Raw genomic sequence first — 72,089 nt, forward strand, 5'->3', positions numbered from 1 at the left:
TTTAGCGCTTCTATGGTTCAAGTCGTACCTCTCAGATAGGTCATTTCGGGTATCCTGGAGAGGTGACGTCTCCGAACCCCAACGTCTTGATACCGGGGTCCCTCAAGGCTCTGTGCTTGGACCGCTGCTCTTTTCGATATACATGACATCCCTGGGCTCTGTCATTTGGAAACATGGCTTTTCCTACCACTGCTATGCAGACGACACTCAACTCCACTTGTCGTTCCACCCTGATGATCCTACGGTCTACGGTTCTCAGGAACTGTCCCACAACTGTGGAATGATCTGCCGGTCGTGACACGATCAGCTGACACTGTAGCTGTCTTTAAGACTCTGCTAAAAACCCATCTCTTCCACCATTACCTAACTTCCTAATTACAGATTTACTATCTTTCTTTAGTTACCCTTCTCTTTATCTCTTTCTCTATTTACCTTCCTCTTTATAAAAAAAAAAAATTCCTAACATACCCTTGGCTATGTATATTGTGTTGCACCTGATGAGACTATTTCCAGTGCACTTATGTATTGCTGTTCTTATGTTGCCATAATTGCTTCTATTGTTTACCTCACTTGTAAGTCGCTTTGGACAAAAGCATCTGCTAAATGACTAAATGTAAATGTAAATGTAAAACCATTTTTGCTTGGGCTTAGGCCGGTGAGATTTCAGATTTGATTAAGGAGGTTATTTAATATACAGGTTTCTCCATGTTTTTGTCTATATTTAAGCCATGGTCGCTTGGAGCTGGGGTTAGAATTGGGATTTGGATTAGGATGACATTTTTATATAACAATAAGTTGTTCTTACCCTAAACCCAAGCGAAAATGGTTTAAAAAAAATTGAGAAACCAATAAATAAAACGAAAAAAAAGATGTGCCATTTAAGTCAATGGGAAGGACTGGCGTATCATATGGATGTCAAATTGGAATTTGATGTATGTATTGCCCGATTTTCACACTTTGTGCTATTTAGCAGTTATCTGTTCTGATTCATATGCAGCAAATGCAGCACTTTCAAGCCTTGTAAGTGGACTAAAATCAGATGTTGACATATAAGCGGCTCTTAGTTAAAAGAGGTCATTTGTAATAAATGGCAATAAGCATGGCCCTGCTTAAAGAACTAGTGGACACCATCACAGAAATTCTATTGGTTTTATTGGGAATTTTATTGGTTCTAATGGAATGTGGCCCAAAACACACTACAGTGTAGTGGTTTAATGGTAAAAGCTAATGGTTCCTAATGGTATTTTAATGGAAACCATTAGAATTTTCTGTAATGGTTGTAGGGGGAATATTGATAGCAAGAGCAGACATCTTAATAGCATTTATCTACTTGTTGGAAATGGAAGAAGTGCATTTAAGAACAGAAAAAAAAGATATTATCATTTCACGTCTTCGAATCCGACATTCTGGACAAAATAATTTAAAATAAGAAAGCATGCAACTGGTAAATGCAGACATTGTAATCAAACAGAGACAATAGAGCATATTTTATGTCAACACAGTATGAACATTAAAAAAATATCACTTATTCAGAAATGGAAAAAATGGGCTTAAACACTTTTTGGAATGTAATTTAGAGCAACAGAAGAAGTATAGAGCCATTATAAAAGCTCTACACTCCAGTACAGCAGGAGGCGGTAGTGCACCATAAGTTGGTTTACCAACCGCCATAAAACTCCAGAAGAAGAAGATTCGAATCAAAAGATTCGTAAAGATTTGAAGCCTCGCGAATCAGTGTTTAAAACGGTCATCACTAGAGCCTGATGTCTTCACGTGTAAATGCCTCTGTGTGCACTATAATAATTAATTCGATTATTTTATTGGTTTGTCAACAGAAGACAGGATTTCTTAATACGCTAACCGTTAGCAGTGAGATGAAGTTGAAAATCTGACCCGGACTCACTGTTGTTTCTGGAGCAGGGATCCATTGTCCGGACAGCGTCATAAACATCTCCTGACTCATACAGTTGTGTACTTTGAGGTAATGTCCAGCACGTGTAATACCAATATTATTAAATGCTTTTACCCATTTATTATGAATCAGTTTACTGATCGAGGACTCAAAACAGAAGATGTGCGCTATTCAGACAACTTTAAAATTACCTGAGGACTGCATCTGTATTTATCACTTATTATTTTAGTTCTTATATACCTTTATATTTAGTAACGTTAGGGGAAAGCGGTGTACAAACTAAGGCTTTTTGACTTTATTTTTTACACAATGTCCCTGTCCTGGAAACTGCCCCTTAAAGTTTGTTTACGGGATCTACCGTTATCGTACACCGGCACTGACAGGAGTGCAAACATTACCTCAGTTGGGATTAATTTTGAACAGAGTTTTAACCCAGTGTGACAACTAACCCCGCTGTGTAAAATGTTTTAAATCCCAGCTATCAGTTATTAAGTTTCAAAATGAGGTTTTGCATTAATACAAATCATAATTTTGTTTAAAACATCAAGATTTTATACCCTTAGGTGAGATAATAAAAAGGAGTGTCTGAAAATTACCCCCCCCCCATACACTATCACTCTCCTTGAAATAAAGAAATCCTCCATATCATTAAGGGGGTTGATTGATTCCCCTCCATTTTCCAGGCCTTGACCTCCACAGAAGCCATACTTGCATTTGACCCCAAGGACTACATTAAGTCAAGTAAGTTTTGATGATAAACTTGGATAAATATATATGATCTATGGTATTATAGTTTAACTAGCAAATACCAAAATGTGTTTATACAGTAGCTAGCTAGCCAGTAAATCAGATATCTAAATGTAAGCGAGCACTATTATAATAATAATGTTTATTATGCGTTTGTGTTTCTTAATGAAAGAATCTGTCTGTAGGAGCCATGTTAAGTGTATGTCATGTGACCGTGGGCGAATAAAGGCGTCATTAATTATGTAGGGTTAAAATACCTGTGTGTATCTTTGGGAACATTGGGGTGAGCACATATTTTTTGGTTGACTGTATAATCGTATATTCATTCAGACTCAGTATTGTTGACTTCTCTTTTATTCTCTACTATATTGAAACAATCTCCAAATGGATTGAGAATAAACGGCAAACTGTAAGGATGATTGGCGTGTCACAATTTTAATGCTTCCCACTCAGCTCCTTGGGTGTTTAAAACGGGTTATTGTGCCACTACAGAATCAATTAAAGTTCGACTTACAATTAAAGGCCATGTTCTTTCTGATCCCATTTTAAACCCTAGTTAGTGTGTAATGTTGCTATATTAGCATAAATAATACCTGTAAAATGATAAAGCTCAAATTTCACTGCCAGGCGATATTTCCGACCCATATTGCAAATCTATTTGAAATTCTATAAGATTTTTGTCAGTAATTTAAATATATTTTCTCTATTGTTTTCTCTGGCCGTATCATTTCATTCAGGCTGAGCACACTTTGTGCCGCCAGTGCAGACGTGTTTCACATGGAGCTATAATTCAGGTAGAAGTATTAGGTGAGGTTTAGGTCATGTTTTCACTCATCTGTATTTTTGTCTGTTGCTTTTGAAGATTAAAACTGAGCAACAGAGAGCTTAAAAGTGAGAGGGAGATAGACAGTGGTGCTCTCTATTTATCCCACAGCATCTACAGATCAAATAAAATAAATAAATTAATGTGGGTGGGTCCTGATTTATTTTCAATGCAGGAAAACACTGCTGCAATAATCAGATGATGTCTGAATCATTTCACTTTGACATGTGTAACTAAGTTTTATTCAAAATGTTGATCGCTCAATTTAAGTAAAATAAAACTGCATGGAAACGTTTATTCAAATTATAAAAAAAAAAAGGAAAATCGCCCAGGTCTACACCAAACATAGATTCAGATTATGTAATTAATGCTTGAGAAAACATTCTGAAGTGAAACATTAAAAAGTCTGAAACAGATGGTGAATGTTTTACTGACATTAAATGTTTTAATGTCTCTTTTTTCATTTCTAGTTTACACCCATAGAGTGAAAGTGATTGAGATCTTCAGTGAAGCTCCTCCTACAACAATCCACCAATAAATGCTGGAGTCAAACACACAGAGAAATCACTCCATGTTTGACAACTGAAATCTTCATGACATAATGTTGATGCTGGTGAAAGAGGAGCTTGAGAAGATGACAGATCCACAACCATGCAGAATAAAGGATGAAGATACTGAGGAACAAATAGGTTGGTGTCTATCTTTCAATCTTTATTATTGATGGTTGAGGAATAATCATAAAAACATGGAGAAACATGAGTGGAAATAAACTAAAATCCATGAGATGTTAACTTTCTGCATCTATAATAGATTCAGTAGAATTAGATTGAAACATCAGGTAAAGAGTTTTATCCAAAGAAACCTTCAGTGGATTGAATCTCTGGGAATTGATCCATGTGAAGGATTACACATTTATAAAATGTAATATCTAGGTTCCATTGTAATGGTTTATAAACTGAAAAAGTGATATACATTGGCCCTTATTTATCATTCTTGCGTAGAAACGGGCGTATATGTTGGCGTACGATTATGCTTACACTCCTCTCACCGCCTGATTTATGAAGCTGTGCGTACCTCTGAAATTCAGGTGTACGCAATATCTGCCCTTCATAAATGCGGCGGCTGAAAACGATCGTCATTAGAATAACAAGCCCATATAAATTCAAGTCTCCACCTCCCCCACGCCCTCATTTTACGACATTGACACATGGAAGACGGCAAAGACGAGAAACCAGGGAAGTGGAAAGAAACAAAATTGTTTTATTTGGGAGTTTAAAGAGCGGGATTAAAAACACATTAATAATTGCATGACATTTTGTAATATTTGTATTATTATTTTTATTATTAATGACGCTTAATTGATATTTAGAAGAATAATTATTTATTATTATTATTATTTACTGTTGCCTACATCTAAATTATATGTCTGCTTAATGGTTCGGTTAAGTTTTTTTTAAATAATATTTTAAAATGATGTAGTAACTTCTGTAGTGTGTTTTTCTGTATTTACATTGTTTGTTAGCTAAGATCCAGTTTGATACGGAACTCCGGATATAATTCAAATTAACAATTTGTTTCCACGACATCCACATGTTTTACTAGACTAATTCATAATTTGAAGTAATAATAATTGTAATGGTAATGAAGAAATATTATAATAATTAATTCCAAGGAACAAACTGTTGAATATTGGGAACGAATTTTATATTTATGGCCATACTTTAAACTAAATAAGAAAAAGAAGTGTTCATAATGTAGCATAAAAGATAATTCGTGGCCATGATTTTGTCCGCATATCATCATGATCGGATTTATGGCTCCATTCAACACAAGCATTTTACTTTACCTATTCATGTGTAGCTATTTATTTATCATCGAATAGTATGTAACTAGCTTACCTTTTGATGCATTATTACCATGTTTTCGTAGCACATCCTTGTGCTTTCTTTCAATGTGCAGCTTCAGATTCCAGGATGAATATTTGCTTACTTTTACAGTCTCTCCGCACTTCTTTTCAATGTTTTCTTCCTGTCCAATCTTAACTTTGATTTTTACTTTACATTTATGTAGAAGGCTTGAATTCCATAACTTATTGCTAGACGTTTTTACAGATTCTCGAACTAGCAAATTATTAAAGGGCGTTCTGGGTTCAACGAGCGGTACTGAGCGAGCGGAATTTTTAGAGAGGCGCTTTGATGGAATATTACCGCACCGCTCAAGGCTCCGCTCCGATCCGCTCACATGCTTTGCCCTGAAACGTCAGGTAAAGCGCCCATGCTCTCAACTGAAGGAATACATATGCCTACAAATCAAATGCTTCGGTAAAGTCTCACAAATTAAACATTGAAGTACATGTTGCATAAAAATAAACACTGAAGTTTATAATTACTATGTTTTTGTTTTTTTACAGTGGGTCATAATATATCATATATTTTCATTTGTCAGTGCGTTTTGTGGTGTTAGGAATTGTTTGCGCATTTCTGCACTAACTCAGAATGTGCGTACACCACCTCCTGAGCTGGCGTAGGATTTGAGCGTGCCGTACGCCAACGTCCATATTGATAAATCTCAAAGTCACCGTGGTTTTGGGTGTACGCCAGGTGTACGCTGGAAATTTGGTGTACGTACTTTTGATAAATGAGGGCCATTGTGTTTTACATCTTGAGGTAAAGATTATGACATTCAACAATCAAGTCGTGCAGCCCAGGTGGCTAAGACATTAACATTTTGTCTTTATGCTCTTTATGACGATTGGGAAGAGTGCCAAGTTAAAGGTGATTGCTAAGTTCAAGGCACAACTGTGCATTTAAAGGTATGGGCGATACAGTTAGGATGATTGGATTAGCACCTATGCATTTGAATGAGACTGTTATGCTAATGAGATCAGGGCTGAAGCAATTCCAGTAACAAAGGTGAGTGCTTTGTATTCCATTTAGAGGACTGCCCCCTAAAATGTGCAATGTAGGGCTACTGTAAAGGTCTTGACACACCGGGACGTTTTTCGTGCGCGTTTATCGTCGGCGTTTAACGTGACGTTTTTTTGCTTTCACACCCAGACGATTTTTACTTGCCCTGAGCCGAGTGAGGTGCAAATTCACCCCTGGACGTTAGATGGCGCTTAATACAAAACAGATTTATGCCGGTACACAAGGGGGCGCAGCGAAACTTTATGCTTCTGTTCTGACACTCACTTGTCACACAGAAGAAGAAAGCCACACGCTAGTCAATAACAAGTCATATGCTTGCTTTTAACAAAACGTGGATATTACTATAGCAGCTCGATTTCTAACAGCATCAACTATACAAAGACTACTTCAACTCACCATCAGGACTCACCATCAGCTACTTGACAGTATGATCATGTGAAACATGATCTTCTCAGATAAAAGCAAACTGTGCATTCGTGTTATAGTCATTATAATTGCCATTTTGAAAACGGTGTGTTTATAATATATATATTCTTTGTACAAACAATATGTCCGTGAACTTAAATACATTTGTTAAATCAAATCTATTTGATCAAATAATTCGATTCTATTATCAGCACTCTCCACATAAAATTAACTATTTTGATAGAACACGTTATATCAAAATTAAAGCTCTTTCACAAAATATAAGGTAATGGGTGATCCGATGTGTGTATTTTTAACTAATCTTTTACAAGCACTTTCTCTTGTTAACAATTTTCTCACATTTCCTCCCAAATGTATTGTATTTTGTGATTTGGCTAAAGAAGTAGGTATGTAGTTATTACAATAAGAGGTCAACAATACTGATGTACAAATATATGCATAGTGTCAAAATGGCACGTTATTTACAATTCGTTTTTTAATCAAACATTTATTTTTGTGAATGAACTGCAGTTTGCAATAACAATCAGAGACATGACAGTAAAATCAAATAAAACAGGAGTCAGAAATGTTGGTCCAGAAAAGCCACAATGACTTTAGTGCAACTGAACGGTAGTGCAAATCAACATTTAGAAATTAGACATTTTCAAATGAATTTCTTAAATGTATAATCACTTAAAATACACAAGTAAAATGGTATATAATAAACATTAATTTGTGTGAACAAGAACTGGCAGAGCTGTAGAGCAAAAAAGTCACAATGATAGAAGTCTAAGTGAACTGTAGTGCAAATAAACATATGTATGAAATGTACATGTTCAACTGTATTTCTTGAATGTATAAACATAAAAAAACTAAATAAAATGGTATATAATAAACATCTATAGGTGTGACCAAAAACTGGCAGAGCGCTCCTTCTGTGCTCCTCTTTCTTCTGTGCACTGCTTTAAATTTTTTCCCTTTAGCATCTTTTAATAAGAGGTACTTCTCCAGAGGTTTGTCTCGGACTGTTTTCTTTTGTTTAGATTGGACCTTGTCACGGCTGGTGCTGGATGATCCTGAATACGTGCTTGCTGGGGCCTCCTCACTTTTGCTCACATCATTTTTAGCAGAAATATTGCTGTGAACACTGTAAAGATAAATGTAGTTTTCATCAGAATCAATCTTTCACACTGAGGGCCATGCCACGATATCCATGAGGTCAATATTTGATTACAAATGTAATTTAGATTCATGGTATTTCATCTGACTAAACAAACTAGGTTACCTATACACAGAACACAAATTAACCTCCTAAAACCCGACCTTTGGTTTGGCTTGCATTTTAGATTTCTTCCAGTTATTTTGGGGTTAGGAAGAAGCAATGAATATAATAACCAAATATTTTTCTTTGAACATGAAGCAGTGTAATTGTCCACGTTTGTGTACAACAGGTTCCAGTTACACACAAAGTATTATGGTGCAAACAACAAAACGTGATATCACACGGTGTACAGAGAACATGCATGGTATGAAGTTAATCACTGTTCAATGTCAGTGCATTACTTATCGTAATGTAATGCACCAATATTCATTTTTATTACTTGCACAGTTATAATGTAAATTTGCACATCCGTTCAATACACTACTGGACTGTCTATTTCATACTCCCTGTTCATTTGCACTGCTGGACTACTTGAATTGCATCGTTTGCACCCCTGTACTATGTATTGAATATTAGAATAACTATTCACTGCACAATAACTTATGCCATTGCACTCTTAACCGACTAGTTACAATCCAAATTCATTCATGCACTACCTAAATATTAATTTCACTCCTGTTCTGTATAGTTTAATTTATTATGTACATATCCATTTGTAAATTTCTGTATATTATGTTCATAGTACCACCCACAGTAAATTGTTCCATCGTATTACATAATCCTGCACCTATGCAAATACTGATATCCTGCACTTTTTATACTGCTTTTGCACTTCTGGTTAGACCTAACGTTAAACTGCATTTTGTTGCCTTGTACTTGTGTAATGACAATAAAGTTGAATCTAATCTAATCATATAGCCCACACAGCTATGTATTGTTATGTTCTTATATATATATCACGTTACCTTCGAAATTCAGTCGATGTTGTGAGGAACTCCGACACCTTCATAAACCTCCACAGCCTCAATGCTTCCTTGTGTGTTTGTTCCACGTGCTCCGCAAGACCATTTTGTGCTTGAGCGCCACCAAGTCGTGTTTTACTGGAACTTCAGCAGAGCCAGGCACGTGAACAAAAGCGCCAATCTCATTGGTCGGCCAACTTTTAACGCGCCGCGTCAAACCAAAAAAACGTGTCCCACGCGTTTTTCTGAAAATGACGCATTTGCGCCTCGCGCTTTTCGCGTGGGTGTGCGCACTCACATTGGCGCTCGTTCTTGAGTCACGAGACGTTAAACGTCGACGATAAACGCGCACGAAAAACGTCCCGGTGTGTAAAGACCTTAAGCCAGACTTGGTTACTGCAGCGCTCCGAGCTCTGTGCTCTGATTTGAAGATCGCTTTCTGCAATAAAGACTACTGCTCGAGGAAATCCAAGTCTTCTGAGGGCTATTTCATAAAACTCGATTACAAATCTGGCTTATTGCTGGCGGATTTAGTTTCATGAAACAAACTTGAACTAGTTCAACCCTGGTTACTATGGAAACTTATGCTTGGAAACTAGCATGGTCCGGGGCAGGTTAACTGTCAGGCTAAGCCTCACTTGTTGCTTAACTAGACTTTCACTAGAATATGCCATCAAAATTTTTTTGAGTAATAGTGACTGGTCAAGAATATGTGTAATATATATCATTTTACACAATCATTACTGTAAATTCAGAAATGCAGACGCTGTCCACCCACCATGCTCTCAGTGACCCCATGCAGAAGTAAAGCTGTGCTACTGATAGATGTCAGTGGTCTCCTCACTGCCAGTCAACATCTTTGGCAGCTAACATCATGAGATTAGACATGATTATCCTTAAATTCTTAAATCAACACTTCTTATGAACAATATATTCGTTTTGTTTTCGCCTGTTACTTTTTTGTCCACTCAAGTTGTTGCTTTTGAAAATTACCCCCAAATAGAAAATGTTTAAATTTAAGTTACATTTACATAGACATGAGCATTGGTGGGGATTGAACCCGGATCGCTGAATGCGCTATTAAAAGCACTGACCACTAGGCTATCATTTCTAACGCTTCTTCAGGCTTCTTCAGGCTTTTGTGTGATCGTTTTAAAAATATGACAATAGATTTAATTTAGTTGGTGCATGAAAGTATTTGATCTATAAGGACTTTCCAGCTATTTTATGGGGTTGTTTATTGCAGCAGTATTATAATTTTCAGTAAGTAGTAAATTCTTCATATATTTTTATCACAAATTATCGCTTTATATTATGACCACATTTTTCATATGGTCATAATATATTCAACCATATATTACATTGAATGTCCTTTCTCAGTTACATGACCGGTCTATTTATTGAATTTAACCTCTGTAGTACCACTTGCAATGATTTCTATATTAAAATTTCTACTGACTGAAAAGAATGGGGTTGTGCTTAATAGTTTAGCGGTCTGTATGAATGGAATTGTTATAAATAAAAATGTTAATTGCTTAAAAGAATGAAACAAATGAGTTAATTTTAAGTATAATTTTCTTTTGTACATTGAGGATTGTTCTTTATTAAAGAAATGTTTTTTGTACTCGATTAATCAATGGAAAATCTGTAGAATACTTGATTACTAAAATAATCGATAGCTGCAGCCCTACTATGCACCACCTTCCAGCCCACGATGAAATCATTATGTAAAATTTGCAACATTAATATTTTCTTAATATTTGTTTTAGTAATGTGGCTAAAGCCCCCAAAAATGGCCTAACCCATGGTGATTAACACTGTAAATGTTTGTCATATTTTATCTAATATTGCAAAATTATTCACAGATAATGCTATTTTTACTAAAATATTGAGGTGCATAAGCTCAGATTTATTAGGCCTATTAGGGTTGTGCCGATGGACGATATTATCATGTGGAGAGACACCATCGTGATGCCATGCCCCCACCCCACTCCGCTGCGAGTTGACATACCCTGAAGGGGATCGCACACCCGCTGCGCCGTTTTAAAAAAATCAAACACATTGTTTTCTATGGGTATATGCACACCGGCGCCGCCAGGTGGCGCCTTTCCGCGCTGCCCAGCTGTGACTCAGGAAGTTTCTCAAATCCCTGTCGCGCCACTCACACAGTTTAACATTAAATAACATCATATTTGTCCCAAATCGTTAACGATTAACATTGGCTGCTAACGTATATTTTGCATTTTGAAGTAGATGCTATCTGACGAAGCTCGAGCTATTTAATGTGCACTTCCGGTTTACAATACCTCCGAGTTGTCCTAGACGCTGAGCTGCGCGGCAGGTGTGCGAGAATTTTCGGGTATTTGTTGTATCACCTCCCACCTCTATAATGGCAATATAGCTGCACAGGAACAATCCTTCCTAAAATGCATCTTTTGCAGCGATTTTTGTGTGAGCATATCAGTGAACACCCCTGACCACTCGGTGAGTTTCACGTCTTTGTAAACAAAAGTTTAATGTATTTTAGAAAGGATTGTTCCAGTGCACCTATAGAGCCATTATAGAGGTGGGAGGTGATACAAGAAATACCCGAAAATTCTCGGCCCAGCATCATATGTCCAAATTTTAGTCAAAACCGTTCTATTTCATCATAAACAATCTGAAAACGGGGCTTTAAGTGTAAAATACCGAACTTGTCCTTTAAGTGTAAGTAATCAAGTAAAATAAAGAATAATAATTATATAATAAGGAAAAATTTAGATACCCCAGCCTAACGATATCATTGTCCATCGCGATGGTTTAACGTAACCATCGTCAACTGCCAATTTAGGGGACATCGCCCAACCCTAAGGCCTATGATTAATTACTTCAAAAAAGAATAGCAAAACCAGTCCTAACTGAAAGAAAACAAGTTGACAAAAAGATTGAATCCAATGTTTGGTGATATTGGAAACACCAGAAGTGTTATAGGGTTTTAAACAAAGCACAAGAGTTAAACTACAAGAGCAGAAATTGACAATAGAAATGACATAATGTACTTCACATTAAAATAACATGAATCTCAAATGTGTTTTGTCAAAATTAGTTTATCAGTTTAAACTTTTTACTGTCTTCATTTTAGATATGATGGAAGTGAAAGAGGAGAATCAAGCTGAAGTGGATGAAAAACATCAGATTGTAAAAATAAACCATAATGTTTCACCGAAAGAAACTCTGAAGACAGAAGACATAAAGTGTGAAAATAGTTTCAGTGAAGATGAACGCCCTGCAGATCACAAGAGGATTCACACCGGAGAGAAACCTTTCACATGTCAACAGTGTGGAAAGAGTTTCAGAACAAAAGTTAACCTTAAAGAACACATGAGGATTCACACGGGAGATAAACCACACGCATGCCATGAGTGTGGAAAGAGTTTTACAACTGCAAGGTACCTTAAGAAACACATGAGGACTCACGCTGGAGAGAAACCTTACACTTGTCATCAATGTGGAAAGAGTTTCTCTGTTAAATGTAACCTTAAGATACACACAAGAATTCACACGGGAGATAAACCACACGCATGCCATGAGTGTGGAAAGAGTTTTACAACTGCAAGTAACCTTAAGAAACACAAGAGGACTCACACTGGAGAGAAACCTTACACTTGTCAACAATGTGGAAAGAGTTTTAGAAGAAAAGATAACCTTAACATACATGTGAGGGTTCACACCGGAGAGAAACCTTACACATGTCAACAGTGTCAAAAGAGTTTCGGAACAAAACCTAACCTTAATGCACACATGAGGATTCACACCAGAAAGAAACCACATGTGTGCCATCACTGTGGAAAGAGTTTTCTAACTGCATGTGAACTTAAGAAACACATAAGAATTCACACTGGAGAGAAACCTTACACTTGTCATCAATGTGGAAAGAGTTTCTCTGTTGAAAGTAACCTTAAGATGCACACACGAATTCACACTGGAGAGAAACCACATCTGTGCCATCAGTGTGAAAAGAGTTTTATAACTGCAGCTGAACTTAAGAAACACATGAGGTGTCACACCGGAGAGAAACCTTACACTTGTCAGCAGTGTGGAAAGAGTTTCTCTGTTGAAAGTAACCTTAAGATTCATTCAAGAACTCACACCGGAGAGAGACCTTACACATGCCATGAGTGTGAAAAGAGTTTCAAAACAAAATCTAACTTTAACACACACATGAGAATCCACACTCGATAGAAACCATTCATGTGTCAACAGTGTGGATATTCAATTCAATTTTATGTATATAGCGCTTTTCACAATTGTTAATTGTTTCAAAGCAGCTTTACATGAGTAGATGTAGGGGAAAACACAGAAAATCAATAGATAATATAAGAAGCAGAATACAGCGGCTAAGGATAAACCGTACAAGCGAGCGTAGTAATAATGTAACGTATATAGTAAAGTGCTAAGTTCAGCCAAAGTTGGCTGAATCTTCCGCGGATTAAAAAACCCCTAGGGGCATCACGTTGAAGGACAGCCAGTAGATCAGTGGTGTGATGACCTTCACAGCATCAGGAACTGGGTCTGTTTGTCTCAGTGTCCTCGGGGTCGAGGACGAGACAGGGAGAGAAAACGGAACTCTATTGGCGTAGGGGCCGTTCGCATGTAATGCAAGTGTAACACAGTGATGTGGTTTAAAATCCACTCTGTTCCAGACAGGCTACCTATTGCGGCAATAGTATATTACCCATATGAGGTATGTGAGTGCTTTGTTCTAGACAAACTAAGTAGTGCGAGATAAGTACATTTACTGGACATTTTATGTGAATGCTTTGTTAAAGAAGAATGTCTTAAGTTTAGCTTTAAATTGATCAACTGTGTCTGATATTCTAACATTATTTGGTAAATCATTCCAGAGCTTAGGGGCTAAGTAGGAAAAGGATCTACCACTTTTAGACACTTTTGATATTCTAGGGATAATTAAGTAACCAGAATTTTGTGATCGCAGTTTACGTGGTGGATTGTATTCTGATAGTAATTCTTTAATATACAAGGGTGCTACGCCATTTAAGGCTTTGTAGGTGATTAGCAGTGTTGGGAACGTTACTTTAAAAAAGTAATTAATTATAGTTACTAATTGCTTTTCACAAATAGGAACTGAGTTAGTAACTGCGTTACATTATTATAAAAGTAATTAATTACCAGGAAAAGTAATTACTTCGTTACTTAAAAATGTTAACTTGAATTAAATAACTTGAATGCCCCTTACAAAATTAAATATGTTAAATGACTAAAATGGATACTAAAGAGAAATCACTAATTTTGTGGCAGCATGTGACGATGTGAGGTGCTTTATTAGATCAGAATTAATTGCCACAGAGGTGGGGAGACTTTTTCTTCATGGGCATAATTTACACATTACACAAACATTCATGCCTTTCACCTCAACAATGGAAAAGTAGTGCTTTATACTTTGTGTTTGCGACTGCTACATTTGAGCTTGTTGTACTTGCCATCGCCCTGTCGAGAAGAGAAAACGATGCGTATTTTCATGTCAGTCTACAAAAGTCTCCAACCACGCCAGAAAAGATAGCTAGATTTGTCCTATGAAGTCGCTAAAGTGATAGAGAGTTGCTAAATCTAGCGACAAAGTGACCAAGTTGCTCAGACTTTTTTACACTGCTCGCTCGGAGCCTCGGACTGTGCGAGTGTGTGGTCTGTTTGTGAACCTCGCCTCTGGTTGCTAATGATGGAAATTAAGCCAATCATCATCAGCTATGTGGTTCTCCAACCCCCGCATAGCAATGAAAACTTATGTTTCCTGATAATGTCTCCTAGAGGTAACATATATAACGAGAATAGGATAGGGCCTAATCCTGATCCCTGTGGTACACCGTATTTAACGGGGGAGTGATATGACTCTTCGATCTAAACCAGGCTAAAGCCTGACCTCTGATGCCAACATAGTTTTCTAGTCTTTTGAGTAAGATTGTGTGATCTATTGTGTCAAAGGCTGCACTAAGGTCTAGTAATATAAGGATTGAGATTTCACCACGATCGGATGTTAAAAGAAGGTCATTTGTAACTCTAAGCAGTGCTGTCTCTGTGCTATGGTGGGGCCTGAATCCTGATTGGAACTTTTTATATGTATTATTATTCGCTATGAATGTGCGTAGCTGGCTTGCCACTACTTTCTAAAATTTTAGAAAAAGAAAAGGTAGATTTGAGATTGGTCTAAAGTTATTAAGATCTCCCTGGTCAAGGTTTGGTTTTTTAATAAGCGGTCTAATAAAAGCTGCTGGAACGTATCCTAATTCTAGAGATGAGTTAAAGATATTTAGAACTGTGTCTGACACTACATGAAATACCTGGCGAGAGTGATGCTGAGAGACAACATTTAGAAATTTAGAAATCATTTAGAAATCAGCTGAAATCAGCTGATATGGCAACAGCTAGACAGCTAGAAATCAGGTCTTATTAATAAAACTGTCTGGAGGATCCTTACTAAAAGTCTACATGCGTTCAAAGCCCAAAATGTCTGGACTTGTGTTCTTGTGGACTTCATCAGTCCGGACCCAAGTACTGCTCCAATTCCAAGTTCGCATGAAGCCAAGTTCAAAAAACATCCCAGGATGTGTTCTTGATCAGCTCATTTTATCGAGGATGCATCAGGAGGTGACTTGTGTGGACTTGTATCAGCCAAGTTTTCCAGAACTTAAAATTTGTGGTCAGTTAGTAAAGATATTAAAATTTCCTCTGACAATTTTGGATATTTGAGTTCAAGTTGATCAGTGGGCGGTCAGTGCCGTGTATGTAGCAAAACCCCAGCCAGACAATGGTGAAGCGTACTGCTGTTTCAAAAAGCCTTTATTTTGTGTTCAGCCGTTAGCCTTTTCTTTAAAAACACAAATCTGCCTTTCTTATGTAACACCTTTTCTTCATGAAACACCGTAAGAGCTACAGGGCAGATAAATAACATAAAATCAGCTCTTACGAACATAAACATTAGCCGAAGGCCAACACTAATAAACATATTACAAAAAGATATAAATTACATCCGTCAGTATTAACAATGTTAAAAACTTACGTTAACAAACTTTGCATGACACGAGTGATGATAACACATGTAAACACTTCTTCACAGTTAAATAGATTAACACACGTATTAATATATATAAACATTAAACAATCAAACACAGTACCTTGTTCCCGTTCCAGCTAGGTGCTTAAATTATCCATTCATGTATTTAAGAACCTTTAAGAGCGATCTTTACGATTTCAGAGCATTTTCAAACAATTCAATTTTATTTATATAGCGCTTTTCACAATTTGGTAATTGTATCAAAGCAGCTTTACATAATAGATGTAGTGAAAAGCACAGAAAATCGACAGATAGCATAACATAATACACAATAGCACAAGCAGCTAAATTTGCTGCGGTTATAAATCAACATTATAAGCAAACGTATTACTAATGTAACGTATAGAAGTTAAGCCCAAAAAGGCTGCCTCCCCGGGTTGAAAAACCCCCTAGGAGAAAAAAACCCCGGAATTTTAGCCGGGGAAGTAAAAAAAAGTCCTAGGAGGAAAAAACCCTTGGGAGATATAAACTCAGCAAAAAAAGAAACGCCCCCTGACTTTCAACTGTTTTTACTTTCAGTTAACTTAATGTGTATAAATATTTGTATGAATACTAAAAGAGTCAACACCATAAGACATAAACTAAAAATGTTTCACAGACATGTGACTAACAGAAATTGAATAATGTGTCCCTGAATGAAGGGAGGCTCAAAATCAAAAGTACCAGTCAGTATCTGGTGTGGCTTGAAGTACTGCAGTGCATCTCCTCCTTATGGACTGGACCAGATTTGTCAGTTCCTGCTGTGAGATGTTCCCCCACCCTTCCACCAAGACCCTTGCAAGTTCCTGGACATTTCTGGGGAAAATGGCCCTAGCCCTCACCCTGTGATCCAACAGGTCCCAGACCTGCTCAATGGGACTGAGATCCGGGCTCTTCGCTGGCCATGGCAGAACACAAACATTGCTGTCATGCACAGAACGAGCAGTATGGCTGGTGGCATTGTCCTGCTGGAGGATCATTTCCGGATGAGCATGCATAAAGGGTACCACATGAGGGAGAGGATATCTTCCTGTACCGCAAAGCATTGAAATTGCCTGCAATGACAACAAGCTCAGTCCAATGGTGAAGTGATATACCGCCTCGGACCTTGACGGACCCCCCACCTCCAAATCGATCCCGCTCCAGGGTACAGGCCTCGGTGTAACGCTTATTCCTTTGACCATAAACACAAATCCATCCATCATCCCTGGTGAGACAAAACCGTGACTAATCAGTGAAGAGCACTTTTTGCCACTCCTGTCTGGTCCAGCGAAGGTGGGTTTGTGCCCATAGGCGGCGTTGTTGCTGGTGATGTCTGGTAAGGATCTGCCTTACAACAGGCAAGCCCTCAGTCCAGCCTCTCTCAGCCTATTGCTGACAGTCTGAGCACTGATGGAGGGATTGTGTGTTCCTGGTGTGACTCGGACAATTGTTGGGCCATCCTGTACCTGTCACGCAGGTGTGATATTCGGATGTACCAATCCTGTGCAGGTGTTGTTACACGTGGTCTTCCACTGCGAGGATGATCAGCTATCCTTCCTGTCTCCTTGTAGCGCTGGCATCTCACAGTGTGGACATGGCATTTTATTGCCTTAGCCACATCAGCAGTATCATGCCTCCCTCCAGCATGCCTAATGCACGTTCACGCAGATGAGCAGGGACCCTGGGCATCTTTCTTTGGTTGTTTTTCACAGTTGGTAGACAAGTCTCTTTAGTGTCCTGCGTTTTTTAGAACTGTGACCTTAAATGCCTACTCTCTATAAGCTGTTAAGGTCTTAACGACCATTCCACAAGTGCATGTTAATTAAATGATTATGGTTAATTGCACATGCATGGAAAACAATGTTTTAACCTTTTACAATGAAGATCTGTAAAGTTATTTGGATTTTTACAACATTATCGTTGAAATACATAGTCCTGAAAAAGGGACGTTTCTTTTTTTGCTGAGTTTATATATATATATATATATATATATATATATATATATATATAGGGGTGGTACGGTTCACAAAACCCTCGGTTCGGTTCGTATCACGGTTCTATGGTCAAGGTTCACGGTTCAGTACGGTTCTTGTTGTTATTTTTTCTTTAAATTTTTAACACTCCAGAAATGTATTATCTTATTAATGTATTAATTATCCATAATTTAGGATACAGTATTAAAAAAAAAGTTATATCATGTAATCATGCACAAACTGAATTTGACTTTAAGCACATTATTGGGACCATCTCTGAGGAAAGCCAGATGAGATTTTGATAGAGCAAGAGGGAAGACATTGATGATTTCAACATGCTTTTCATTTATTTGGCAAAAGAGAATGTGTATTGCCATCTACATAAACTTTATGTGCATTTTTAGCACACAAAGATAACTTGCATTTATTAAAATGCCAACTTCAGTGTAGCTCTTAGGTTTATCACTGAGAGGCTGCTTTAATACTGCAGAGAGTATATGTGGACGAGAGAGAAACATAACCTTTACACCTGTAATATTTAAATCTCTTTAAGTCTCTTTTATCCACTTTTGACCACTTCTGTCCTGATTACTTTGAGGGGAAATTTCTGAAATAAGATCGCGCAACTTTCACACGCTAGCAAAATGAAACAATGCGGAAATCAGCCGCTTTAATTGTATCAATGAAAGGCTAAAAATAGCGCTGAATACGAAAAGACGTAAAACTTTCAGTACCTCAGATTAGATAAATGGTCGGAGAGAAGGCGATCTCCTGTGGCTGTTCGAGCATATTCAACCCATAGACTGCAGTTCAATCTATTGTTTTATTTCCGCTGTCATCATAAGTAACATGAAATAAAAATATGTTTCCACACACCAAACTTATACGACACTGGCGCATCCTCCAACTGCGGCAGACTTCCTTTTCTCTCCCACTTGCCATTTCTACACGTAACATAACCTGCAGTACTTATACTCGAAACCAGTCACCTCTTCTTTCGCGCGAAAGGGAAACACGGTATCTGAGGTCACATACAGGGCATGAGACTACATTGCGCATGCCATGAACCGTTGAACCGTGCGGCACACACGCGCTCCGAACCGAGACAAGCGAACCGAACGGTTCGGATTTTTTTCATGGACCGTGCCACCCCTAATATATATACACATTGAAACGGAAGGAGATTACAAACAGCATGCGCTCTTTCCTTTTCCGTGTGTGCGTCTCACTAATTAGTCCCACCTTTCTAGGTGCGAAATTAACGTTCCACAAGGGGGCGGGATTAAAGCACTCTTTACATTAACAAAGGAGACTAAATAAAATGGAGCTTAGAAAAATTACCTTATTTTCTCTTTCTTAAGAGTTAGTTACAGTGTACACCGCCGAGGCCAGATTCATCTCTGAAAGTCCTTCTGAAATGTGCCGCTGTCTCAGTGCAGCTGCTCTTCCCTTCAGTGTCTGATGGTCAAACATGAAATATTCTCTTTGGATATATCTAACTGGCATTTTTTTGTCTCTTTATTATTCATATGAAGTCTGTTATTTGTTATTATCGTTTTAACTGATGTTAAAGTTAAGTTTCATAACTTAAATCACACATATTTTCTATAGAATCTTAACACTGAATCACTGCCTTTGTACTTAAACTAGATTTTTTACTTGTGTTTACTTCATGTTGTACAACATTTTTTTACTTTTATAATAAACGTGTGTGGTCTGGTTGCGGTGAGATTTTGGCATTTTCTTGTGGTCTTGTGTATTGCGGCAAGTAGTATGCCATACAGAACCGTTTGCCACTGAACCTGCATTAACGACGACAGTGGGGCTTCTGGCCTTAGTCAAACAGTTTGGCGTGTATATGGTCAGGTTGTGGTGAGATTGTGGCATTAGAGATTGGGGTTAGGTCATGTCAAGGGTTTATGCACCGAGTTACGAGAAAGGAGCAACTTCAGGAGATGTAAGGGCTGAGGAGTAGTGTGGCAGAGGGTGCTATCACTCAATTGACCATCCCACAGAGTCTCATGAGTGCCTCAGGTATGCATTAAGGGATATGAACATCAAGTCCTATACAACAGATCTATGACCAGCACCTGTATATACAGATGGTTCTAAAGATTATGCATCTACCGGAAATGTTTCTGCAGTGAATATCCCTACATTTCAATGCAATATCAGCAAAAGAATAACTGAAAATGCTACACAGTCTTATGTAGATGCGTATAAATAGCACGAAGTGTGAAAATTGTACAATACATACATAAGAAGGTTATTTAATATACAGGTTTCTCCATGTTTTTGTCTATATTTAAAGGAACAGTATGTAAGAAATGTATATCGATTAATCATAAAATGGCCCTGGTATGTCACTAGACATTAAGAAAACATTTTCATTTCAAATATTTAAATCACTGACAAAAGTAGTCTGGCCAGGATATTGTCATTTAAAAAGTGGAGTTGCAGCCCTCAACTGATGTTTATGTTGTCATTTTATGTATTGGCCACCAGTTGTGTGATTGCAGTACCAGTTTTAGCCACAAGTTTTGTGATTGCAATACCAGTTTTGGCCACAATCCTACATACTGTTCCTTTTTCGCCGACTGAGAATCCAAAAACGGTTACTGAGTTTTTTTAAATCAGCGCATGCGTAAGAACAGCCTCCCTCCTTCACAGCTCATTTCTAGGGAACGCCTTCCAAAACTCATGCACGAATATTTGAACAGGAGTGTTTGTTTACCACCGGCATATGCTGTGTCACGTCAGTGGATTCATTATGTAAAATGATATGATAATAAACGCATAAGACGTTAAAACGTTAGATCAGTCGACGCTACTCCCATTTCATCTAGCATGTAGCTGACTGGTCACTGCCTTACAACTACAGTACAAGAACAACGTCAATATACTTGAATAACAGTACAACAATAATTATTCCCCAAAGAAAGAATAATCACGGTTACCTGTCGGGAAGAATTTTGCGAACTGCGCGTCAGTCTTGACACCTCTCTGTTCTTTCATTGCTCTCCAGCGTTGAAATGTTTCTCCAATAACGACTCTGTTTACATTACGTTCTTCTGACAATTTTCTCCTATTCCCAGTGGCTTAAAAAGTCTTTCTTTTGCGTCCTCCTTCGAGTTTCTTCTCTACCGTGGTGCAAATTTGAGGAGGAAAGCAGGATCGACAATGAAAACAAAACGAAACTTAAGACGGACTTTCATCCGCTATGCGCATGCGTCGCCTGTGTTTAGTCACTGGAGCGTGCACGTCTCTCACAAGGATCGTAATGGCAGTGATTGACAAGCCAGAGGGCCATTTGCTTATGCGATGACCGCATGAGCAATTGGCTGATGTTTTTAAGGCCCTATCTTGTGCACAGATGAGGTATATTTATATTATTACTTTCAGTGAAGCTAATAAATAGTCTTTTATCATTTAGCAAAGACAGTTTCAAGTAATATTGCAAAAATGTATAAAACAAACATCCTCTTTTGCACCTTTAAGCCATGGTCGCTTCAAGCTGGGGTTAGAATTGGGATTTGGATTAGGATGTCATTTTTATATAACAATAAGTTGTTCTAACCCTTAACCCAAGCAAAAATGGTTTAAAAAATAGATAAAATAGAGAAACCAATACATAAAACGACAAAAAAAGATGCTCCATTTAAGTCAATGGGAAGGACTGGCGTATCATATGCATGCCAAATTGGAATTTGATATGTATTGCTCGATTTTCACACTTTGTGCTATTTATACGCAAAAGGTTAGCAGTTCTGATTCATATGCAGCAAATGCAGCACTTCAAGCCTTGTAAGTGGACTAAAATCAGATGTTGACATATAAGTGGCTCTTAGTTTAAAGAGGTCATTTGTAATAAATGGCAAGAAGCATGGCCCTGCTTAAAAAACTAATAGACACCATCACAGAAATTCTATTGGTTTTATTGAGAATTTTATTGGTTCTAATGGAATATGGCCCAAAACACACTACAGTGTAGTGGTTTTAATGGTAAAAGCTAATGGTTCCTGTAATGCCTTACCACTAAAGTCATAGGCAAATCGTGTCCGGGGAGTGAGCAATTAATTGACTCGTGTCAATAAAGGCAAAGGTTCTTGATATGCTGATGTTGCGTGTGTTTTATTGGAACAAGCATTTCATACAGTCACCGTATTTCCATTGTTCATTCATCCACAGTTTATAGTCCACACCAATCCTGGACATAATATACATGAGTAGCTAAACAAAATCCACAACGGTGAAAGTATATGCTCACACAATAAATCTCACATATCTGTGGTAAAGATCAAGTCCTGTTTCACAGTGCTGTTTCACGGTCAAAAAACTGTGAAATTCTCCGTACACACAAACACCTGTCCCTCTATCCCAGGTGCACTCATTTATTGATTAAAAGAGATTGCCCCCTACTGGTTCAACATGGAATTTATATTAGGCTCCTACAGTTCCTATTGGTATTTTAATGGAAAACATTAGAATTTTCTGTAATGGTTTTAGGGGGAATATTGATAGCAAGAGCAGACATCTTAATAGCATTTATCTACTTGTTGGAAATGGAAGAAGTGCATTTAAGAACAGAAAAGAAGATATTATAATTTCACGTCTTCGAATCAGACATTCTGGACTAAATAATTCCCTTTTAAAATAGGAAAGCATGCAACTGGTAAATGCAGACATTGTAATCAAACAGAGACAATAGAGCATGAAAAATATATATCACTTATTCAGGAAATGGGAAAAAAATGGGCTTAAAAACTTTTTGGAATGTAATTTAGAGCAACAGAAGAAGTATAGACCTTTTGCGTGTTTGCAAACAGAGATGACGTTTTTTGTGGGCGGAGCCCAACTGGTGGCAGAACGTGAATGCTTCTCAATAGAGGTGTGAAGTGTTTTAGCATTAAACTGTGATTTATATGGATCCGGTGTTCTGTAGAAGTCTGTTTCCCCTATATTTCTCTTAAGTATAATGTTTCTTATAACGTTTTCACCAAGTTACGTTTATTTTTTAAATAAATTAAAAGTTTAAATGGCTTGGCTACTAATTGTGTGCATGTATGTAATGTATATGTATTGTTCTTTATTGGTTAATAAATTATTTTTACCGTATGAATCGCTGAAGTACTTATAAGAGCAATACTATCATGTATTCTGTATAATATAATTTATTAAATATTTCATCATTTCCTGTTTTCAATTTCTTCCTTATATTTTTAGCCTACGTGTTACGATATTATGAACTAATTAAAATCTTTAATCTTTCTAAATAAATTATAAACGTAACGTGATGAAAACGCTGTAAGAAACCCATAGAGGGATCAGACTTCAAAAGAACACCGGATATCTTCTCTAATTATTTTCTATTCAAATTATTAAAAGATTTCCAGATGATTTCATCACTCCAGTCTGTCCGGTTGAGGGCTTTTATTGCAACCATAAACACCTACGTTTATCTTCAAATGGTGTCTTCGACGAAGGTATACTATAAAAATGAAGGTCATCTATTTTGGCATTCCTATTCTGATACTCAACAGCACAACAAAACATTTTCTAGTGAGATATATTGTTCATTTCACTCGCGTCTCATTCACTTCCACTGTTTTTCTGCCACCACATGCGCGCGTGACGTAACTGTGACGTCGACTCGCAAGTACAGCAGGTGGCGGTAGTGCACCATAAGTTTGGTTACAAACCGCCATAAAACTCCAGAAGAAGAAGATTCGAATCAAAAAAGATTCGTAAAGATTTGAAGCCTCGGGAATCAGTGTTTAAAACGATCGTCACTAGAGCCAGATGTCTCACGTGTAAATGCTTCGGTGATTACTGAAATAATTAATCCGTGTTCGATTTTAATTTTATTAGTTTGTCAGCAGAAGACAGGATTTCTTGAGATGAAGTTGAAAATCTGACCCGGACTCACTGTTGTCTCTGGAGCAGGGATCCATTGTCCGGACAGCGTCATAAACATCTCCTGACTCATACAGTTGTGTACTTTGAGGTAATGTCCAGCACGTTTAATACCAATATTAAATGCTTTTACCCATGTATTATGAATCAGTGTACTGTGGAGATCGAGAACTCAAAACAGAAGATGTGCGCTATTCAGACAACTTTAATATTACCTGAGGACTGCATCTGTATTTACTTATTTTAGTTCTTATTTACCTTTATATTTAACGTTAGGGGAGAGCGGGGTACAAAGTTTCAAACTAAGGCTTTTTTGACTTTAGCTCTATCATTCAAAATTTTTTGCGTTATATTTAATATTTTTTACACAATGTCCCTGTTCTGGAAACTGCCCCTTAAAGTTTGTTTGTGGGATCTACCGTTATCGTACACCGGCAGTGACAGGAGTGCAAACGTTACCTCAGTTGGGGTTCATTGTGAACAAAGGATTTGTTGTAACATCTGCTAGAAAATTTAGTTTAAACACAAATAATTCAATCAAATTCTGTCTATATATTAAAGGTGGATATTGTTTATTTATCTGCCTATAATATATAGATATCCACACATTCATCCATCCATGATCCTTCATCTAACCATCCTTGTATTATGCATCAATCCATATAAACAGATTTTTTTAAAGGGAAAAAAAATCACAATTGTGAGTTATTTCCCCTGTTATTGTATTAACCCTTGTGCATCCTTGAGGACATTTTTGTCCTTTTCAGTTTTGTTTTTTTGATAACTTTGCCTGCGTTAATGCTAACTGCATAAAATTTGCCACAGGTGTGTATTTTTATTGGAATTTTAATATTTCACCTTCATTTCCTTTAAAAAATCTATTTTCTACGAGGTACACAAAATACTTCCTCTCAGGACCTTTTGGACAAAAATGTCCCCATTGAAACCCATTAAAACTGCAATTTTTAATCCCGGTGCCATTCAACTATAAAATGATGCAATCTTTGTTAACAGATTTTCATTCTGTTGGCAAGGCTTCAAAATGTAAATTTTTACTATTTTTTACCAGATGGTGCCATTTTTTTAATGTTTGGCATATAAAGCAAATTATTGCTTTATTGTTGTTTTCTACTTATGCATATTATAGAGCCAATTAGATATATTATGAAGCTATAATTGTGTGGGTGTGTTGGTATGGATGTCAGAGGGTGGTTCGTATGTGTGTACTGAAACTGAAAAATTGTATGTGTGTGTGTGTGTGTGTACCTGGTAATTATCACGTTGTGGTGACCAATTGTCCCCACAAAGATAGGAATACCAGTATTTTTGTGACCTTGTGGGGACATTTTGAGGTCCCCAGGAGAAAACAAGCTTATAAATCAAACAGAATGATGTTTCTTGAAAATGTGAAGTAGCAGAAGGGTTTCTGTGATGGTTGGGGTTAGAGAATGGGGTAGGTAAGGGGAATAGAATATACAGTTGGTATGGTATAAAATGCATTACGTCTATGAAATGTCCCCACAAAACATGGAAACCAGAATGTGTGAGTGTGCGTGTGTGTGTGCGTGTGTTTTTTGACATGGACATTTTTGTCCTTTATGGGCCTGAGAGGTAACTTTTTTTTTTAAATCTGATACTGCATAAAAAATATGAATGCATAAAAAATAATGTTGTTGTTAATCATTGAAATATCCAAGGCTGTAATACTCAAAGAAAAAAAAATCTGCTTAGCATTTAGTAAATTGAAAATAATTAATTTTTTTCTTTTTTTCATAAAAAACAGCAGTGGCATTGTGTAAACAAACCAGCATTTAAAGGGTTAAAATTCTGAAAATTAATGAATGTTTGGTCATTGTGATTAGAGCTGATGTTGGTTAAAAAAATGGCATCAGTGAAAGTGGAAAAAAATATTAATCCTATAATATTTTTATGACACTTTTTGGACATGGACATTTTTGTCCCCTGTGAACATATGTGTAACTTTTTTTAATTGATGCACAAGGGTTAAGTTATCATTTTGATGAATAGTATTTACAATGTTTTCATTTCGTTATTATTGTATACCTGAGGCTTAATTGTAACACAGTGTGACAACTAACCCCGCTGTGTAAAAATGTTTTCAATCCCAGCTATCAATTACTGGGAGTTGCAAACATGTTTCAAAATTATGCTTTGTTTTAGGTAACAACTAACAAGACAGTGATTAAAACTTGGATAAATAAAAATCTTTCAGCATAATTTTGTTTTAAACATCAAGATTTAAGGCAATTTCAGTTGAATTTCTATCCTTAGGTGAGATAATTAAAGGTAGTGTCTAAAAATTGCCCCCCCACCCCCCATACACTATCACTCTCTTTGAAATTAAGAAATCCTCCATATATCATTTAAGGTGGGGGATTATTTCCCCTCCTTTTTTCAGGCCTTGACCTCCACAGAAGCCACACTTGCATTTGACCCCGAGGCCTTCATCAAGTCAAGTAAGTTTTGATGATAAACTTGGATAAATATATTTGAGATATGGTATTATAGTTTTAAATAGCAAATTCTAAAATGTGTTTATACAGTCGCTAGCTAACCAGTAAATAAGATGTCTAAATATAAGCTAGTACTATTATAATAACTATAATAATGTTTATTATGCGTTTGTGTTTCTAAATGAAAGAATATGTCTGTAGGAGCGATGTTAAGTCATGTGTAGTGCTGCCTCACGATTAGTCGTGTATATTGCATGTGTATATACACGTATACATGTTTATATTTATATAATTTATATTATTTATAAATATTTATTATATAAATAATTTTTTTCCTAAAATTGTATGTATGTGTGTGTATTTATAATTATTATACACAGTACAAACACATATATTAAGTAAACAAAAACTTTTATTTTGCAAACGATTAGTCGCGACTAATCTTGAGGCAGCACTAGTCATGTGACCGTGGGAGAATAAAGGCTTCATTAATTATGTAAGGTTAAAATACCTGTGTGTAGCTTTGGAAACACTTAAACCACTTACATGGGAACATGTGTAGCAGGAACACACATTTTTTGGTTGACTGTATAATCGTATATATATATATATATATATATATATATATATTCAGAGTCATCTTATTGTTGACTTCACTGTTATACTTTGCTATATTGAAACAATCTTCAAATGGATGAAGAATAAACAACAAACTGTAAGGATGATTGACGAGCCACAATTTTTTTGCTTCCCACTCAGCTCCTTGGCTGTTTAAAACGGGTTATTGTGCCACTACAGAATCAATTAAAGTTCGACTTACAATTAAATCAGTCAAGACGTCATTTTTAACATTTGTTTTACCTTGCATGCATGTCTGCTTATGACCAAACAATATGTTTGTTTATTTATGTTTGTGTATGATATAGTTTATATATACAGATCCACAAATGTCTAAAAATTCCCATAAATTCCTGTTAATTTTCTAATTTAGAATATTTAAAAATTCCCCAGATTAAGTTCTTTTGGACAATTTCTGATAATTTACCAGAAACTTTCTGCCCCTTAGCAAACCTATTTGAAATTTTGAAAAGATTTTTGTCAATGATTTTGTCAGTAATTTAAATATTTCAGATTCTGTAATTAATGCTTGAGAAAACATGTTGAAGTGAAACAATAATAAGTCTGAAACAGATGTGAATGTTTTACTGACATTAAATGTTTTAATGCCTTACATTCTTTCATTTCTAGTTCACACCCATAGAGTGAAAGTGATTGAGACCTTCAGTGAAGCTCCTCCTACAACAATCCACCAATAAATGCTGGAGTCAAACACACAGAGAAATCACTCCATGTGTGACAACTGAAATCTTCATGACATAATGTTGATGCTGGTGAAAGAGGAGCTTGAGAAGATGACAGATCCACAACTAGGCTTGCCGCGATAGTCGGTGAAACGGTGATAACCGGTGCTTAAGCCTCTCATCGGTTATATCACTTGCCCACCGCGACACCGTCTTTCACCGTCGTTTTGATATTTTCGTGTTATTAAATTATTTAGTTTCGTTAGAGAGAGCAAACCCTTACAACTGAATGTGTCTGTTGTCTGAATTCAGCGGGGCTGAACGCGCGTCACGTCACAGAGCCGCCGCAGGTGTCAGATTTCATTTATTTCTGTCAGAGTTTGCAAGGCGAGCTGACTGACCAGATGATGACAGAAGCCGCGTGCTTTGCTCGTTTTTGTTATAATATACATATATGATGTTTAAAATAAGCGAGATCGTTTTGTTGTTGTGTTTTTCATCAAGAAAAATATTAAACCCATCATTCAAGCAGTGCTTTTATGGAGAAGTAGCCGGTTGCTCTGCTTGGGACTGGCGGGTTCTGTGAGAATTACCTGCGCACATTGACTCAAGCACTTAAGTAAACCAGCTGTTGCACTCGCATTGCACGCAAATTCATAGGCGATTTAACGCAGCTTACGCAAGCGCTGCATTTAAACAGTCGCGTAATTCAAAAGTGAAAGTAAAATGTGCACGTCTGCATGCGCATTTTAAGCCCCTCCCACTCGGTGAAACCGGGATCACCGAGTTTGTGACGCGCCGATTAACCGGTGGGAAAATTACGTCACCGCGGCAACCCTATCCACAACCATGCAGAATAAAGGATGAAGATACTGAGGAACAAATAGATTGGTGTCTATTTTTCAATCTTTATTATTGATGGTTGAGGAATAATCATAAAAACATTGAGAAACATGAGGGGAAAATAAACTAAAATCCATGAGATGATAACTTTCTGCATCTATAATAGATTCAGTTGAATTAGATTGAAACATCAGGTAAAGAGTTTTATCCAAAGAAACCTTTAGTGGATTGAATGACTGTGATCTCCATGCAATGCTCTACTACAGTTAAACCTCATGTTGTGTTCACGTCATTATTGAGAGAATTTTCTTTTACCCAAAAATAGTAGTTAAAGGGACATTGTGTAATATTTTAAGTGTTTTATTAGCTAAACTAAATTTCTTCATTCATAAATGTGTCCTTATTGGTGTAAAATTACCTTTGCCAATGATCTGACTTCTCCTCGTAAGCGCAGAAGTTCTTATTTATATATACATAGGATGAAGGTAAGCACACCCGTCGCTATGGGCGGGCCATAGGGGGCCGGGCCCGCCCTCAAAGACGCTTGTGCCCCCCCAGTATTTAAAAAAATACTGTAATTGTAAATGATCATAGTTGCTAATTTTGTGTTGCATTAATGTTGTATTCTTTATAATTAAAACATTAAAAATATAAAAAACAATGGTGTGATTTTGTTTGATTGATGGGAATCTAGCTACACTGCAACAGCCTATCACGAGGCTACGTACGACACGTACGTGACGTAGCCTACGTCAGTGTAGCCGCTCAACAGTTAGCGCACTTTTTTAAACTAGATGAGTTTTCGCTTAGCTATACTGCTTTAAGATGTTTAACGTGATGAATACGTGCTGCGCGAATAGAGTATATATTATTATAAGTATACGTACTGTAGGCTAATAATAAGTGTGCCCTCCCATGCATTTCATATGCCCCCCTTAAGACTGAGGTCTGGCGACGGGTCTGACTGTGACAAGAGTTTCCCAGATACAAGTGAACTTAAGATACACATGAGGTCTCACCGGAGAGAAATCGTTCACTTGTCATCAATGTGGAAAGAGTTTCTCTGTTGAAAGTAACCTTAAGGTACACACAATAACTCACACTGGAGAGAGACCTTACACATGCCATGAGTGTAAAAAGAGTTTTCAAACAAAATCTAACCTTAACACACACATGAGAATCCACACTCGATAGAAACCATTCATGTGTCAACAGTGTGGATATGGCAACAAAGCTTAGAAATCAGCTGAGGTCTTAATAATAAAACTGTCTGGAGGATCCTTACTGAAAGTCTACATGCGCAAAAAAGCCCAAGATGTCTGGACTTCTGTTCTTGTGGGCTTCATCCGCCCGGGCCCAAGTACTGCTCCAATTCCTAATTTGCATGAAGCTAAGTTCAAATAACATCATCAGATGTGTTTTTGATTCACTCATTTGATCGAGGATGCATCAGGAGGTGACTTGTGTGGACTTATGACAGCCAAGTTGTCCAGAACTTCAAATCTGTGGTCAGTTAGTAAAGATAGGACCTATATTAAAATTCCCTCTGACAATTTTGGTTATTTGAGTTCAAGTTGATCAGCGGGCAGTCAGTGCTGTGTGTACACCGCCGAGGGCAGATTCATCTCTGCAAGTCCTTCTGAAATGTGCCCGCTGGCTCTGCCCTTCAGTGTCTGATGGTCAAACATGAAACATTCCCTTTGAATATATATCTGGCATTATTCTGTCTCTTTATTATTCATATGAAGTCTGTTATTTGTTATGGTTTTAACTGATGTTAATGTTAAGTTTCATAACTTAAATCACATATATATTCTATAGAATCTTAACACTGAATCATTGCCTTTGTACTTTAACTAGATTTTTTACTTGTGTTTACTTCATGTTGTACAAACATTTTGTACTTTCTTAATAAACGTGTGTGGTCTGGTTGCGATGAGATTTTGGCATTTTCTTGTGGTCTTGTGTGTTGCGGCAAATAGTATGCCATACAGAACCGTTTGCCACTGAATCTGCATTAACGACGACAGTGGGGCTTCTGGCCTTAGTCAAACAGGTTGGCGTGTATATGGTCAGGTTGTGGTGAGATTGTGGCGTTAGAGATTGAGGTTAGGTCATGTTTATGGGTAGGTTTATGCCCTGAGTTACAAAAAAGGAGAAACTTCAGGAGATTTAAAGGGCTGAGGAGTAGTGTGGCAGAGGGTGCCATCACTCAATTGACCATCCCACAGAGTCTCATGAGTGCCTCAAGTATGCAATTAAGGGATATCAACATCAAGTCCTATACAACAGATCTATGACCAGCACCTGTATACAGATGGCTCTAAAGATCCTGTGTAAGAAAAAAATGATGAGGACGTAGAAAATCTTGATGAAAGTAGTTTATTGTGGTAGCAGTGACAAAGCACGTCGTACTTTGGGTTCAGCGGAGTAAGATTGAACCCTGAGCAAAGTCAGTCTTAACACTTTATAATTTTAAACCTGTTTTCCCACCCCTAATGCTAATGAAGTATCCCTTTAAATGTAAATTAGGACTAATACTACAAATGACCTCTATATGTCCCACTGTGCACAAATGGGTCCTTGTATTTATATGATCAGGGGCCGGATTCACGAAAACATTCTTAAGACAAAAAATAAGAAGGTTCTTAAGATAAATTATAAGAAGTGCGTAAGAATGTTCCTAAGTGCAATTCTCAAACATTTCTTAAGAAGTTCTCAATTTTTTTCTTAAGAATATCTTACATTTGTGTCTTAAGAATAAAATGACAAGCTTTTATATGAATTAAGATACTCTGCTAATGAGGTAACAATACACTTATCCAATAATCTTTTGACTACCTTGCAATCATTAACGCGATACAAACGAGTGATGCATTAAGACTACTACAGGATGTTATTCGCTGTTGTAACAGAGGCAGCTACTAAGGCGATGCGGTGCGTAAATATAATTCCATAATGTCCCAATCTGTCCGTCATGCAGGTCGAGCGCTCTGGGTGTGCGTGCTTCACTCTCCGTGCCCAAGGCTTCGTCTCCCGCTCCCAAACGAACATTATTGGAAACCTAAACAAAAAAGCAAACGCAGTAAATGACAAATATAATGCATGCACTGTAAAAGTGTCAAACAGAAAGCTGCATCCTTCGGAGGTCGCATATGCAGGCTGCTTACGTCATCAAGGTTTATTTCAGATCATTAACTGAGCCTTACATCCGCAAGTCGTGAGCATATTACAACAATTTGCGATTAACTAAATAATTAGTAAACTTTATAATTGTTAATAGTTTTAATAAGACACTAATGAAGTAAATGCAGTTTAAAAATGCGACCTCCGAAGGATGCAGTCTTTTATTTGAGAAACGACCAGCACCTCCACAAGAAATCTCGCGAAACACATTTAATCTCGCGAGATCTCGTCGCACCCCTAATATTTTATCTAATATTGGCAAAATTATTCACAGAAAATGCTATTTTTACTAAAATATTGAGGTGCATAAGCTCAGATTAATTAGGCCTATGATTAATTACTTCAAAAAAGAAATGCAAAACCAGTCCTAACTGAAAGAAAACAAGTTGACAAAAAGATAGAATTCAATGTTTGTTGATATTGGAAACACCAGAAGTGTTATAGGGTTTTGAACAAAGCACAAGAGTTAAACTACAAAAAACAGAAATTGACAATAGAAATGACATAATGCACTTCACATTAAAAATAACATGGATACATGAAAATCTCAAATGTGTTTTGTCACTCTGGTCTTCATTTTAGATATGATGGAAGTGAAAGAGGAGAGTCAAGCTGAAGTGGATGAGAAACATCAGATTGTAAAAATAAACCATAATGTTTCACAGAAAGAAACTCTGAAAACAGAAGACATAAAGTGTGAAAATAGTTTCAGTGAAGATGAACGCCCTGCAGATCATAAGAGGACTCACAGTGAGGAGAAACCTTTTACATGTCAACAGTGTGGAAAGAGTTTCAGAACAAAAGGTCACCTTAAAGCACACATGAGGATTCACACTGGAGAGAAACCATATGTGTGCCATCACTGTGGAAAGAGTTTTACAATTGCAGGTGAACTTAAGATACACATGAGGATTCACACTGGAGAAAAACCTTACCTTTGTCAACAATGTGGAAAGAGTTTCTCTTCTGAAAGTAACCTTAAGGTACACGCAAGGATTCACACAGGAGAGAAACCATTTGTGTGCCAAGAGTGTGGAAAGAGTTTTATAACTGCAGGTGAACTTAAGAAACACATGAGGACTCACACTGGAGAAAAACCTTACCTTTGTCAACAATGTGGAAAGAGTTTCTCTTCTGAAAGTAACCTTAAGGTACACGCAAGGATTCACACAGGAGAGAAACAATTTGTGTGCCAAGAGTGTGGAAAGAGTTTTATAACTGCAGGTGAACTTAAGAAACACATGAGGACTCACACTGGAGAAAAACCTTACCTTTGTCAACAGTGTGGAAAGAGTTTCAGAACAAAAGGTCACCTTAAAGCACACATGAGGATTCACACTGGAGAGAAACCATATGTGTGCCATCACTGTGGAAAGAGTTTTACAATTGCAGGTGAACTTAAGATACACATGAGGATTCACACTGGAGAAAAACCTTACCTTTGTCAACAATGTGGAAAGAGTTTCTCTTCTGAAAGTAACCTTAAGGTACACGCAAGGATTCACACAGGAGAGAAACCATTTGTGTGCCAAGAGTGTGGAAAGAGTTTTATAACTGCAGGTGAACTTAAGAAACACATGAGGACTCACACTGGAGAAAAACCTTACCTTTGTCAACAATGTGGAAAGAGTTTCTCTTCTGAAAGTAACCTTAAGGTACACGCAAGGATTCACACAGGAGAGAAACCATTTGTGTGCCAAGAGTGTGGAAAGAGTTTTATAACTGCAGCTGAACTTAAGATACACATAAGGATTCACACTGGAGAAAAACCTTACACTTGTCATCAATGTGGAAAGAGTTTCTCTGTTGAACGTAACCTTAAGATACACACAAGAATTCACACTGGAGAGAAACCTTACACTTGTCATCAATGTGGAAAGAGTTTCTCTGTTGAACATAACCTTAAAATACACACAAGAATTCACACTGGAGAGAAACCTTACACTTGTCATCAATGTGGAAAGAGTTTCTCTGTTGAAAGTACCCTTAAGATACACACAAGAATTCACACTGGAGAGAAACCTTACATTTGTTATCAGTGTGGAAAGAGTTTCTCTGCTAATAGTAACCTTAAGATTCATGCAAGAATTCACACTGGAGAGAAACCGTTCACATGCCATGAGTGTAAAAAGAGTTTCAGAACAAAATCTAACCTTTACACACACATGAGAGTCCACACTCGATAGAACCCATTCATGTGTCAACAGTGTGGATATGGCAACAAAGTTAAGAAATCAGCTGAGGTCTTATTAATTAAATAGGATCCTTACTTAAAGTCTACATGCGCACAAAAGCCCCAGATGTCTGTACTTGTGGACTTGTGAAACGTCATCAGTTGCGACCCAAGTACTGTTCCAATCCCAAGTTCGCATGAAGCCAAGTTCTTGATCCGCTCATTTGATCGAGGATGCATCAGGAGGTGACTTGTGTGGACTTGTATCAGCCAAGTTTTCCAGATCTTCAAATCTGTGGTCAGTTAGTAAAGATATTAAAATTTCCTCTGACAATTTTGCATATGTGAGTTCAAGTTGATCAGCCGGGGTCAGTGTCGTGTACATACACCGCCGAGGCCAGATTCATCTCTGCAAGTCCTTATGAAATTTGCCGCTGGCTCAGTGCAGCTGCTCTGCCCTTCAGTGTCTGATGGTCAAACATGAAATATTCCCTTTGGATATATATCTGGCGTTTTTCTGTCTCTTTATTATTCATATGAAGTCTGTTTTTTGTTATTATCGTTTTAACTGATGTTAAAGTTAAGTTTCATAACTTAAATCACATATATTTTCTATAGAATCTTAACACTGAATCACTGCTTTTGTACTTTAATTTTTTACTTGTGTTTACTTCATGTTGTACAAAAATGTTGTACTTTTATAATAAACGTGTGTGGTCTGGTTGCGGTGAGATTTTGGCATTTTCTTGTGGTCTTGTGTATTGCGGCAAATAGTATGCCATACAGAACCGTTTGCCACTGAATCTGCATGTATAATAATAATGAAGAAAAATTAGGAAAGCTATGTGTCCATGCCTGATGTTCTCATCCTCCGCAACACTTTTTGAGAACAGTTTAAGCACACATACAGAATTTTAATAAAGTTTGATTTTGAGTGACCAAGCACATGGACCAGTTACTTAAAGATGGCTACCAGGTAAGATCATTTTTTTTACAGTTAATTTGAAATATTGTCTTGTCAGATTGCTTACCTGACGTTTTGATTATCATTACCGCAACAGATGCTTATTAAATGTTAATTTAATTAATAGAAGCATAATACTTTGATTTTAAATGCATGTGCAGAATCTCCAAATTATGTTCTTTCAGGTTTGTCATGTCATTTTGAAAATATGTCAGTGTTGATGTTTTCTGACTGTTGCGGTAATGAGATTTTTTAAGACTAATTTTTTAAATTATGTTACAAAAAGTGTTAAATGATAAGTAAAAGTGTTTAAATTAATGTTCCCATTTACTCCAGACTTTGTTTTTCAATGTCTGGTGGGAAAAAAAGTAAATTTAAGCAATTTTTACATATTCATGCTTGACGTTTTTAAAACCAAGTTTTCGTGAGAATCACCCACCCATGTAAATGGCCATTCTCACTCTTTGCACTCATTTCCAAATGCTAATGCTGTACCCCTATAACATATGAGTAGTACCAATGTAAATGGCTCAATTCCTTACAGTAACCTAAGGAGTACTTAATCAAATGGTCAAATTGATTTGAGTGCTCACCCAAGTGATTGGATGATGTGTAAACAGATGTCTTTAATTTGGTTCTCAACGTCTCACTTTTGCTCCCATACTATAATTAAGATAATATACATTTAGGTTATACATTTAGGGAAAGGAATGCAAGAAATTATCAGAGGAGGCGCTTGTGGTTGGCAAAGCTCCGGAAAAAGAGTAGTATTGTATTAGAAATATGATTGAAGTACATAAAGTAGATTAGATTAGATTAGATTAGCCTTTATCGTCTCCTTTTGGAGAAATTTGTCTTGGGCAATCAGGAAATAAAAAGCGATACATTTATACATACACAAAAGAGATAGAAAACACACTTTACCTACACAAAACACACCCACCATCCCATCTCATCCTGACAATTCCACATGTCCCGTTAAACTTACTATAATAGTTAGCATTTGTATTGCACAGTACCCGATTGCACAATTCCATAACAGCTATAAACACAGCATATACACTCATAAATACAAAAAACCTTACTATATATTACACCAGTACCCTAAAATTACAAAGACATAACCTATTCTACTTTTATATCCAATCTCCTTTAATAAAATTTATCATACATACATCACATACAGCTAATACACACGCACCCCTATCTGTTGTTATTTATTAATTTGATTGAAAGTGGCACAAATGAAAATTTATATCGATTAAGTTTACAGTTTGGTAACCTGTACCTTCTACCCAGAGGCATCAGCTCGTACTCATTATGTAGGACATGATTGGGGTCATTGATGATTTTTAAACCTTGTTTCTTCACCGCCTCCTCAAAGAGCTCATTTATAGTTGTCGGTGGCATTTGCCCTATTATTTTCCCTGCCCTTTTTATCAATGTTTGTAGCTGTGATTTTAATTTAACGGACAGGTTACCAAACCAAGCCACGATACCATACCGGACAATGGACTCAATAGCTGCCTTGTAAAACACTAACATAATATCCTTGCCCACTCCATGAACTCTGAGATGTCTCAAAAAATATAGACGTTGACATATCTTTGAACAAACATACTCCACTTGAAATGACCACTGCAACTGATTATCCAATTGTACACCTAAATACTTGTATGTTGTTACCTGCTCAACACGAACACCTTCAATTTGAAGTGTGCTGTGATCCCCTATCGACCTGGGGTCAAAAATCAATTCCTTGGTTTTATTTACATTAAGGAGCAAGTTATGCCTGTTGCACCACTTCACTACCTCCTCTATCTCATTTTTATAGGTACTAATATCTGAGTCTTTTGTAAGTAAGCTAAGTATAGCCGTATCATCTGAAAATTTTATAATACAGTTGTCTCTATTAATATTTCTGCAGTCATTTGTGTATATTATAAATAATAAAGGAGAGCTTACACAGCCTTGAGGGGCACCTGTACTTATGTTCAGAGAATTAGACAGAGTGGAATTGACTCTCACCTGCTGCTTCCTATCTGTCAGGAAAGAACCATACCATCTAATAATGAAGGGGTTCACTTCCATCTGTTGTAATTTATCTAACATTATCTGAGGAAGAATACAATTAAATGCAGAACTGAAGTCCATAAATAATAATCGAACATAACCTGATGGATTTTCCAGGTGCTTTAAGACAGAATGTACAGTTGTAATTAATGCGTCGTCAGTACCTCTGCCATTATTATAGGCAAATTGGCAGGGGTCCAAAAGATGCTGTACCTCACTCCTCAATTTACTGACCATTATTCGTTCTAATGACTTCATTACGATAGAGGTCAGCGCTACTGGTCTATAATCATCATTTTGCTGAGGGCAGCAGGGGCGGATCTACCGGGGTGGCACGGGGTGGCAGTTGCCACCCTAAATAAAACCATTGCCACCCCATATGCCACCCCAGCGCGGGTATCCTAATATATACAATTTATACACGAGTAGGCTCTTTTAACCAGAAAGGCAATGTAGTTTTTCTCTGCGTGTGTTTGGGGGTGGGAGACACATATCTGACGATGATTGGTGTGTGTGTCTTAGACGGGGTGGGACAACCACGTAGCTGATGGTGATTGGCTTAATTTCCATCGTTAGCCAACCAGAGGCAGCAGAGTTCATACACAAGCATATGCAGTCAGTCCGAGCAGAAAGTCTTTTACAGTGTAAAAAAAAGTCCGCGCAGATTTGCCAACTTAGTGACTTGGTCGCTAGATTAAGAAACTTTTAGACCCCTTTAGCGACTTTATTAAAAAAGCGACTAGGACCAATCTAGCGATCTTTTCTGGCGTGGTTGGAGACGTTTGGAAACTGCGGTGAAAGGATGCATCGCCCCATCCAAGGCACTCACATGCAGCCCGTTTCTCGCGCTGCAGTCCATCCCTTCCGAGTCGCACAAACCCGCAACAACAGAGCGATGGGAAGTACAACGAGCTCAAAACAAAGGTAGCGGACGCAAACACAAAGTATAAAAAGCACAAACGTTACTTTTCCATCGTTGAGGTTAAAGGCAAGAATGATTATGAACGTGCAACTTATGCCCATGAAGAAAGAGTCTCTTCACGTCTGTAGCGAGGAATTCTGATCTAATAAAGCACCTCACATCATCACATGCTGCCAAAACAAATTCTCTTTAGTGTCTTAAAGTGGTTAAGTTGAGCATCACATCAGCAAATCAGAGTACTAAATACGGTCATATTTATAGATAAATGTTGCATCAGGATAAAAATACAAAAATTAAACTGATGTTAAATATTGCACGAGGTAGTTGCTTGGTAGTTAAAACAACTGAACTGCAGGTTTATGTAAGCAGTAAATATCTTTTAAGCAGTTCTTTCTAGAGTTAGCCCGTCATGTCTTATTAGCTACTGCAGCAATCAAAATATTCCATACGTGCATATGAAATCGCTCGTTATGATATAGTCTAATGTTTTTATTTGTCTTCGTTAAGGAGACAAAACTATTCAGTGTTGTGTATGTTTAGAAAGCTTGAAGAACTTAATGGTGCATTTTCCAGGATATTATGAAAAGAAAGGCTGATATCTATTCTTTTTACCAAAAAGAATAGAAAAATCAAATACTATGGGAGTGGAAGGTACAAATAAAACAGAAAAATATGTTGTGGAAGGGAAAAGAATAGATGAAGTAATGAAGGAAAGAAACATATGGATGGCAAAGAGCTAAAAAGAAGTGAAAAGACAGAAATCCATCATGAAGTGAGTGAAAGGATTAAAGAAGAGGGTTATGAGAGAAAGAGATGTTTGCCTTTCAAATATGTTTTACATTAATATAAACTAGGCAATCCTATTTTATTTATATAACAGTCTTTATACCACTATGTTCAACCAGTCAGTGTTTTTAGATATTGATAAGCTGTATGTATTAACTTAGTATTAAGACAAAGGGTGCTACAGAGATGCTAAAGGTAGCTGCTTGGGTACTTACTTATAGGAACATTTGTTGTTGCGTTTATTAATGTTATAAAAATTTGAGGTCCAGTGTTCACAGAATATAGTATATACAGTATATAATTTCTTGAATCCACGACAACCATGCAAGGACGCTTACTTCATTGCCACCCCTTGTAGTTCTCATGCCACCCCCTTGCCACCCCATAAATAATTTTCTAGATCCGCCCCTGGAGGGCAGGATTTTTTAGGTACCGGAATAACAACAGAAGTCTTCCAGATAGTAGGGATGGTAGATGTATCTACAGAAAGTTGAAATAGAGGGCTCCAAGCAGGAGTTAACTCATCAGAGAATGTTTTCAAAATGAAGGATGAAATACCGTCAGGTCCACTGGCCTTATTCCTGTTCAGCTTTTTGAAAACTGCAGTGACATCATTGGGGTTAATTGTTATTCTGTCCTGTATCAGGTCACATGTTATTGACATGGACAGTTCTTTGCAGCAGGTCACATTTGTTTCTGAATTCAAATCAAAACGTTTATAAAAAATGTTTAGATCATAAGTATAAAACAAGTATGCTTCTACTTGTTGTGCTTTATTTAAAGAGTAAGAGTACTTTTAGTGTATGAACAAAATGTACTTAAACACAACTAAAATTTGCGCTGCAATGCCTTAATGCCTCATAACAAATGTTCTATTGTAATAATATTTTTTATTGTAAATGGTAAAAACAATTATTGCTTTTATTGTTTAACTGTGTGCATATTTTATTGTAAAGCACTTTGGTAGGACACTGGCTATTTAAAATTTGCTATATAAATAAAGCTGACATTATGCAACTGAAGGAAGAATCGCCAGGTTGTCACGAATCCAAAAAGAGGAAGCTAATTCGTAGGGATCTGCACCATCTATAAATTGTAATTTCTTGAAATATCGTGCCTTTTCTTGTGGTCCAAGTCCTTCCCTATATGCCTTTGCATCTTGGACGCGTTTTCTGTTGTTTAGACATGTCTACATTCACTTAAAGTATCCAAAGAGCACAATACTCCATTGTAATTTGTACTTGTTCAGTTCTTTACACTGAGTGCCTCCACAATGGCCGCGCATCCGGGTTACCGCCCAGAACATGACGTCGGTGAAAACCCCCTATATGAATGAATGAATGAATAATTTTTATTGTGTCTTACATACTACTGTATGTCCAGCCCTAATAGGCTTGTAGGACACCAGTATCACAAGCATAAAAAAGAACAATTATCAAACAGTAAGCACAACTTACATAAACTTATTTGAATAGGCCAGTCTGTCGCCTCTTCCACGCTTTACAAACAAAAGTAGCCAATTTAAACACATTATGATTAAACAACCATTTCATCTTATCATCATCACTAATCAAAAACATTTCAGGCTTTTTAACAAACAATTTACCAATTAGTACATTTCTAAAATCATCATACCGTGGGCAATATAACACAAAATGAGTTTAATTTTCAACCTCTCCTAACTCACACAGTCTACAAAGTCTGTCCTCTTCCGGAGTTTGAGTGAACCTACCAATTTCTAAGGCCAGGGGAAGGATACCAGTTCTCAGTTGAGCCATGAAAGATCGTTGATTTCTTGTCAAGTTTGCCTTTACATACAACTCTGTTTCATATACCTATTTAATTTGTATGTAAAGCTAAACACTCCAGTTCAGTAGGTGGCGTAGTGCACCATAAGTTGGTTTACCAACCACCACAAATCTCCAAAAGAAGAAGATTTGAATGAAAAGAAAAGATCCGTAAAAAGGTTTTGAAGTCTCGCGAATCGGTCTTTAAAGCGGTCGTCACTAGAGCCTGATGTCTTCACGTGTAAATGTTCGCTGTGCAATGAAATAATTAATCCGTCTTCGATTATTTTATTTGTTTGTCAACAGAAGACAGGACTTTTTTAATACGCTAACCGTTAGCAGTGAGATGAAGTTGAAAATCTGACCCGGACTCACTGTTGTCTCTGGAGCAGGGATCCGGACAGCGTCATAAACATCTCCTGACTCATACAGTTGTGTACTTTGAGGTAATGTACAGCACGTTTAATACCAATATTATTAAATGTTTTTATCCATGTATTATGAACCAGTGTACTGTGGAGATCGAGAACTAAAACGGAAGGTGTGCGCTATTCAGACAACTTTAAAATTACCTGAGGACTGCATCTGTATTTATCACTTCTTATTTTAGTTCTTATTTACTTTTATATTCAGTAACGTTAGGGGAGAGCGGGGTACAAACTAAGGCTTTTTGGCTCTATCATTCAAAAATATTTGCGTTAGATTTAATATTTTTTACACAATGTCCCTGTCCTGGAAACTGCCCCTTTAAGATGGTTTGCGGGATCTACCGTTATCGTACACCGGCAGTGACAGGAGTGCAAACGTTACCTCAGCTGGGGTTCATTGTGAACAGAGGGTTTGTTGTAACATCTGCTAGAAAATTAAGTTTATACACACATTATTCAATCAAATTCTGTCTATATATTAAAGGTGGATATTGTTTATTTATCTGCCTATAATAGATAGATATCCACACATTCATCCATCCATGATCCTTCATCTAACCATCCTTGTATTATGCATCAATCCATATAAATAGATGACAATTGTGACAATTGTGAGTTATTTCCCATGATATTGTATTAAGTTATCATTTTAATGAGTAGTATTTGGGAACATGGGGGTGAGTGCAGGAGCACATATTTTTTGGTTGACTGTATAATCGTATATTCATTCAGACTCAGTATTGTTGACTTCTCTTTTATTCTCTACTAAATTGAAACAATCTTCAAATGGATGAAGAATAAACGGCAAACTGTAAGGATGTTTAAAACGGGTTATTGTGCCACTACAAAATCAATTAAAGTTCTACTTACAATTAAATGTCACGTTCTTTCTGATCCCATTTTCTAAACCCTAGTTTGTGTGTAATGTTGCTATATTAGCATAAATAATACCTGTAAAATGATAAAGCTCAAATTTCACTGCCAGGCGACATTTCCGCCCCTTAGCAAATTTGAAATTCTATTTGAAAGATTTTTGTCAGTAATTTAAATATATTTTCTCTATTGTTTTCTCTGGCCGTATCATTTCATTCAGACTGAGCTCACTTTGTGCCGCCAGTGCAGACATGTTTCACATGCAGCTGTAATTCAGGTTAAAGTATTATGTGAGGTTTAGGTCATGTTTTCAGTCATCTGTATTTTTGTCTGTTGCTTTTGAAAATAAAAACTGAGCAACAGAGAGCTTAAAAGTGAGAGGGAGATAGACAGTGGTGCTCTCTATTTATCCCACAGCATCTACAGCTCAAATAAAATAAATAAAATAATGTTTTTGTAATCTGGGTGGGTCCTGATTCATTTTCAATGCAGGAAACCCTGCTGCAATAATCAGATGATGTCTGAATCATTTCACTTTGACATGTATAACTAACTTCTATTCAAAATCTGATCGCTCAATTTAAGTAAAATAAAACTGCATGGAAACGTTTCTTCAAATTAATAAAAGAAAAGGAAAATCGCCCAGGTCTACACCAAACATAGATTCAGATTCTGTAATTAATGCTTGAGAAAACATTCTGAAGTGAAACATTAAAAAGTCTGAAACAGATGGTGAATGTTTCACTCACATTAAATGTTTTAATGCCTCTCTTTTTATTTCTAGTTTACACCCATAGAGTGAAAGTGATTGAGACCTTCAGTGAAGCTCCTCCTACAACAATCCACCAATAAATGCTGGAGTCAAACACACAGAGAAATCACTCCATGTGTGACAACTGAAATCTTCATGACATAATGTTGATGCTGGTGAAAGAGGACCTTGAGAAGATGACCGATCCACAACCATGCAGAATAAAGGATGAAGAAACTGAGGAACAAATAGGTTGGTGTCTATTTTTCAATCTTTATTATTGATGGTTGAGGAATAATCATAAAAACATTGAGAAACATGAGAGTTCTCTCCTCACTGCCAGTCAACATCTTTGGCAGCTTACATCATGAGATTAGACATGATTATCCTTAAATGCTTAAATCAACACTTCTTATGAAAAATTTATGTTTTATTTTCACCTGTTACTTTTTTGTCCACTCAAGTTGTTGCCTTGAAAATAAAAAAACTTTAAATTTAAGTTACATTTACATAAACATGAGCATCGGTGGGGATTGAACCTGGGTCGCTGAATGCGCTATTAAAAGCACTGACCACTAGGCTATCATTACTAATGGTACTTTAGACTTTCGTGTGATCGTTTTAAAATATGACAATAGATTTAATTTAGTTGGTGCATGAAAGGATTTAATCTATAAGGACATTCCAGCTATTTTATGGGGTTGTTTATTCAATTCAATTCAATTCAATTTTATTTATATAGCGCTTTTCACAATTGTTAATTGTTGCAAAGCAGCTTTACATGAGTAGATGTAGAGGAGAACATTGAAAATCAATACATAGTATAAGAAGTAGAATATAGCGGCTAAGGATAAAAAACCGTGTAAGCGAGCATATTAATAATGTAACGTATACAGTAAAGTGCTAAGTTAAGCCAAAGTTGGCTGACTCTCCCTGGGACTAAAAACCCCCTAGGAGAAAACCCAATGGGAAAAAATCCTAGAAGGACAAAAAACCCTAGGGAGAAATTAATATTTATATTTATAATATATAGACACGGTAGGGATAGGAAGCGTGTAAGCGGATTAAACTGGTTCAGCCGGTGGCCGTTGGTCGCGCATCGGTTGGGCGTCACGTTGAAGGACAGCCAGTTGATTAGTGGTGCGATGACCTTCACAGCAACTGGGTCTGTTTGTCTCATTGTCCTCAGAGTCGAGGACGAGACTGGGAGACAAAAGCAGAATTCTATTAGCGTAGGGGCCGTTCGCATGTAATGCAAGTGTCTCACATTATAGTGGTTTAATTCAGTTCGGTTCCAGACAGGCTAACTATTGCGGCAAGAGTAAATTACCCATATGAGGTATGTGAGTGCTTTGTTCTAGACAAAATAACTACTGCGGGAAAAGTACATTTACTGGACATTCTATGTGAATGCTTTGTTAAAGAAGAATGTCTTAAGTTTAGATTTAAATTGATCGACTGTGTCTGATACTCGAACATTATTTGGTAAATCATTCCAGAGCTTAGGGGCTAAGTAGGAAAAGGATCTACCACCTTTAGACACTTTTGATATTCTAGGGATAATTAAGTAACCCGAATTTTGTGATCGCAGTTTACGTGGTGGATTGTATTCTGATAGTAGTTCTTTTATATACGAGGGCGCTAGGCCATTTAAGGCTTTGTAGGTGATTAGTAATATTTTAAATTGTATGCGATATTTAACTGGTAGCCAGTGTAAAGATGCCAGAATTGGACTAATGTGGTCATACTTTTTAGATCGAGTAAGCACTCTTGCGGCGGCGTTTTGAACCAGCTGTAGCTTGTTTACCTGATTTGCATGGCATCCCCCGAGTAACGAGTTACAATAGTCTATTCTAGAGGTCATAAAAGCATGGATAAGCTTTTCTGCATCTGATGCAGACAGCATATGGCGTATTTTTGAGATATTTCTAAGATGGAAGAATGCTGTGCGGCAGACGTTGGAGATATGACTATCGAAAGATAGATTGCTGTCAAACATTACGCCTAAATTCTTAACCGTGGAAGATGGCACCACCATGCAGCCATCTATGGGCAACTTGTAATCTGACATATTATGTTTGGAGCGATTTGGTTCAATAATAAGTATCTCTGTCTTATTGGAGTTTAGCATAAGAAAGTTATGTGCCATCCAGTCCCTAATATCACTAATGCAGTCTGTTAGCTTAGCAAACTGGTGGGTTTCGCTAGGATGTGACGAGATGTAAAGCTGGGTATCATCCGCATAGCAGTGAAAACTTATGTTATGTTTCCTGATAATGTCTCCTAGAGGTAACATATATAACGAGAATAGGATAGGGCCTAGAACTGATCCCTGAGGTATGCCGTATTTAACGGGGGAGTGATGTGACTCTTCCTCATTTACATAAACAAAGTGATATCGATTGGTTAGATACGATCTAAACCAGGCTAACGCCTGACCACTGATGCCAACATAGTTTTCTAGTCTATTGAGTAGGATTCTGTGATCTATTGTGTCAAAGGCTGCACTAAGGTCTAGTAATATAAGGATTGAGATTTCACCACGATCGGATGTTAATAGGAGGTCATTTGTAACTCTAAGCAGCGCTGTCTCTGTGCTATGGTGGGGCCTGAATCCTGATTGGAACTTTTCATATGTATTATTATTCGCTATGAATGTGCGTAGCTGGCTTGCCACTACTTTTTCTAATATTTTAGAAAGAAAAGGTAGATTTGAGGTTGGTCTAAAGTTATTAAGATCTCCCTGGTCAAGGTTTGGTTTTTTAATGAGCGGTCTAATAACTGCTAGTTTGAAAGCTGTTGGAACGTATCCTAGAATCCTTTATTGCAGCAGTATTATAATTTTCAGTCAGTAGTAAATTCTTCATACATTTTTATCACAAATTACCGCTTTCTCTTTAACTTGGATTGATTTGATCTACGCTCCACCTCTAGGGCTGCTCAAGAATAGCGTTCTTTGTTAGGTTAATTCAAGTCAAGTTTGTAACTTTAATCCTTGCTTTTCCAAGTGAGTTTTATGAAATAGCCCTCTGGTCTTCGCTAAAAAAGGTTTACAACACATACAATGCTCTACTACAGTTAACCCTCATGTTGTGTTCACATCGTTATGGAGAGAATTTTCTTTTACCCAAAAATAGTAGTTAATGTTATTGTATCGGACTGAAATTACTGCATTAACTTTAACAATATCAATCTAAGATCATGTTTGTCTCTTTTTTTATTCTGGGGGCTCAGATCCCCAATAAGAGTATAATAAAAAAGAATAAATAAATAAAATATGTATTTAATTACAGTGTAAGGTTAGGCCTATATATGAACAGTGGCAGAGCTGGAATTTAATGGGGTGGAATTGTGTGAAGTTAGATACCGGTAGGCGTATTAAAGGGGGGGGTTCTGAATATTCATTTTGCGTCTTGTCTCCACACCCCTCCCCCTCTTCCCCAGAAAAACTCGAACAATCAGGAACATATATAAGCGTTTGGTAAAAATTATTATGAAAATGTAAAAATTAGATTTACATATTTGTGAACATCATACTGCCATATTGTGAATAATATGTAATCATGTAATCCATAAAAAAGTAACAGTAGTCTGATGACAAGTATTTTAAAATGTAGATTAATCTAATTACAAGTACTTGATTTTTGGAATCTGGTTACATAATTCAGATTACATGTAATCCGTTACTACCCAGCTCTTATTATTATCTATATGTAACTATTTTTGAACAAATTTTTCATATGGTCATAATATATTCAACCATATATTACATTGAATGTCCTTTGCCAGTTACATGACCAGTCTGTTTAATGAACTTAACCTCTGTAGGACCAGTGCAGTGATTTCTATATTAAAATTTCTACTGACTAAAAAGAATGGGGTTGTGCTTAGGAGTTTAGCGGTCTGTATGAATGGAATTTTATCAATAAAAATGTTAATTGCTTAAAGGCGCAAAAGAGGATGTTTCCGCCGACTGAGAATACAAAGACCGTTACTGAGTTTTTTAAATAAGCGCATGCGTAAGAACAGCCCCCCTCCTTCACAGCTCATTTCTAGGGAACACCTTCCAAAACTCGTGCACGAGTACTTGAACACGAGTGTTTGTTTACCACCGGCATATGCTGTGTCACGTCAGTGGATTCATTATGTAAAATGATATGATAATAAACGCATAAGACGTTAAAACGTTAGATCAGTCGACGCTACTCCTATTTCAATTAGCATGTAGCAGACTGGTCACTGCCTTACAACTACAGTACAAGAACAATGTCGTTATACCTGAATAAAATTACAAAGAAAGAATAATCACTGTTATCTGTTGAGGAGAATTTTAGCAAACTGCGTGTTTGTCTTGACACCTCTCTGTTCCTTCATTGCTCTCCAGCGTTGAAATGTTTCTCCAATAGCGACTCTGGTTAGATTACGTTATTCTAATAATTTTCTCCTCTTCTCAGTGACTTAAAAAGTCTTTCTTTTACGTCCTCCTTCGGGTTTCTTCTCTTCCATGGTGCAAATTCGAGGAGGAAAGCAGGAGCGACAATGAAAACAAATCGAAACTAAAGACGGAGTTTTTTAAAATATTGAGGTGCATAAGCTCAGATTAATTAGGCCTATGATTAATTACTTCAAAAAAGAAATGCAAAACCAGTCCTAACATAATGTTCCTTATACCTTTCACCCCTTTGCAATTTCCTTTTAAGGTGAAGGAGGCGTGTCATAGCGGAGCCTTTGTTGTCAGGCAGGCTGGGTCTGGTTTTGAGGCATTTCATAATGCCCGTACACATTTTTCTTTATTCCCTCATCCAGTATGTTGAGGAATGTGATGTCGTCTTCTGACACAATTTTGCTGTCGTCATTGCCATCTTTGAAGTCAGACTCTAGAATGCGAATGACGTCAGTAGGAGTTAATGGAGGTAGCTCCTTGACTGTAGTTCTGTGACACAGATGGTGTGAGCTCGATGTATCCTGGGTATGTAGTGAGCGCCCTACAATACTCCATCCTAAATCAGTCCTTACAGCGTAGGGTTCCTCATCTCCTCCTAAAAGTACTTGTCTTGGTGCCATGGATCTCGAGCAGTTGTAGCCGATTAAAAGACCTACTACGCAGTCCTTCAGTGGTTGTATTTCATCAGCTATTTCGGACAGATGACTCCATTGTTTAGCCGTCTCACAAGTGGGAATGTGAGAGCGGTTGACAGGAATGCAGTCCTTTGTGTAGGTGACAGGAAGATCAACTTGAACTGCAGAACTATATCCTCTAACACGAAGCCCAAAGACTCCTTCGCTTGTGAGCACCGTATCCCTGCCACTCATAGTCGTCAACTTCAATTTCACTGAATACTTGTCAGCATTAAGACCATCACTCACTTCTTGGTCAATGGATGTAGTATCGCTTTGAGTGTCGAGTAGTGCGTAGACGAGTTTCTCAGTGGTTGGGTCATTTTTAGATGAAACCCAAACTGGTATCACCATAGAGGTGTTTGATGACCCTACGCCTGCTATACTGAGTGATGTTGCAGCAGCGCCTATATTTGTCTCTGGTTCTGATGCAGTCCTTTCTCTTTTATAGTTGTCATCATGCAGGGCTGTAGGATGCTTTCCTTTACAGTGGTCACAGAAAAGACGATGAAGGCAGTCTCTCACGCTGTGGCCGGGTTTTAGGCATCCATAACAGAGTTTATTTTCCTTTATATAGTTGCGTCGCTCAACCAATACCATTTCAGTGAACTTGTAGCATGCGTGTAGCTGATGTCTATTATCTTGACAAAAAATGCATGAAGTCTTAACTTTCTTCTGTTCTGACTTGCGTTTTTCATTGTTAGTGACTATTTGAGTGGTAAACACACTAGCCTTGTTTTTCTTCACATCTCTGAGATTTCTCTTCTCAGTGTAAGAATCTGATGAATGAAGGGCATGAAATGACGTAATGGGATTGCAAGCAATCTCAGCTTCATCCGACGTGAACTCTAATGGCAGAAAAAGACAGTTTAGCAGATATGGTAAAGCCCTGGATATGAACGTACAAGCATAAAATATCAAAACATCAATTTTAGTTGCTGACACATATGCATGTACATATAGACACTAGAAAAATTGTAAATGTTAGTGTAAATATCACAATGAACAAGTTAGCAATGTTCTTAAATCCAAAATGAGGAAAATGTTAATATTAAATCCTCAATAAACACTGTTAACTAAGTATATAAATGCAAAGTCCAAACAACAAAAATCTATATGTCCTTAATTAGAAAGAGTACATATAGATGCATACAGGCATGAGTGCAAATATAATCACAGTTTATTTAGTTGCTCTTGTTGGTGAGCCAGTGAGTATTAAATGTTCAGTCTGAGAAGCCGTTCATCCATTGCTCGCCGTATTGTTGTACCATTGTCTATATAATAGTGGATTAATACTCACAGTCCTGCATCAGTGTCCGTAAGTGTGACTGTACTTGACCATTGCACCGAATCTGTGAGACAGCTGTCCGAAATAGGTCAGGCGCGACGATGATGATGTAACAGAAGTGGTAACCGGCGCGGTAAAGACCCTCCGTAGCACGTTGTAGACAACAGTCGTCGGAATCGATGCGGGTCAAGCTCTTACTGTAGCAAAACCCCAGCCAGACAATGGTGAAGCGTACTGATTTCAAAAAGCCTTTATTTTGTGTTCAGCCGTTAGCCTTTCCTTTAAAAACACAAATCTGCCTTTCTTATGTTAACACCTTTTCTTCATGAAACAGCGTAAGAGCTACAGGGCAGATAAATAACATAAAATCAGCTCTTACGAACATAAACATTAGCCGAAGGCCAACATGAACAAACATATTACAAAAAGATATAAATTTACGTCAGTCAATATTAACAATGTTAAAAACTTATGTTAACAAACTTTGCATGACACAAGTGATGATAACACATTTAAACACTTCTTCACAGTTAAATAGATTAACCCACGTATTAATACATATAAACATTAAACAAATCAAACACAGTACCTTGTTCCCGTTCCAGCTAGGTGCTTAAATTATCCATTCATGTATTTGAGAACCTTTTAGAGCGATCTTTACAATTTCAGAGCGTTTTCAAACAGCATGCGCTCTTTCCTTTTCCGTGTGTGCGTCTCACTAATTGGTCCCACCTTTCTAGGTTCGAAATTAACGTTCCCCTAGGGGGCGGGATTAAAGGACTCATTACAATAACCAAGGAGACTAAATAAAAGGAGCTCAGAGAAAATTATTTTCTCTTTCTTAGAGTTAGTTACACTAACTGAAAGAAAACAAGTTGACAAAAAGATAGAATCTAATGTTTGGTGATATTGGAAACACCAGAAGTGTTATAGGGTTTTGAACACAGCACAAGAGTTAAACTACAGCAGAAATTCACAATAGAAATTTATATAATGTACTTTACATTAAAAATAACATCGATACATGACATCTCAAATGTGTTTTGTCACTCTGGTTTATCAATATGAACTATTTACGGTCTTCATTTTAGATATGATGGAAGTGAAAGAGGAGTGTCAAGCTGAAGTGGATGAGAAACATCAGATTGTAAAAATAAACCATAATGTTTCACAGAAAGAAACTCCGAAGACAGAAGACATAAAATGTGAAAATAGTTTCAGAGAAGATGAACGCCCTGCAGATCACAAGAGGACTCACAGTGAAGAGAACCCTTTCACATGTGAACAGTGTGGAAAGAGTTTTAGAAGAAAAGATAACCTTAACACACATGTGAGTGTTCACACCGGAGAGAAACATTTCACATGTCAACAGTGTGGAAAAAGTTTCAGAACAAAACCTAACCTTAACGCACACATTAGGATTCACACTGGAGAGAAACGACACGTGTGCCATCAGTGTGGAAAGAGTTTTATAACTGCAGGTGAACTTAAGCAACACATGATGACTCACACTGGAGAAAAACCTTACACTTGTCAACAGTGTGGAAAGAGTTTCAGAACAAATCCTAAACTTAAAGCACACATGAGGATTCACACTGGAGAGAAACCACATCGGTGCCATCAGTGTGGAAAGAGTTTTATAACTGCAGGTGAACTTAAGCAACACATGAGGTCTCACACTGGAGAGAAACCTTACAGTTGTCATCAATGTGGAAAGAGTTTCTCTGTTGAACGTAGCCTTAAGATACACACAAGGATTCACACTGGAGAGAAACCACATGTGTGCCATCAGTGTGGAAAGAGTTTTATAACTGCAGGTGAACTTAAGCAACACATGAGGACTCACACTGGAGAGAAACCTTACAGTTGTCATCAATGTGGAAAGAGTTTCTCTGTTGAACGTAGCCTTAAGATACACACAAGGATTCACACAGGAGAGAAACCTTACACTTGTCATCAATGTGGAAAAAGTTTCTCTGTTAAAGGTAACCTTAAGATACACACAAGAATTCACACTGGAGAGAAACCTTACACATGCCATGAGTGTAAAAAGAGTTTTAAAACTGCATGTGAACTTAAGAAACACATGAGGTCTCACACTGGAGAGAAACCTTACACTTGTCAACAGTGTGGAAAGAGTTTTTCTGTTGAAAGTAACCTTAAGATTCATGCAAGAATTCACACTGGAGAGAAACCTTACACATGCCATGAGTGTGAAAAGAGTTTCAAAACAAAATCTAACCTTAACTCACACATGAGAATCCACACTCGATAGAAACCATTCACTTGTCAACAGCGTGGATATGGCAACAAAGTTTAGAAATCAGCTGAGGTCTTAATAATAAAACTGTCTGGAGGATCCTTACTAAAAGTCTTCATGCGAACAAAAGGCCAATATGTCTGTACTTGTGTTCTTGTGGACTTATGAAATGTCACCAGTCGCGACCCAAGTACTGTTCCAATTCCAAGTTTGCCTTAAGCCAAGTTCAAAAAACATCCCCTGATGTGTTCTTGATCCACTCATCGAGGATACATCAGGAGGTGACTTGTGTGGACTTGTATCAGCCAAGTTTTCCAGAACTTCAAATCAGTGGTCAGATAGGACCTAATATTAACATTTCCTCTGACAATTTTGAATATTTGAGTTCAAGTTGATCAGCGGCAGTCAGCGCCGTGTACTCCGCAGATGGAACATTCATCTCTGCAAGTCCTTCTGAAATTTCCTGCTGGCTCAGTGCAGCTGCTCTGCCCTTCAGTGTCTGATGGTCAAACATGAAATATTCCCTTTGGATATATATTTATATTTTTCTGTCTCTTTATTATTCATATAAAGTCTGTTATTTGTTGTTATCGTTTTAACTGATGTTAAAGTTTCATAACTTAAATCACATTTTCTATAGAATCTTAATACTGAATCACTCTCTTTGTACTTTAACTAGATTTTTTACTTGTGTTTACTTCATTGTTGTACAAACATTTTGTACTTTTATAATAAACGTGTCTGGTTGCGGTGAGATTTGGGCATTTTCTTGTGGTGTTGTGTATTGCGGCATAGTATGACATACAGAACCGTTTGCCAATGAACCTGCATTAACGAAGACAGTGGGGCTTCTGGCCTTAGTCAAACGGGTTGGCGTGTATATGGTGGGTCATTCTACAAAAAAGGTGGTTTTGCAGACCCCTTAATCATTTAATTTGACCCAATAATCCCATAATGATATATATTTAATAAATATAGACTGTCCTTAACATGATGAGAGAGTTTATTTATGTAAATTTCTTTTTTTCCCCTTTTTTAAACTTTTTTTTTTTAATGTCTGGGCCTAAAAACTGCCCTGTCCCTTTGATCATACGTGGAAGTTGAACTGTGTACTTATTATTTAAAACCATGTTTTTTTATAAAACAAATCTAATTAACATTTACCTTTAACCCTGTATGAATTTACTACAACACTGAAATGGTAAAAATACACTACTAATATTAATAATATCAAATAAATATTTGTCCCCCAAATTTATGTCATTGGTGTGACCCTACCCAAAGCACCTTTATTTTGAAACAATGCATCAGCTCTTTGAAGTTTTTCTTGGGGCAAGAGGTCAGTGGAAGAAGTGCAGTGGTGGAAGGCAAAAGGTTTGTGAGATGTCTTACCTTATTTGTCTAAAATATCGTGATATATCTAAGAATTTTTAAATAAGATTTTTTTGGATGTCATTAGTGTTACTCTTTTTTTTTTTTTTGTATAGCTGGGAGTGTCAAGATCTTTACATAAAAATACATTATACTGAATAAATATGTGATTGTTACATCTCTGATGAAATGGTACTTGGCTAATGGCAGCCATTTGAGCATATTTTATGTCAACACAGTATGAAAATAAAAAAATAACTTATTCAGGAAATGGAAAAAATGGGCTTAAAAACTTTTTGCAATGTAATTTAGAGCAACAGAAGAAGTATAGAGCCATTATAAAACGAGTTAAAGAAATCGGGTTATACGGGATAATTTAGTGTTTTTCCTTGCATGTCTGTTCTCCACACTCCAGTTCAGTAGGTGGCGGTAGTGCACCACAAGTTGGGTTACCAACCGCCATAAAACTCCAGAAGAAGAAGAAGGTTTGAATCAAAAGACTCGTAAAGGTTTTGAAGCCTCGCGAATCAGTGTTTAAAGCGACCGTCACTAGACTTCACGTGTAAATGTTTCGGTGTGCACTGAAATAATTAATCCGTCTTCGATTATTTTATTGGTTTGTCAGCAGAAGACAGGATTTCTTAATACACTAACCGTTAACAATGAGATGAAGTTGAAAATCTGAACCGGACTCACTGTTTTCTCTGGAGCAGGGATCCATAGAGACAGAGCGCCGCGCGTCATAACCTGAAAACCACGCCCACCGGGGGGAAAACAATCCAACCGTCTCCATTGACTTTGTATTGCGAGAGGCTGCCTCCTTGTCATTTCTGGCTTATAACAAAAAACAGAATAATGCCTAAAAGCTGCTGTGTGACAATATGTACAGCTAACAAGCCAAAGAACCCAGAAATAAGTTTTTATAAGCTGTCGAGCCGTAAAACCCTGTCTTTAAGGAGAATAAAGTGGATCGCCGACTACGTTTCCCCCTATTGGACGCAGTTCTACTAATAGTATTACTATGAAAAGTTGCCTGTTTCCATTTTTGTGTCTTTAAACGCTCGTTTTTGGGGTCGACAGCTTATAAAAACTTATTTACAGATTAAAATTAAAAACAGAATAATACATAAAAGCTGCTGTGTGGCAAGGTGTACAGCTAAAAAGCCAAAAAACCCAGAAATAAGTTTTTTTTTAAGCTGTCGACCTCATAAAACGAGCGTTTAAAGAAACAAAAGTGGAAACAGGCAACTTTTCATAGTACTTCTATTAGTAGAACTGCGTCCACTAGGGGAAAACGTAGTCGGCGATCCACTTTATTCCTCTTAAAAGCTGGGTTTTACGGCTCGACAGCTTATAAAAACTTATTTCTGGGTTCTTTGGCTTGTTAGCTGTACATATTGTCACACAGCAGTTTTTAGGCATTATTCTGTTTTTTGTTATAAGCCAGAAATGACAAGGAGGCAGCCTCTCGCAATACAAAGTCAATGGAGACGATTGGTTTGTTTTCCCCCCGGTGGGCGTGGTTTTCAAATTTGCATATCGGCGCTCTGTCTCTATTGTCCGGACAGCGTCATAAACATCTCCTGACTCATACAGTTGTGTACGTTTAATACCAATATTATTAAATGTTTTTACTCATGTATTATGAACCAGTGTACTGTGGAGATCGAGGACTTAAAACAGAAGATGTGCGCTATTCAGACAACTTTAAAATTACCTGAGAACTGCATCTGTATTTGTCACTTCTTATTATCGTTATTATTTACCTTTATCTTTAGTAACGGTAGGGAAGATCGGGGTACAAACTAAGGCTTTTTGACTTTGGCTATATCATTCAAAAATATTTGCGTTAGATTTAATATTTTTTTACACAAACACACACATCTCTGCTACAAATGAACACTTACTAAGTGTTCATTTGTAGCAGAGATGTGTGTGTTTGTGTAAAAAAGTGACTTAGGGGCGGTTTCACAGACAGGGTTTAAGTCTAGTCCCAGACTAAAATGCATATTTGAGTCTTAACTGAAAACAGCTTGCACTGACATAAGTTAAGTTTAAATACATCATTGCCATTGTTTTTGTCTCAAGATACACATGAGTTGTTGTTGTAAGGTATGTTTGTAAAAACAACTTAAATTGCCTAAAATAAGTACTGCTGGATTAATCTAAACCCTGTCCTGGTAACTGCCCCTTAAAGTTTGTTTGTGGGATCTACCATTTTCGTACACCGGAAGTGACAGGAGTGTGTAAACGTTACCTCAGTTGGTTGGCGTTCATTGTGAACAGAGGGTTTGTTGTAACATCTGCTATAAAATTTAGTTTAAACACACATTATTCATTCAAATTATGTTTATATACTTATTATATACTTAGATAGATATTCACACATTCATCCATCTATGATTCTTTATCTAACCGTCCTTGTATTATGCATCAAGGGCAAAAATGATAATTGTGAGTTATTTCCCCTGATATTGTATTAACAATTACCATTTTGATGAATAAGTATTTACATTATTTTAATTTCATTATTATTGTATACCTGAGGCTTAACTGTAACAGTGTGTGACAACTAACCCCCGCTGTGTAAAAATGTTTTAAATCCCAGCTATCAGTCACTAGGAGTTGCTAACATGCTTCAAAATGATGTTATGTTTTAGGTAACAAGACAGTAATTAAAACTTGCATAAACAAAAATCTTGCAGCATAATTTTGTTTAAAACATCAAGATTTAATGCAATTTATGTTGAATTTCTATCCTTAGGTGAGATGATAAAAAGTAGTGTCCAGTGGTGTAGTGGGGCCTGGAGAAGTGGGTATACTGTTAATTTTGCTCCCAATTTTTTTAAAGCGTCCCAGCAATAAATAAACGCCGTTTGTTATAAACCAGTGGTTCTCAACTCCAGTCCTCGGGACCCATTGCTCTGCACATTTTGGATGTCTCTCATATCTGACACGCTCAGTTCAGTAAGTTCATGGAATCTATTCTAATGAGCTGATGATCTGAATCAGGTGTGTTAAATAAGGGAGACATGCACAATATGCAGAGCAGTGAGTCCCGAGGACTGGAGTTAAGTGTTATAAACCAGTGGTTCTCAAACTTTTTCCGCGTGCGGCCCCCCTTTTGTACGGTGCATGTCTTTCGGGGCCCCCCCAAAGAAAATGTATGACAAAAAACTACTCTTAAATGTAACATTTTAATTGAACAAAACATATTAAATTATACAAAGTAGTGCTGTTGGTTAGTAGACTTAGTCAAGTGAATACACTCTTTAGTCTGTTCACACATTAAAATTAGACAACTATGTTCTCACCTTGCAAAACTGCCCTACAAAGCAAAAGACCTTAACTCGCTAGAGTGTAGAACTGAGAAAAATGACTTTAATTAATTAATAATTAATTTTCTTGATTTTAATTTTCTCGAAAAACCAACAAAATTGATTCATGATACTTATCCACATGATAAAGGAGGTCTTGAAAGGCCCAAAAATATCAATAACTAATTTTCGACCAAAAATGAAGTTACTGCCTTTTGCCTTTGTCTGGTCTAGTTTCTCTTGTAAACTATCTTTTGGAACAGCGGATTTGACATCTTCGTTGAAAACTGTAGCGGGCCAGGCTGCATCTCTGTCGGCATCCTCTCTGACTCGGGGTATGGGAGGCGGATGGAGCGGATGAGGGCACTTTGCAATCGTTAGCTGAGCTGCTGGCTAACAACACTGATGTTGATTAATATCGTTAGCTTGAATTGTTCTGCTAGCTAAAAACGGGGATGTAGCATTGCGAGGTTGTTTGTAAATCTGAAAAATAAAGTTTCAGTAGTTTCGCTTCATCTTTCCTAATAATGATGGCAGGCAGTGAACCAGGTAGTGATTGACAGTTCTCTAATCCAATTGCGTTGGGCAGTATCAGATTGATGGCAACCTAGCACAATGGTGTTTAGGCGAATCATATTTCAAAGGAACCCGGTGCCTCAGTCCTCCTAAGTAAATTATTTTACCGAGTGTTTAGGGTATATTTGCGTTTATTTACATCATGCGATTGGATTAGCTACAAGAGAAATGGAAATACGCCATATACTTGCATATACCCTGCACTAAATCACTGTTTAGAAGTGGGTATACGCAAATCCGACTGAAAAAGAAGTGGGTATACACCGTATACTTGCGTATACCCTGGACTACAGCACTGGTAGTGTCTTAAAATTAACCCCGCCCCCATACACTATCACTCTCTTTAAAATAAAGAAATCCTCCATATATCATTTAAGGTGGGGGATTATTTCCCCTCCATTGTCCAGGCCTTGACCTCCACAGAAGCCACACTTGCATTTGACCCCGAGGCCTTCATCAAGTCAAGTAAGTTTTGATGATAAACTTGGATAAATATATTTGATCTATGGTATTATAGTTAACTAGCAAATACTAAAATGTGTTTATACAGTAGCTAGCTAGCTAGCCAGTAAATAAGATGTCTAAATATAAGCTAGTACTATTATAATAACTATAATAATGTTTATTATGCGTTTGTGTTTCTTAATGAAAGAATCTGTCTAGGAGCCATGTAAAGTGTATGTCATGTGACCGTGGGAGAATAAAGCAGTTATGTAGGGTTAAAATACCTGTGTGTAGTTTGGAAACATTGGGGTGAGTGCAGGAGCACATATTTTTTTGGTTGACTGTATAATCGTATATTCATTCAGTGTTGACTTCACTGTTATACTTTGCTATCTTGAAACAATCTTCAAAAGGATGAAGAATAAACGGCAAACTGTAAGGATGATTGACGTGTCAGAATTTTTTTGCTTTCCACTCAGCTCCTTGGCTGTTTAAAACGGATTATTGAGCCACTACAGAATCAATTAAAGTTTGACTTACAATTAAATCGGTCAATACGTTATACCTTATTTGTTTTACCTTGCATGCATGTCTGCTTATGACCAAACAATATGTTTATTTATGTTTGCATATGGTATAGTTTATATACATTTACACAAATTTCCAAAAATCCCTGTTAAATTTCTAATTTGGAATATTTAAAAATTCCCCAGATTAAGTTCTCATAGACAATTTCGGGAAATTTACCAGGAACTTTCCGCACCTTAACGAACCTATTTAGCCTGACGTTGTCATACTCAATTCTAGTCAGAATTTGAGTCTGATACCGCTCCATTGAGCTATAATTATGAGGCGTGTCTCAACCGAAAAATGCCTCTGCACTCAATTGGACAGACCTACGACCAATCAGAGCAACGGAGTGTATGTTGAAATTACGTCTTTGCAGCCTGACCGAACTGCTAGTTATTTCGCTACGACACTAACATTGTGATTATACTAAGTCTGAGTTAGCGAATGTACATCAACACCTACTATGTTTACAACATTTCGTTTATATCACAACATGAAGTATTTACTAAGTCATAGAGTATGACTATCTCTTACCATTTGTACGTTAGGTGAACTTCATCCACGACGATACCCTACGTTGGCTTGAAAATATTGGAGCCTAGCATGTCCCTCCACTTATTAGACAACCACGATTCCGGGCTTCCGAAAAGAAGCTGGCAACGACCGCTAATTATATCCATCTCGTCGTGCACGCAGAGTTGCCTCGCCATGATAAGGTTGCCCATTTCAGTTGCGACCAACCTTTGCCGAATCCCATAAGGACGGCAAAACATCAACAAATGCCCTGCTCGCGTTTCTCTGTTCCTCTTTTAAAATCAATGCTCTGTCGATATCTTTTAGAACAGACTCAATGTCAGAATCCACACATCTGAACTCTACAGCGGCAGCCATTCAACACACGCGCTCTTTGGTGACGTGGTTCATTACGTTACTGTCGTTTATCTGTCAATCATCGTATAAAGCCCGCCCTCACAATTTGATTCGTCGGCCTGTTTTGATATTCTCATAGTAGCTCCTCAACGGTGAATCCCCAGACCGATCTTCCCCGTATTTCAAATCGTGGTGGGCGGGGCTAAGATCGGCTGGCACCCAGGCTAGAACCTATTTGAAATTTTGAAAAGATTTTTGTCAATTATTTTTTTCAGTAATTTAAATATATTTTCTCTATTGTTTTCTTTGGCCATATCATTTCATTGCTGAGCTGACTTTGTGCTGCCAGTACATACGTGTTTCACATGGAGCTATAATTCATGTACAAGTATTATGTTAAGTTTAGGTCATGTTTTCAGTCATCTGTATTTTTATCTGTTGCTTTTGAAGATTAAATGTTTTAATGTCTCTTCTTTCATCTCTATTCCACACCTATAGAGTGAAAGTGACTGAGACCTTCAGTGAAGCTCCTCCTACAACAATCCACCAATAAATGCTGGAGTCAAACACACAGAGAAATCACTCCATGTGTGACAACTGAAATCTTCATGACATAATGTTGATGCTGGTGAAAGAGGAGCTTGAGAAGATGACGGATCCACAACCATGCAGAATAAAGGATGAAGATTCTGAGGAACAAATAGGTTGGTGTCTATTTTCAGTCTTCATTATTGATGGTTGAGGAATAATCATAAAAACATTGAGAAACATGAGGGGAAATAACCTTAAATCCATGAGATGATAACTTTCTGCATCTATAATAGATTCAGTAGAATTAGATTGAAACATCAGGTAAAGAGTTTTATCCAAAGCAACCTTCAGTGGATTGAATGACTGTGATCTCCATGCAATGCTCTACTACAGTTAAACCTCATGTTGTGTTCACGTCATTAATATGGAGAAAATGTTCTTTTACCCAAAAAAAGTAGTTAAAGGGACATTGTGTCATATTTTAAGTAGTTTATTAGCTCAAATAAATTTCTTCATTCATAAATGTGTCCTTATTGGTGTAAAATTAACTCTACCAATGATCTGACTTCTCCTCGTAAGCAAAAAATTTCTTATTTGTATATACATAGGACGAAGGTAAGTCAGAAACGTGGGTAAAATCATTGGAGGTTTCCATGTCGTTCCGCCACTTTGAAAAACTATAGGTCGCAGAGAGGGACATAAAGCACTAGCCTACCTGTCTAGCCAATCCACAATGCGTTTTCCTTCACAGCCAACTACACATGACTGAAACCAGCTATAATGAGTGAGAGGCACTTTTTCATGATGGTCTTACGCCTGCCATCAAGCTATAATATAATTTTTGTCTAAAGGAACATTTCTATTTTTCTTATTCATGCTAAGAGTGCTCATGAATGCAAACCCAGGTGTATTGATGACAATCTCTATGGGGATGGGTTGTGGCTATTGAGTAAAGTGTAAAGCGGAGAAGACCTAATGCTGCATTCAGACCAGCGTGGTAGAGGCGTCAAGTGCGAGTGATTTCAATGTTAAGTCAATGTGTCAATGCGTTTTTGGCGAAAAAGCATGCCACGTTAACCAATCAGGAGCTTGCTCTAGTAGTGACGTGACTACAGAAAGTTAGCAGAGTCGCAGAAGCCCCTACCTTGACACGTATTTTTTCGCATGAAAGTATCGATGACTAGAATTTCACGGGCGAATGAAGCGAGTATACTCAAAATGTTTAATTTGCAAACTAGACGCGGTAGACGCAAATTTGACGCCTCAAACACGGCTGGTGTGAACCCAGTGAGACGTTTTGTAGTCTACTCTAGAAGTTTGATTGGAATCCATTTTGATCGAGATGCAAGATCGGTCATATGCTCAGATGCAAATGAAGACATGTTGTAATAACTTTTTAAAGCATAACGGCTACTGTAGTTGCAATACCCATTTGAAAACGCGAGGCACTAGAGATCACTCTTTGTTTGAAAAACATATTCAATTTCACAGTTAGATGGGAGAATTTCCTACACAATGTCCTTTTAATGTTATTGCACCAGTTTGAAATTACTACATGAACTATAACAATCTCAATATAAAAGATTTTTTGTTGCTTTTTTAAAAATGTATTTCCCCACCTTGTAGCACTCAGTGGTTTTCCCACTCAAAAATTACCGGCCTAAAGAAAATAGTTTATAACCAGGGTCTTCTAAGGGGCCAGTCACACCAAAAGCGTTTATGGCAGTTGCAGGCGCCTTTTTTGAATGATATTCTATGGGCAGGGCGCGTTTGCGCGCTGTTTATGCGCGCCGAGCGCCTTGCGGTTTTTTGACGCGTTTTTGAAGGAGCGCTGAGAGCGGAGAAGCGCCCGACGTCATTCGCGTCTTTCCATTGTCCAATCGAATGAGGGGAGAGTCGGGCCTTACGTTGTGGTGAGGGAAGTTTACAGTTGCTTTGAAGAACCGGACTCCACTCACTCTCTCTCTGCTGCGTGTTTGTGCACCTCTCACCCTCAAACAAGTTCAGAGCAAGCGCCCTCTTTTTAAAGTTTCTGCTAATATGACAGTTAACAGCAAAAGAGCGCTCACGCCTCAATATTTGATTGACAAGAAAGCTGACTCGGTGGTTGATTAGCAATATAAAAAGCCGTGTCGCACTGCTCTTTTTTTAAAAAAAAGGCAGTGCGTCGAGCCTTGCGTTTGCAAGCGTTTAAAGCGCTTTTGGTGTGACTGGCCCCTAATGTCTCAAACAGAAGAGAGAAAAGGAAGAGATGCACATTGCGATGTCTAAACAAGCACTGTCTGTTTTAAATGCAAAGCACCCATTAACAAGGCACATGAAATAGGCTATTGTCATTCATGTGCATACGTTCACTAAATGCATTAAATGCATGCTTCATTTATGAGTTCACACAAAGTTTTTGTCATTTTGGTTTAACGACTCATATTTGATAATGACTCCTTGTGCATTAGTGTACAGACTAAAAGCAATTTAAAGCAAACTTCCTAGTTAAACATTAAAGGTGACAGAATGATTGAACGGAGTATTTATACTTGTTCTGTGATGTGACATGTAAACACAAAAAAATTTGTTTGGGTTTGTAATGCCTTAGAAGCTTCCTAAAAACCTATCTCAAAAAGCTCTATTAGAAGGTGGAATTTAAACAAGTGGTTTTGCACCTATTTGGCTCCCTCTACTGGCTTAACTTACAATCTCATTACTGATTGGCTGACTTTGCTGCCACTCAAAAAATTTAGCCAATTATTTTAAAGTGAAAGGGCAGTTAGATTCCTGTGATGTCATAAGCATCAGTTTTTCAGATTGGGCTGTTTTCTGGCTGACATTTCTAAAAGAGGAATTTCTATGAGACTGAGATGTTTAGCATGTTTAGCACTTTTTGTATGTTTGTGAATGTGGGTAGACAACCATTATTCAACAAAGAAGATAGGTCTATATGAACAGTGGCACAGCTGGAATTTAATGGGGTGGTCAAGGCTACTTTACGAGGTCCATAGTCATCAATGAAAGAAAACAATCTGCAACGTGTATCAAAAAGCATGAATGATTCTCATAATTACTGATTACTTGACTGAGACTTCAACAGGTAGGCCTACTATAACCCTTAAAGGCAGAGTGCACAATGTTTGAAAAACGCTTTGGAAAAGGGAGTCGGGTTGACTAACAAAAAACACTTATAACCAGTCAGCAGTAAGGGGCGTGTCTACTAGGGATGCCACAATTCTCAATACATTATTGAACCGTTCGGTTCGACCCCCACGGTCCAATACGCGCAGGTGAATTGCGGTTTTTCGGTTTATCCATCCAAATCTGTCAGTTTTATATTCCCTGCACTTTTGTTAATGTGCGCATGCGCGTGATCTGCACGCTTATAAACGCCACAGCGAGTTGATATCCAGTCACTGTGTGCTAGCTGCGTTAAACTCTGCTTGAACTCTGCTTGGAATGCTGGTGTCAGATTTCATTCGCGTGCACACATACCCAACAGAAGTACAACAACAAAAAGAAGCAGCAGGACTGTCTTTTAAATCTGAGGTGTGGATTAATTATTTGCGCGTGTAGATATTACATACAACATCAATGTAAAGATGCAAATTCGCGTCGGGCAATGCGAATGACGCAAATTGGGCTTGTTATTGATGCAAACGCGCGTTATTTGCCTCAAACACGTCTTCTGCGCAAGTTGAAAAAGTTTAACTCAAGAAGAGAATGCGCCTGATGCTAAAATAAATCCCACCAGTAATGTTGATTGAGGAACGCATTTTTGGTTTCTACACAGACAGCATGATGTTGGATTTAACAGTAGTGCAGTAAGGTATAGCCTTCATTTACAATGTAAAGTTTAATTTACTAAGTACAGGTATATAAAATGGCCAATTTATGTAATGTAATGAATTCACATGTTCCCCAGTTTGAATAGGATATTATTTTTATATGTCTTTATTTAATTATATCTTATATTATTGTATCAGTACACTAGAAATATGTAAGATGATTTTTGCATTTACATAAAATAAAGAGAACTGCAATTAAAACCAGTATTTTTTTCTTCTTAACATCTCAATGTTCCTGTTACCTAAGCATAGAATAATTAAAAACACTTTAATAGGCCAAGGCATCAGAACCGAGACCAAACCGTAAACCGTGAACAAGAACCGAAATATGTATTGAACCGTGAACTAAGTGTATTGTTGCATCACTAGTGTCTACTAACCGACATCCTTGCCGGGCTGCGTATGTGTGGGGCGGGTCTATCAAAAGAAGGTCCAGATTCTATTAGGGTAGGAGTGTGTTTGTTTGGGTGATTTCAAAAGTCAACGTTGGCTTTCAAACATTGTGGACTCCGCCTTTAAGAAAATAAACCATGATTTTTATGGTAAAAGTATAGTACCCTTGTTTTTTGGTGTATTGATTACTATTAGCTAAACATGGTTTCACTGCAGTAAACATTGTTATTTCATTTGTTTACTATGATACTCACAAAGACAGTTATTTTGAGACGTGTTTATTTGTCTGTACACCAAAAAAGAAAACACAGAAAAATCGGTGGACAACATAAACAACATAGTACAGTTGCTAAGATTAACCCGTACTAGCAATAATGTAATGTATAGAAGAGATATCTAATTTAAACCAATGTCAGCTGACTCCCTAGGGCTTGATACATTTATATATGCCTCAGGAGAATTTAATATGGAATTAATGGCAAAAAAGTGCTAGCAAAGAGGTTGGCAAAAAATGCATATCAAAATTGATGCTTTGAAATATGGAATTTTCTCAATTTTCGTATGAGCGTACAACCACCGTACCCCCCTAGGGTGTTAATATGCTTTTCACCTTTTTTACCCATGCCTGGATATTGGAAACACCACAAGTGTTAAAGGGTTTTAAACACAGCACAAGAGTTAAACTACAAGAACCGAAATTAACAATAGAAATGACATAATGTACTTCACATTAAAAATAACATGGATACATGACATCTCAAATGTGTTTTGTCACCCAAGTTTATTAATATGAACTATTTACTGTATTTATTTTAGATAATATGGAAATGAAAAAGGAGAGTCAAGCTGAAGTTGATGAGAAACATCAGATTGTAAAGATAAACCATAATGTTTCACAGAAAGAAACTCTGAAGACAGAAGACATAAAGTGTGAAAATAGTTTCAGAGAAGATGAACGCCCTGCAGATCACAAGAGGACTCACAGTGAGGAGAAACCTTTCACATGTCAACAGTGTGGAAAGTGTTACAGAAGAAAAGATAACCTTAAAGCACACATGAGGATTCACACTGGAGAGAAACCTTTCACATGTCAACACTGTGGAAAGAGTTTCACCTTGAAAGCGAACCTTATCCGGCACATGAATACTCACAGTGAGGAGAAACCTTTCAGATGTCAACAATGTGGAAAGAGTTTCACCTTTCAATCAGGCCTTATCAGGCACATGCAAACTCACAGTGAGGAAAAGCCTTTTACATGTCAACAGTGTGGAAAGAGTTTCAGAAGAAAATGTAACCTTAAAGCACACATGAGGACTCACACCGGAGAGAAACCACACGTGTGCCATCACTGTGGGAAGAGTTTTAAAACGCCATGTGACGTTAAGATGCATTCAAGAATTCACACCGGAGAGGAACCTTACATGTGTCATCTGTGTGGAAAGAGTTTCAGAGTTGAATTTAGCCTTAAGATACATGCAAGAATTCACACTGGAGAGAAACCGTTCTCTTGCCATGAGTGTGAAAAAGGTTTCAGAAGTAAAAGTAGCCTTATAACACACATGACAATTCACAAAGGAGAGAAACCTCATGTGTGTCTTCAGTGTGGAAAGCGTTTCATTGTGAAGTATCAACTTAAGAGACACATGAAAACTCACAGCGAAACGAAACCTCATGCATGTCTGCAGTGTGAAAAGAGTTTCATAGATAAACGTGGACTTGAGATTCACATGAGAAGTCACACTGGGGAGAAACCTTACATATGCTCTCATTGTGAAAAGGGTTTTACAAGTGAAGGCGCTCTTAAGAAACACATGAAAGTTCACACAGGAGAGAAACCGTTCACCTGTCAACAGAGTGGAAAGAGTTTTACAGTAAAACGTTATCTTAATGCACATGTGAGAATTCACACTGGAGAGAGACCATACGTGTGTCAACGGTGTGGAAAGAGTTTTGGGACAAAACCAAACCTTAAAGTACATCTGAGAACTCACTCTGAAGAGAAACCGTTCACGTGCCATGAGTGTAAAAAGAGTTTCAAAACAAATGCTTACCTTAAAAAACACGCAAAATTTCACGCTCAATAGTGTCAACAGTGTGAATATGGCAACAAAGTATAGAAATGCTGAGGTCTTATTAAAGGAGTGGTGAATCAAACAGTAAATTTTAACTTTATAATTTATTATTTAAGAGGTCATCATACCTAAATGAACATCCTGCATGTTTCAGAACTGAAAATGTCCTCTTAACTGAAATATAACAGTTTTTGGCACCAAGCCAAGTAAACAGTCGGTTCAGGAATGTGCCGAAATGTGACGTCAAATTAGAATTTAACCACCTCCTCCACACTCAAAGTGTCAATGACCACTTTTGTAGCCCTCCCACAGCTTTGCGTGACACACGTTTGGACCAGGGGCAAAGCAAACATAGGCACTCAACAATGTGTATGTTTCAACAATCAGTAAGCATGTCTTTTAAAGATTTCCAAATGTAACCAGAATGACTTAAATACATTTTTCCTGAGAGACTTTTATTTTGACGCAGTGATCTGTTATGAGCACCAGTCGAAACGGAATATTTGTAACATTACCACAAATGCTCGGAACCTAACTTTAGGAATGCGTGGTTGAAGTTTGTTTTTAAAGAAGTTAAAAGTGTGGGGAGTGTTTGTTTACTTTTTAACATTTGGATTCATTTGTTAAGAAGCCTAGCCTGGGTTTCCCCATGCTGCCTTGCGCGCAAATTTATTCACGCTGCAAGTCTAGCATGGCACCTATGGCCCATTTTTGCCCACCGAAGCAGTTTTGTTATTTGTTATAACGCGGCAACAGATGCGAAGTTACTTTTCAATGCAGCCTTAGATAGTGTTCTAAGTAGTTTTGAATGCAAGTTTATTTTAATAAAAGAGCAACTTTAGGCATTAAACAATTTCATATCAAAGAAGGATGTTTGTATATGGCAAGACAGAGTTTTATAGGACCAACCTGCTAGGCATCGTCGTCGACGAAGTCCATTTAACTTATAAATGGTAAGTGGTATTTATTAATATCATATTGTCATTATGCCTGTACTGTGGTTGTCACAGTGCCACTAAAATGTGTTGCTTTTCAATACAATATACAGCTACTGGTTTAGTTGCATAGCTTTCAGCTGTGTGCACACGAACCGATAAAAGTTGTTTACGTTTAAATTGATGTCTCTCTACATACGTCATCTGGTATAATTGAAACGATTGGCTATGAGCTACGTACAGACGCATTTGATAGACATTCGTAGCGCCCAATAAACGGCTCTGAGCATTAATAAACCACGCCTCAAATACGAGAAAATGAGCATATGGTTCCCAGACCACATCTCATTCTCTATGAGACTGGTCTGGTGTTAACCAGGCTAAAAGTAGCCACAAGGGATGCTGGATTTGGAGAGAGACTGTGGAGGAACCTTCCTTGACATTGATATCCGAGATGCCGGTCTTGCTTGTGTTTTACGCGACATGTAAGTTGTTTTGATTTGTAACCCTTTAAAAATCGCAAGATTAGTGTGTAGACTGTAGTCAGTGCGTCTTCCCACAGACGATATAGTGCATGTCAAGAGGTATTTTACTGCAATATAACATAACGCAACATTCAATGGTGTCATGTCCGAATGGTCATTTTCAGACACTTACTAATAGTAGAGTTTGATAGAGTTTGGTACTGTACAGTGTAGCTATCATAATTTTGCATCATAAACTTTAAGATTTGTACTGTCAATACATTATGTGAAAAATCATTGTAGATTGTAAGTTTGTTGATCTGAACACTTAATTCTGTGCTGTGTTAGCACAACCAACGAATTGCACTAATACTGTAATATGGCTAACAATTTCGTTTTGAAAATTACATGAAACCTTACATAATGAAATAAAACTTGAATGTCATCAAATGCAACATTTATAAAACTTGATTACTTTACCTCATCTGTCAACATGATTTCTTGTTCCTGTCTAATTGATGGCCATCAATGGTTGAGTTAAAGCAGGAGTGGGGAACCCTGGGTCCTGGAGGGCCACTGTCCTGCAGAGTTTAGTTCCAACCCTAACCAAACACACCTGCATTTCATTTTCAAGTAATCCTGAAGACTTTAATTAGATTTTTCAGGTGTGTTAAATTGGGTTTGGAACTAAACTCTGCTGGACAATGGCCCTCCAGGACCAGGGTTCCCCACCCCTGAGTTAAAGGGACTGTAAGTAGGATTTACCCCCATATAGTGGTAAAATTGTATTTTGCATTCAAACGAACAGTGCTCTCTAGCGCGTCGCCTTTCCAAATGCATGTTGTAACTACGGTAGCCGTTATGTAATCACTGATCTCCTTTGTCCGTTGCAGCTGGTTCACGTGTTCTGAATGAAAACGCGTTGTGGAAATGCGTTGGTAGGCTAGTGCTTTTTGTCCCTCTCTGCTATTATAGTTTATCAACAGTGTTGGGCTAGTTACTTCCAAAGTGTAATACATTATATATTACAAATTACTGTCATTTGAAAGTAATTAGTTACATTACAATATTACTGACTCTGAACTGTAATGAGTTACACTACTTTTGCATTACTTTTGAGTTACTTTCATCAAAATAACAGAAGTATGACTAGGCATTATAAAATGTTAAAATGTAGTTTATTGATGCTAATAAATCTAGAAGGTATGTGTTGGCCCTCGAGCTTTGAATAGGCACAGTGAAGACTTATGGCAAAAAACAGTAACAATGACTGTCAGAGTAATAAACATGGACAAATGATCTGGTAAAAGTCTGGTAAATGATGGTCCACATACCAAACACAATAAAGCTAGAGCCCACTATAATGCTGTTAGGACTCTGCCATAATCTTGTTGGTAATTATATCTAGTTTTGTATGGCAGGGTTCTAACAGTACAATGTTTTGTGTGGGAGAACGTGGTTTTGGTATTGTTATATTAGGCCACGTTTTTCCCGTGTCTTGTGACTTCTTCCCCGCTCCCTTGTATTATCTAGTCTTTGTTTTTATGTCTTGTTTAGTCTATGTGCTGTTTTCATGTATGTATATATTTATTTATATATATATATATATATATATATATATATATATATATATATATATATATATATATATATATATATATATATATATTTATTTATTTATTTATTTATTTATTTATGTATATCTATGTATATACATATTATGGTTTTGTCTTGTTGGTGCTGTGGTTGTCTTGTGTTTGTGTTTGGTTCGCAGGTTCACGTGTGATTCCCTCAGGTGTTCCTGCTCTGTGTGATTGCCTCCTCATGTCTTCCTCACCTGTTGCTTGTTATCCCGTCATCTAGTCAGTGTTTATAAGCCCTGTGTGTCTAGTGTGTGGTTGCAAGTTCGTTTGTCAATGTAAGCTTTGTCCTTGTACACGTTAGTCTTTGTACTCTCCTGTTCCTGTGAATATACTCGCTAGTTACTAGCCCAGCTAGTTTCAGTCTTGTCTTGCCCATTGTTTGTCAGTATCACCCAGTTTGTTGTTTTGTTCGTTTGCCCATTCTCATCTGTGCTCTCTGCTGTTCAGGATCTATCTAGCTGCTCACTGAGGACTTCAGAGACTGTGTTGCCTGTACTTGAGTGAGACTCTCAGCGGCTCTGTCGCTGTCCAGCAGCGGGTCATCCTCGCTGGAGCTGACCAGCGTGCTCCTGCACCTTTAACGCTCTCTCTCTCTCTCTCTCTCTCTCTCTCTCTGCAGTCCGGATCTCGCCCTCTCCTTTCTCCCTCCACTCGAGTAGTAGGAGCCCGAGTGGGTGCGGTTAATACTGTGGTATCTGGCCAACGCAGCTCCTCACCCCCTTTCACCCTCCGTTCGTGTGGCTTCGGCCCGGACGTGAGTGGATTTACCCCGGCGAGTGGACATTGTGCTCATTGACTGTCATTTACATCTTGTCAATAAATGTTCTGTTAATCTGCTTTGGGATCTCCTGTGTTTATTCACTGCCTGACAAATGCAACCTATAGACTAATAACATGGCAAGACACGCAACCTCTTTTCATTTCTATTCTTTAATTCACTTTTAATTCAGATTCACAGCACAAACCTGGCATGCACTGGGTTGACACAACTTATCAAAAAGTGCTATTGAAGGATCAGGCGTCAAGGAATACAGCTCATTTCAGTACAATATAAGGATTACATGTAGGTTAACATATAATTGCTTAATAAAACACAAACAGAGGAGCACTGCTTTTTGCCAAACAATGCATATAGGCTCCCATACAAAGGCTGGTAAAAACTTTAAACAGTGATGTACTATTTAAATAACCATGTTTACGTCTACATTAATGCTATGTTGTAGTTTAGGTTGCTGTTTGTAATAAAAATGTAGATAGCAAGACAGCAGCTTCTGCTTTGTTTGTTTGGGTTACTCCTGTCTTTGCTCTCACCCTGCCTCGCGCTATTGACTTATGATCGTCAATCACTGTTGGACGTTCGCCGTACACTCCTTGAAGCCGGCAAAGCCGAGCCCGCCGCCTTCATTTTCAAGCCGTGTGGATCACTGCCGTCGGAGCTACGAAACTGTACCTGCCGCTGGCATCTCGGATCCAAGCGGAAAAAACGTAAGAGAAAACGTGGCAGACGGGCAGGACTTTCCGTCAGATGGAGACTTTACGTGAGGGCCTGCTGCGCATCCAGCTCGTTATCATCGGCCAGGAAGTCGACTTACCGATCTGTGAGCAACGGGTCCTCGTTGGTTCCACATTCCCGTTGGCTTCGCCCGATTCTACCCCATCACAGTCCCTCATTTTCTCATATCGGTGGATATGGTGCCGGAGGACGACAAACTGGTGTAAACCTAGATAATCTTCGCCCTGTGCTGAGAGCTCCGACTACTGTTTTTAATACGATTTCTCCACCTAAGATGGCTTTGATAAACGCTCGCTCTCTGGTTAATAAGACCTTCTTGCTGAACGACTTTCTTCGCGATCACCAACTGGATTTTTTATTTATTACGGAATCTTGGACTCAGGTAGGAGATCTCACTCCTTTTTCAGAACTGGTGCCTAACGATTGCTCGTTTTTTAATTCTCCCCGACCACAAGGAAGGGGGGGCGGCTTAGTGACTATATTAAAAAAGTCATTATTTTCCCGTTGTCAGAAAGTCACTGTAAGAAACATCTGCAGCTTCGAGGCTCAATTACTTCGCCTCGAATGGAAGTCCCCTATTATGATAGCGGTGATATACCGCCCCCCACATATGGTTCATAATTTCATTCTCGAACTCACAGAGCTATTAGGATACATTACAACAAACTATGATCGCTTTATTTTACTAGGCGATTTCAACGCCCACGTCTGCTGCCCTCTAAACTCCCTTTCAAGGGAGTTTTTAACTTTGATAGACTCTTTTAACCTTCAACAATGGGTAAATGAGCCCACCCATATACAGGGGCACACCTTGGACCTAGTACTAACGTATGGGCTATCGGTCTCTGAACTCACCATCTCTGACACTGTGATCTCGGATCACAAGCCAATAATTTTTTCTCTTTCACTTCCAAATTTAACGTGGCCGCGTGAAAGTGCGAAACTTTCTCGTGCCTACTCCTCCCATTTCCATTTGGATTTTAATGCCTTTTTTAACAATATGACCGCCCAGTGGCCTTTGGACAAGTTTGACACTGACCTAAATGCCGACCAACAGCTGGAACTGTTAAATAATTCCTGGATCACCACACTAAATGTGACTGCACCATTTAAAGTCTTTAAACCCAAACAAAAATCTGTAAAGTGGCTAACAACTGAAACTCGTAGGCTGAGGCAAGCGTGCAGGAAACTGGAACGAAAATGGAAAAAGGACAAATTGCAATCTTCTTTTGATTTGTTTAAGTCATCATTATTGGCATACCAGGCTGCTGCAAAAGCGGCTAAAGCAGCTTATTTCTCTAATTTGATCTTATGCAATAAAAATAAGCCAAAAGTTCTTTTTTCTGTTATAAATGCCATGCTAAATCCAGCTGTGAATTGTATACCTAATCCATCAGATGAACTATGTGATGACTTTCTGAAATTCTTTTCTGAAAAGATTGTAAATTTAAGGTCACATGTAGCAACTCAAAACTCATTGTCAATGTCAGCAGACACCTTTCAAACTTCTTGTGTATGGGACACCTTTGACCATGTTTCATCACAACAACTTTCTGAGGTGATAACTCTCCTTAAACCTTCTTCGTGTCCCTTTGATGAAATAAACCCTCGCTATTTCAAGCTGATCACAGAATCAGTATGCCCTACATTACTTATTTTTATCAATAAGAGTTTAGCTACTGGTATGGTTCCTGCTGCTTTGAAACGGGCAGCTGTCACCCCTCTGCTCAAAAAACCTTCTTTGGACACATCTGTGTTGAATAATTTTCGTCCAATCTCTGTACTTCCATTTATCTCTAAGGTTCTAGAAAAACTGGTGTTACATCAATTACAGTCTTTTCTTAGCACTAATTACATCACTGAACGCTTTCAGTCTGGTTTTAAGCCTCTCCATAGTACTGAGTCAGCCCTCTTAAGAGTGTTCAATGATATTTTGGTTACCACTGATTCAGGGGACTCCATGATCCTAGTTCTCCTAGACTTAACCGCTGCCTTTGACACAATTGACCATCAGGTGCTTTTATCGAGATTAAAATCCCTAATTGGGCTCAATGGTTTTGTCTTAGAGTGGTTTAAATCCTACCTATCAGACCGTCATTTTTCAGTTAATATTGGAAACTTCACCTCTTCGGCTACACGTCTTGAGTTTGGCCTCCCTCAGGGTTCGATTCTATCTCCCCTGCTTTTTTCTCTATACATGCTACCGCTAGGCTCTATTTTGAGAAAGCATGGGGTCCTATATCATCTGTATGCTGACGATACCCAGATCTATCTGCCAATAAAAAGAGGAACTCCATTATCTACCACTTCATTGTTTACCTGCCTTGACGACGTAAAACATTGGCTGGCTAAAAATTTCCTATTCCTAACCAACTCAAAAACAGAGGTTATTGTCTTTAACCCCTCGAACGTTTCTAAATTTGAGAACTCCAGCCTG

General features: G+C 37.6%; 3 protein-coding genes and 1 pseudogene across 3 annotated transcripts; 3 read left to right on the forward strand and 1 right to left on the reverse strand.

The window, feature by feature from the left end:
• Positions 1-12,062: 12,062 nt before the first annotated feature.
• Positions 12,063-13,168, forward strand: LOC135768963 (uncharacterized). The gene has a single exon (XM_073813820.1). The coding sequence runs from the start codon at positions 12,065-12,067 to the stop codon at positions 13,157-13,159; it is 1,095 nt and encodes a 364-aa protein (XP_073669921.1). The 5' UTR covers positions 12,063-12,064; the 3' UTR covers positions 13,160-13,168.
• Positions 13,169-17,001: 3,833 nt separating this feature from the next.
• Positions 17,002-22,502, reverse strand: LOC141281909 (uncharacterized; annotated as a pseudogene).
• A 9,779-nt stretch (positions 22,503-32,281) lies between these two features.
• Positions 32,282-34,748, forward strand: LOC141279814 (uncharacterized). The gene is made up of 2 exons (XM_073813818.1): positions 32,282-33,352; positions 33,521-34,748. Exons 1-2 carry the CDS (start codon positions 32,282-32,284, stop codon positions 33,881-33,883), a joined length of 1,434 nt encoding a protein of 477 aa, XP_073669919.1. The 3' UTR covers positions 33,884-34,748.
• Positions 34,749-42,493: 7,745 nt separating this feature from the next.
• LOC135768964 (uncharacterized) lies at positions 42,494-68,056 on the forward strand. Its single transcript, XM_073813821.1, has 3 exons — positions 42,494-42,706; positions 49,952-51,128; positions 64,011-68,056. Exons 1-3 carry the CDS (start codon positions 42,619-42,621, stop codon positions 65,107-65,109), a joined length of 2,364 nt encoding a protein of 787 aa, XP_073669922.1. The 5' UTR covers positions 42,494-42,618; the 3' UTR covers positions 65,110-68,056.
• The last annotated feature ends 4,033 nt before the right edge of the window (positions 68,057-72,089 follow it).

The sequence above is a fragment of the Paramisgurnus dabryanus genome, chromosome 3, assembly GCF_030506205.2.
Source record: "Paramisgurnus dabryanus chromosome 3, PD_genome_1.1, whole genome shotgun sequence".
In the NCBI taxonomy this organism is placed as follows: Eukaryota; Metazoa; Chordata; class Actinopteri; order Cypriniformes; family Cobitidae; genus Paramisgurnus; species Paramisgurnus dabryanus.

Excerpts from the sequence above, each read along its gene's own strand:
- LOC135768964 (XM_073813821.1), top strand. The coding sequence starts at position 42,619 with ATGTTGATGCTGGTGAAAGAGGACCTTGAGAAGATGACCGATCCACAA. Across the intron at positions 42,707-49,951 it reads AGAAACTGAGGAACAAATAG|ATATGATGGAAGTGAAAGAG; the intron begins GTTGGTGTCTAT and ends TCTTCATTTTAG. Across the intron at positions 51,129-64,010 it reads TCACACATGAGAATCCACAC|TGAGGAGAAACCTTTCACAT; the intron begins TCGATAGAAACC and ends GAGGACTCACAG.
- LOC141279814 (XM_073813818.1), top strand. The coding sequence starts at position 32,282 with ATGATGGAAGTGAAAGAGGAGAGTCAAGCTGAAGTGGATGAGAAACAT. Across the intron at positions 33,353-33,520 it reads CTTCTGAAAGTAACCTTAAG|ATACACACAAGAATTCACAC; the intron begins GTACACGCAAGG and ends CGTAACCTTAAG.
- LOC135768963 (XM_073813820.1), top strand. The coding sequence starts at position 12,065 with ATGGAAGTGAAAGAGGAGAATCAAGCTGAAGTGGATGAAAAACATCAG.